Genomic DNA, 72,089 nt, shown 5'->3' with positions numbered 1-72,089 from the left:
TGCCAGAAACCTTAAAGCTCTTGTAGCTCTCTAGATCATCTGAGCTAAGTAAAATCAACAAAATTTTAAATGTCTAGTATGCTCTGTCAGTTTTTGTAGGCTTGACAAATTTAGCTTAGGAATTCTAGATAAATAGAATAAATGATGAATTATAAGAAATGCATAAGAAACAAAATGACTATTCATAGAACTAAATAAAAGCCTTTTATTAGAAATTGAAAAAATGGTCTTATATATGTATATATAAGTAAAAACCAAAGGAGAACAAAGAGAAAATAAACAAAAATTAGAAGCAAAAACAAACAGAAAACGAGTAAAATTTTTCTCCTACTCAGTTTACCTTGGAGGCTAAAGTGTTACCTAGAGTCTAGAGGAAAACACATGATAGATATTTCATTCCTGGTACATAAATTAATGACTCAAAGTTCACCAATACCATTGTTCATTTTGTGGAATTAAGAAATTCACTTTAGGCAAATGACCAGTAAGTATTTTAGTGCTTAGTACTGTCTATGAAGAAGAGCACATACAGTGTGAAACAAAGCAACACAAACAGTTATACGGAATTTGGCTTCATGTTAAATCTGGCTTCATGCCTAACAAGATTAAAAAAGAACTGTCAAACTGTAAATGTATTTCTTTACAATATTAATTTTACCTTCATCAAAACTAAGAGGTTTAACTATGAGCAATGTTTATTAACCAAATTTCCCCAATTTTATGTCAGGTTTTAATGGATAATGTCTAAACTTTTTCAAGTTTCTATTGTCTCTGTATGTGTACAAAGACTATACAGAGAAACGGGGGGGGGGGGGGGGAAATCCATGACTTACACAGACCATCTATGACATGTTTGGACTTTCTGTTTGGTTCTAAATTTTCTTCTTTATATCCCCCCAATTAGTCTTTTCATTCTAGGACAAAAATTCGCCTTACAAGATTCTTTCTCATACAAATTTATTCTCTTTTAAGCCTCCTTGCCAAAAATACATCTTCAAATACATAACTTTCTTCACATCTGTCTTCCATACTTACTGGTTCCTTTCTACCTTGTTTTCTAAATAAACTTTTCATGTCCATAATTTGAATTAACTTTTAGATAACTTCTGAATTAGACAAAATTATTATTTTTCTCACTAATAACACATATATACATAATTATATATTAACTTTAATTTTTATTCTTACTAACCTTAAATTTTAGTAAAACCCTAGGAAGCAAGAAATCCTGAACTATTGGATATTAGTACTTTATAGATGAGAACAATTTTTCAAGTTTTAGAAACACATTTTTCCATATCATGTCACTTTCTAATTGGAAACAATACAAATCATTTAAAGATATAAATGACACCAAACTTTACCTAAAACATGCATCTCATTCACAGGTACTTAATTATTTCATTTTTAACAGTTGGTCTAGATTACTTTTGAAAATTAAAATATTAGACACCATCACTTAAAGTTAATTGCTTCTTTGTTTACCATTTTTTAAATACTCACTGAACATCAGGTGCTCATTTAAGTAAGAGCCTCAAAGTTAATTCCATAGGTAATTCTGCCAGTAACTCAGAAGATTCTGCTAACAATATTAAATTGGTCTCAATTGTCAAAGAAGGCACACAAACCAAGGTCATTTTGTTTTGGATGAGTTTATAGTTTTACAACCTCCTGTGCAAACCCTGATATATCAAAATATCTAGCAAAGGCAAATATAAAACCCAGACAAAAACATATGCTGACAATTATGAAGACACCTCTATTTTTATTTTACCAATAATTTTAAAGCCAGCTTGTTTAGTAAAGACTTATTTAGGCCATGTGAACTTGAAAAATACTTTGGACATCTTTATCTATGAGGTGCTCTTTAATTTTAAGCCAATTTGGTAAACACAACATATAACTTAATAAATATACATACACATAAACACATTTAGACATGTATACACACACATAAACAAAGATCCAATAACTTTTACACTGGAACTCTAGCCATGAGATAGCAATACAGACTCACCCCCCTACAAACAGGTTCACATGGCCGAACTTCATTAGCACCAATAGATAATCCAGTGAAGGCTGTTAACAAATACTTTGGGTAAAGAAGTTGTCATGGCAGTTTGATTTTTAAAGGCCAAGCATCCCCAAACTCCAAAGAACACTGGGGCTGAACAGCACCACAGAAGAACACCACCTGGAACCTACTAACCATGTCCAACCCTGCTTAGAATAGCAGTATAAAAGCCTGAATACATAGCCCACTTTTCCATTCAACAGCAAACTTCAGATTCCAAAGAACACTGGGGCCAAACAGTATTGTAAAAGAGTATCACTTTACTGAGCTCTGATTTCCCATGACTATGTCACACACACATGCTTATACCAAAGCACAATCCAACTGCTGCTGCAACAAACAAGCCCCCAAGAGGGTCCAAATTGAAATAGTCAAGGTGCTTTCCTCTTTCCATCAGTTGGGCTTGTTTAACCTACAAATAAAAATTCTTTGAAAAATTTCCCAAATTGAGAGGAGCAGATTCTGCTGTCTTGGCCCACAAGGACACTCACCTATCTGATGCAGATATCAAATATCAAAGGCAATTGTTTTGAGGCAATTAGGAACACGGCTGTGGCAGACCAGAGAGAGAAGAAACCCACCTTCAGCCAAAATTGGGTAGGCAGCTGCTTAGGAGGGCTTGTGAGACTCCAGGGCTGTGGCAGCTGAGCCACAAAAGCAACACATTTGCTTGTCAGGGAACCAAAATGTGTTACCAACACCAGGGGTGGAGGGGTGTAGTGGCTCACACCCGTAATCTCAGCACTTTGGGAGGCCAAGACAGGCAGATCACAAGGTCAGGAGTTCAAGACTAGCCTGGCCAATATGGTGAAACGCTGTCTCTACTAAAAATACAAAAAAAATAGCTGGGTGTGGTGGCATGCGTCTGTAATCCCAGTCACTTGGGAGGTTGAGGCACAAGAATTGCTTGAACCTGGGAGGTGGAGGTTGCAGTGAGCCTAGATTACGCCACTACACTCCAGCCTGGGTGATAGCATGAGACTCCATCTCAAAACAAAACAAAACAAACAAGCAAAAAAACACCAAGGCTTCAGTCTAGGTCCTGCTGCTCAAGGCACAGAAAGCCAATGACTGAGATAAGGATTCTTGCCATGGAAGAAGGCTTTAATTGGATGCTGCAGCCAAGGACATGGGAGCTCAGTCTCAAATTTGTCTCTAAAACCAGGGCTTTATATAGCAGGGAAGAAATGTAACAATGTGTAAGAAAACAGGAACTAGAGAGGGGCAGGGAAGCAATGATGATGAATGAGGAGCCCTGACATCTCATTGTCTGGATGTGGTGACCTGGTGAGTTTCAGTTCTTTGATATTTTTTTGAGAGACCTAAAGGTCTTTTCCTGAGGAAGGAACTCAGATAAAACAAATGTAAGTTTAAAGCTTTAAGACAAGAAGGGTCAATTTCTATGATTATTTAAAAAAAAAAAAAAAACTATCAATGGAACTATTGAGTGAGTTTCAATGTGACAGACATAGATATTTTTCCAGTACAGAAAAACATAAAAACTCAGATAGTTATTTAGAAACTTTGATTTTACCATCTGTACCTAGCAGCATAAATCTCTCCAATAGAATATGGAATTTGAATTGCTTTTAATATTGCTAAATTACAAAATGAGCCTCTTATATGATGTCACTCTAAGTGCTAAAAAGTTATGCATTTATTTAAATATTTATACATTAATTAATTATTTAGTTATAATTGTTAAAATGATATCAAAAGAAAAAATATGCATCTAAGGAAAAGAGAGTGAATAAATAAATAGATGAGTCACATGCAGTGACTGAAGGCAAGTGCACCAAAGCACTATAATTCCTACCAAAACTGGCTACTTAATTATGGAAACTGTGAGGAAATTCAAGTGTGAACTCTTTTTGAAAAAAGAGAAAGAAAAGACAAAATCAGGAAAACAAAATATCAACCTTATACTTTTGTTTCACTACAGCTTCATTGGCAGATTACTTAAATTTCATTATGTTACTTTTTTTGTATAAAAAGACGTGAAACCTTAAATGACTTTTCTTATGGGAAAATATTATTAATGAAAAAATGTACTTCAACAAATTTTTAAGTAAAGGGATTTTTAACATAAACTCTAAAATATTAATATAAATTAGATAATTTATGTAACACACATACATAAAATGAGTTATTCATGTTGAAAATTATATGCTCATTACTGATATAAAAGTTTTTACTTGGATTTCCATGACAAAAACCACATTGTACTAGGCATGGTGGCTCACGCCTGTAATCCTAGCACTTTACGAGGCTGAAGTGGGAGGACTGCTTGAGCACAGGAATTTGAGACCAGTCTGGGCAACATAGGGAGACCTCTTCTCTACAAAGAAATTTAAAAATTAGGCAGGTTTGGTGGTGCATGCCTCTAGTCCCAGCTATTTGGGAGGCTGAGGCAGGAAGATTGTTTGAGCCTGGGAGGTTGAGGCTATAATGAGCTATGATTGCACCACTGCACTCCTGCCTGGCCAGCAGGTTGAGACCTTGTTTCACAAAAACAAACAAATAAACAAATACCCACATTGTATTACACTTTTATCTTCTACTTTGTTAGTAAGTTTATATGTATTCACCTGAAGACAATTCTTTGCAAATTACTTGTTATATGGAAACATGTATGGTCTTATGAAAGCAAGATTTCATTATAAGCCTATTTGAATTCCAGGCTTTGAAACTAAAAATCTTTTAAATGTTATTTGATTATATTAATCTGAAATATTTTCATAAAATACAATTTACAATTCATGTCAAATGGACCATAACACTTAAATCCCTACAACTAAAATCAAGCAAAGACAAGGAAAAATTATTTATACCTTTGATATGGTTTGGCTGTGTCCCCACCCAAATCTCATCTGGAATTGTAGTTCCCATAATCCCCATGTGTCATGAGAGGGACTAGATGGAGATAATTGAACCATGAGGGTGGTTTTCCCATCCTGTTCTTTTGATAATGAGCTCGTTCTCACAAGATCTGGTGGTTTTATAAGTGGCTTCCCCCTTTGCTGGGCACTCATTCTTTTACTCCCTGGGACATGTGAAGAAGGACATGTTTGATTTCCTTCCACCATGATTATAAATTTCCTGAGGCCTCCCCCGCCATGCTGAACTGTGAGTCAATTAAACCTCTTTCCTTTATAAACTACCCAGTCTCAGGCATGTCTTTATTAGCAGCATGAGAACAAACTAACACACCGTTTAATCTTTGCCCAAGCATAAGCAATCAAAATGTATTTTAAATGAAGATTAAAACAAAATAGAATTTTCTCTTTTTGCAATTTGGTGTAGGGTTTCATTTCACTTCATCTAACATGTAACATCGACCCCCACCATCAAAAACTGACTTTCAGCAACTGATCCATACCACCCTTTTGCATTTGTCTTTTACTTTGCAATTCTTCTTCTTCTCTTTGGCAATTTTCTCTTAATTAGAATTCACTGGAAAATGGTTATCATAGCCTTTGAACCTCTTAGCTATCTAATTTATTTTGCTTTGCTTTCAACATTTTTGCTCCCTTGCTCAAGTGTTTTATCTGACTATATTTAAAACCAGGCCTCCAGTTTCCAAGTCTGTCCAGTCCCTGTTTTGCATCACCTAATGGGAAATTGCACAACTTACAGATCATTGAGCTTCCTCAGGGACTGACAATACTGGGTCACCAGGTGCCCGTGGTGCCAACTGGCATCACTGAGACTTCTGGAGAAATTTGCAATTACCCTAGTTCTTGGTATGGAATGTACTACTGTGTTCAATAGTAGTAAAATCCTGTTCAAATCTTTCCTTCAAAGCAAGATAGAGTTAGAAAATGTAGAGATGACGCTTATGGGCTCTGATTTGGCTTCCATGGTTCATAAAGATGAGTTTTAGTCAACAGACTTCTTTCTTAACTTTGAAAAGTTAGTTTGCCGTGTATCCCATTTGCTTCTGTTGCAAGCCACATTTGCATGGCTGCAATTCACCCCTCAGGTCAGTGTGTCTCGCTCCCACCAGCACACTCATATGGGGCTATACTCATGAAAACTAAGGCAACATTTGATCAATGTTCAGTAATGGTTAATGTTCTGAATTCATCCATGAAAATAAATTCCTTTCTCATATTTTTAATTGTACTAAGTGGTTTCAACAGAGTTGAAATTCTCCCTTGTCTTCAATTAGTGGCTTATTACTGAGGAAAGCTTTGGGTTGATTGCTGCTGTTTGCAACTTACTATTCTATCCTCATTTCCATACATTATCTCCTGCCTCTGTGTTTTATTACCGTCATTGCACTTGGCTCCATAGAAATGCTTTCTTTTTTGGAATATCGTAGTTACGTTTTTTGTTTTTTTTTTTTTTTTTTTTTTTTTTTGAGATGATGTCTCACTCTTGTCCCCCAGGCTGGAGTGCAATGGCATGATCCCGGTTCACTGCAACTTCCACCTCCCGGGTTCAAGCGATTCTCCTGCCTCAGCCTCCCGAGTAGCTGGGATTACAGGCACCTGCCACCACGCCTGGGTACTTTTTGTACTTTTAGTACAGACGGTGTTTTCACCATGTCGGCCAGGCTGGTCTAGAACTCCTCACCTCAGGTGATCCACCTGTCTTGGCCTCCCAAAGTGCTGGGATTACAGGCTTGAGCCACCATGCCCAGCCTACTTTTTACAAATCTTATTTTTAAATTTTATTTTACTATACCTTTTGTCTAAGGCAGGTGTCCAATCTTTTGGCTTCCCTGGGCCACATTGGAAGAGGAAGAATTGTTTGGGGCCACACACAAAATACACTAAGACTAACGATAGCTGATAAGCTAAAAAAAAATTGCAAAATATCTCATAATGTTTTAAGAAAGTTTACAAACTTGTGTTGGGCCACATTCAAAGCTGTCCTATGCTGTGGGTTGGATAGGCTGTTTTCATAATTAAAGGAGGTAAGACATAATATGTTAACCTTTCCCTATCCTTGTACAGGTAATTCCAGTTAACTTATCACAGGAAAACTTCTGTTAATTACTATGCGGAGAAAAAAACCAATGATGGGGTACCCCTAGTTTCTAAAGAGGAGTAAATTTAATTTAAAGAGTGTGTTAGGTCTATCAATAGCATGAACTGTTGCTCATAAAAATCCACCTCAAAGGTTGTAAAACATAATAATATAAACCTTATTTATTTCTAAAAGGATTATGATACCAGTTTACTAAAACTTTTCCTGCAATAGATGATCTGAAGGAGGTAGTCAATTGACTAAGTTGACAATTACGTCACAAGTCAACAACTGGTACCTCTAAAATTTAAATATTCTTGTTATACTGCAACTTTACACCTTAATCACAATTATTTAGCACAGCTCAATACCATTTTCTAAACTCTTCAGAGATAACCTGCTTCTCAGTTTCCTGAATATGTTGTATGTGTGTGTTTAATTTTGTTGCAGTGTGCTAGTGTGTAGTCATTCGTATTGTGGTTTCACAGCAGCAGACTTTGCACTTATTATCTACACTATTAAAATTATGTATGATTCCATAAAGCTCAAACTACTGGACCAGAAAAAATAGTAAACCATTAGTCCTGGCCTTATGAACCGTATTCATTTTTTCATGCTAAAATTTTACTAGTTTTCAACATTTTATTCTGTTTAAAAAAAGACTTTTTTATAATGTTACTTTTTCCCATTTTAAACCATATAGTAGCTAAAATTTAAGATTATACTTCATGAACAAAAACATTCTATTGGGCATCCAGAGGTGCTACTAATATTTGCTCTGCTTGGGTCTTGTGCATTTATAATTCTATCACTTCAAACACTTCATCTCCTACTTGAAGCTGATTAAATCAAGGCTCTGCTAAAAGTGAACGTGTTGATTGTAGCCAAGGATCACATTTTCAGTGACTTTCTCTCAGCCTACTTTCCAATATTAAATCTTTTTGACTCTTAGCAATATATTACTTTTTCAGAAACTTAAGATTTCTCTCTGCTTATTACAATAGGTGTCTCCGAAAAGGAATTCAAAATGTCGCATTTTTATATATTCCTAAACTAGGTTTTATCTGTAAGAATTAATACCATAGTTTTATGTAATAAAACCATGATAAATGTTTACTATATTCTATTTCTCATCTTATACTGCTATTAACATTTCTAATATACATGTTTTTCATTCTTATGGTTTCCTCATATGCTGGTTCACTGGTTTTTATTACATGCTCTCCAAAAAATATTACCAAAAAACTGCTTGTGTTTCTAATACTTTTGTCTTTATGGAAAATGAATTAATTCTTTTTGTTTTTAGAATGATCTCCAAGAGCTCCTACTGCTTTCTAACCTGTTTAAATGGGTTCTTTCCCTGAACAGCTGGAAATTCTCCTGTAAGAGGAGCTGAAGTACGCAGGCTGTTAAAAATAAAGGTGGCTTTCTCTTCTCATATTTTAAGCTCTTGTATCACCCCACGTATTTACATTTGACTAACCTCTGAAAATGGAAATAGTTTTCTCAAGCCTAAGAGTGAATTTGTACAGATTCACCTGTAATTGTCTATAGTCAATAGAAGGTTTACTATAATACATAGCTGTTCATTTGATATGTTTGATAAATGTTTATTGCTCACCAACTAGATGTCTGGCATTGTTTAAAGAGGTTACACCATTCTAATCCAGATTGTTACATCCTTATTTCTGGAATTGTGTCACGTAACACTGAAACGAATATAAAATTGTTTCGGGATACTTTCCTGTATTTCTCTCTCTCCCTCTCCCTTCCTTTTCCTTCTCTCCTTTCCATTTTCTCTTTGCCATTTTCTTTTTCTATCCTCCTCTTATGTGTTTCTTCATCACAACCTTTTGGTGGTATTATTTTTGGTGTAGGTCTTCTGTTTAAAATTTAGTGAAGAATTAGATTGATGAAACTAATTATTCAACTTAGGCAAAAAACAAAGATATACTTATATATTATTATAATAATCTAATTTTTAAAACAAATAATCTAATTTTAAAAGTGTTTTCTCTATAGTCCTAAAAGTAGATAGAAGAAACAATTTTGCACAAATTTATTTGTAGAGTAAGAAGTTATCAGTGTATTTTTGGTCCAATAGTGATACCTAGGTAAGCACTGTAATTGTTATTTGAGATGTCTTGCAAAGTGTAATGCATTTCCCAGGCGAATGGTCAAGTTGTCTGTAAAAAATTAGTGAGTTGAGCTGAATTTTCATAGCACTTTTAATGGCGCACTAAAATTGCAAAAAATTAGAAGCTGAATCATACTTACATAGAAAAATAGATAATAAAACCTCAGTAAGCGGGTTAAAGAAAACATGCTTTTTTTTTTTTTTTTTTTTTTTTTTTTTTTGAGACGGAGTCTCGCTCTGTCGCCCAGGCTGGAGTGCAGTGGCGCGATCTCGGCTCACTGCAAGCTCCGCCTCCTGGGTTCACGCCATTCTCCTGCCTCAGCCTCTCCGAGTAGCTGGGACTACAGGCACCCGCTACCACGCCTGGCTAATTTTTTTTTTTTGTATTTTTAGTAGAGACGGGGTTTCACCGTGGTCTCGATCTCCTGACCTCCTGATCCGCCCGCCTCGGCCTCCCAAAGTGCTGGGATTACAAGCGTGAGCCACCGCGCCCGGCCAGAAAACATGCTTTTTAAGAAGACACAAAGGACAAAATACTGTCATCCATTTGTCTGCTACTGTATTTTTGAAGTGCTTGCCCTGGAGTTCAGGACAGTGAGTTATGAGTCACTGCACTCCTTAAATGACTAACCCATAGCAGGGAACCATGAAGATGGTGACAAACAGCAAGGTTGGCACTCTGGGGTAGTGATGGCCACTGTGCCCTTACATCGGTTGTAGAAAACACCAGCAAAAATCTTATGCCTCTAATTTATCCAGAGCACATCTGCCTTACATTTTCAATGGAACTCTGACTAATTGTTATTCCATTTAAGATGAAATAGCAGATGAGATAAAACCAACTCATGAACTATATTTAATCTTTTTCATTTGTAAGACTGCCTAAAAAATCAAACAAAACCATACCAAAAACCCTTCCATAGATCAAGAAGAACTAAATGCTCAATATAAGAAGAAAATAAAACCAATTAAAAGAATAACAACTACAACAAACAAAACACCGTAATTTTATCAATCCAATTCATTCAAGACCTTAGTTTGACTAAAAGTTAAGGAGATTTGATGGTCATATTTAAAAAGAGGATACCTCTTTTTGTTTTTCTTTTTTGAGACAGAGTTTCACTCTTGTTGCCCAGGCTGGAGTGCAATGGTGCGATCTCGGCTCACCTCAATCTCTGCCTCCCAGGTTCAAGTGATTCTCCTGCCTCAACCTCCTGAGTAGCTGGGATTACAGGCATGTGCCATCACACCCAGCTAATTTTGTGTTTTTAGTAGAGTCAGGGTTTCTCCATGTTGGTCAGGCTGGTCTCAAATGCCCAACCTCAGGTGATCTGCCCACCTCGGCCTCTCAAAGTGCTTGGATTACAGGCGTGAGCCACCACACCTGGCCTAAAAAGAGGGTGTCTTGCTAGTTCTGAGTTGCATGTAAACAATGCCTCTGTTGATTCTATAAATGAAAAGATATTTGCTATACATGTGTTATGTTTTCATCATTGTGCTGAGTCACAAGGTTGAGGAAAGGAAAAAAATAGAACAGTAGAATGATAGTATTATCCTTCATATGGTCTCTCTCTCTCTCTTTCTTTCTCTCTCTCTCTCACACACACACACACGTACACACAGAGTATCCTTTATTAATTGATCCCTCTTCCAAGTAGAGCTGTCAAAGATTTTCACTAGTTTCTTCTAAGATATACAAGGAGAGGAATGGGTAGTTTTAAGTTATTTTCTCAACCACTCTCTCTTACTGTGTAAGATAGTGTGGAGGTAATAACCAAAATGAAATAATTCCTATGGCTAGGGTGAACTGACACATACAAAATAATACATTTCAGGTTAGAGTTTAGGCCAAAACATAATCACTCTCTGATCCCTAAAATAAATTTCTTCTATTTTCCCAAGTGGAAAGAGCCATAACAATGTTCTATAGTAATATTTCCACATGAAACTCTGCTACATGCTTTACGTTGGCTCTTAAAATTTGGATAACCACACACAGTAGCTTCTTGCAAGGCTGTATAAAATGGGTAGAGAGAAAGCATATGGCTTGTAGAAACATGCAAACACTCAACAGGGCCCAAACCAAAGATTTTATAGAATCCCCTATCCTAAAATAGAGCCAAGAGAACTTTTGATGATTTACAACATAGAGTTGGTAGAAGCATGATAAAAAGTTGCATGGTCTTGCAACAATACAGTATTTCATTGGAACAACTAGTTCCAATAGTCTGAATAAATGGGTTGGTATATGTAATAATAGCACATTTATTTTTTTTTTCTTTTTTGAGACGGAGTCTCACTCTGTCAACCAGGCTGGAGTGCAGTGGCGAGATCTCAGTTCAATGCAAGCTCCACCTCCCGGGTTCATGCCATTCTCCTGCCTCAGCCTCCGATGTAGTTGGGACTACAGGCACCAGCCACCACACCTGGCTACATTTTTTTTTTGTATTTTTAGTAGAGACGGGGTTTCACCTTGTTAGCCAGGATGTTCGTTCTTATTATCCCTGGTAGTTCAAATGTTGAGCATCTCAGGATTTAGTTATTAAATATTTACTGATGTTCCACCTACAGAAAACACTACTGATGCCTAGAGCTTGTTTTGTATTTCAATTATAGATGATCCACAGTGATTTACATGTTAGTCAAAATTGATACATAAATATTATCATTGTCTTCCCCAAACATGGCCTATATTACATTTGTATTATAGAATCAAGTTGTTAAAATCCAGTCCAATATAATAAAATAATTCTGAATTGCACTCATAAATTCAAAGCACTTTGTGAACATCATGGTCAATACATGTTTATTTAAAATATGGTGTCTATCCTCAAAGGCCTGCTAAGCTAATAACAGAGATAGATTGTGTGCATAATAGACTATAGAATGCACTTATAAATTAGTTCAATATAGAAGAAATGTTGTTGCAAGAAAACATTCTTCCAAAGGTTGAAAACATATTCAAATTGATTGCAATTAATTTGGAAATCGTATTTCTCAAACATCAGGAAAAAGAAACACATCTCAGAGATGGTTTAAAAAATATTTTCCAGCCGGGCGCGGTGGCTCACGCCTGTAATCCCAGCACTTTGGGAAGCCGAGGTGGGCGGATCACGAGGTCAGGAAATCGAGACCATCCTGGCTAACATGGTGAAACCCCATCTCTACTAAGAAATACAAAAAAAAAAAATAGCCGGACGTGGTGGCGGGCGCCTGTATTCCCAGCTACTCGGGAGGCTGAGGCAGGAGAATGGCGTGAACCCGGGAGGCGGAGCTTGCAGTGAGCCGAGATCCCACCACCGCACTCCAGCCTGGACGAGAGAGCGAGACTCCATCTCAAACAAACAAACAAAAAAAAATTTCCTCTCTCGTCTACTAACATGACAAATCCAACTCTCACAATATTCTTTTTTCCTTTCTGTATCCTATTTTACCAACTCTTTATTTTAATGTGGAACTGATTAATTTCATTATGTTTCTTCTTTCTTTTCTTTTCTTTTTTTTTTTTTGAGATTGAGTTTCACTCTTGTTGCCCAGGCTGGGGTGCAATGGTGCGATCTCAGCTCACTGCAACCTTTGCCTCCCGGGTTCGAATGATTCTCCTCCCTCACCCTCTCGAGTAGCTGGGATTACAAGAGTGTGGCACCATGCCAGGCTAAATTTTGTATTTTTAGTACAGACCGAGTTTCACCACGTTGGCCAGGCTGGTCTCAAAACTCCTAACCTAGGTGATCTGCCCGCCTCGGCCTCCCAAAGTGCTGGGATTACAGCTGTGAGCAACTGCGCCCGGCCATTAAGTTTCTTTCTCCTGTTCTCCTGCACATCTTTTCTGTCCTGCTGTGTGTAATTTTCCATAATCAATGATACCCAGTATTTATCTTTGTCGTCTTGGAGGGCCTTTCATGACAATGCAATGTAACATCAGCTTAGGCTTCCCCACCCTCGGCATCTGCTTATTGTATTGGAACGGTGAGAGTAAACCACCTTTGACTTAGGAGCTGCTGCTGTGCGAGTCCATTCTGCCCTTTGCAAGAATTGTACCTATGTTAAAGCGCAGATCTCTTCAAAGATCCAATGCAGTAATATTAGCATATATATTTCTACCTTGAATACTGCCTGATGGCTAGTGGAAAGAGGATATCTTTGTCACTCTTGAGGCAAACTTGGACAATTAATCATCCCCTAGATGAGGGGATTATCCTACCACATTGAAGTATTTCTGACTCCAGAGGATGTTGATACTTCCAAATGACACATGGGTCCTGCTTAAGGTGCACTTTCTAAACCCCTTTTTAAGTTGCTATAAAGAAATACCTGAAACTGGGTAATTTATAGAGAAAAATGTTTTATGTTTGCTCACAGTTGTGCAACCTGTACAAAAAGCATGGCATCAACATCTTCTTCTTCTGAGGGCTTCAAGAAGCTTCCAATCATGGCAGAAGGTGAAGAGGGAGCAAGTGTGTCATATGGCAAGAAAGGATATGCCAGGCTCTTTTTAAATGAACAATTCTCATGTGAACGAATGGAGAACTGACTCATCACCATGGGGAGGGGACCAAGCCATGCATGAGGTATCTGTCCCCATGACTCAAACAGCTCTCACTAAGCCCTACCCCAGACATTGGGATCACATTTCAAGGTGAGATTTGGACAGGATAAACATCAAAACTTATGATGTACTGCACTACATTGGCAGGGAACAAGCAAAGCGAGGCCCAAGATAGACCTCAAGCTGGTAGACAGTCCACAACGTGAGATTCTTCAACCTTCCTGTCCTGTTTCAGGTGAGGTTACCCCTCCCTTGATTCTCACCCCTAAATCCACAGAGACATCCTAGATCTGAGCTCCCTGGCCCTGCTCTGCTCTGGCACATGAATTACTTTTTCTTTTCATCCAGATTCACATCACCAGCTTTAAAAATGTAGATTATTCTACTAAGCAGTATTTCCCAATTACTTATGTTCATGGCATTAGCCTCCTTTATGCATCAAAACTGCCATCTAATTCATTAGAAATCTGGCTATCCACAGAGGATAATAAAAGCAAAATCTCTGTTAGCAATTTTAGTAGAGTTTTTTGTAAATGTCTTTAACTCATTGGTGTCACTGCCAAGAGAGTTCTCCAGCTGTTATAATGTATTTTTCTCAAGACAGAATTCCTGCTTTATCACAGGTTCCAAAAAGTCTGGCTCACTTTGGACAACATTTCAGCATATCTCAGTCTTCCTTGGGGCTACTTCACAAAAAGACCAACCCTTGGGTTCAAATGCATTCTAGAACCAGATGTAGGGTAATTATTTTGTCATAAGATACATATGAGTGCATAGGTTATATCTAAAAGTCCTAGATGATAACTTCCAAAATTACAATTAAAAAATATCCTATGCATAAGGCTCAGCCCATTTTAAGGGTTGAGATTAAATTAAGATATAAGCCATCCAGTCAAAAATAATTTCAAAATTATTTAAGACTCTAATATTATTTCTACATCATAAAAAACACTCTTCATTCTTATAATATCTCTTCAAATCAATGCCACTATTTTTTCCTACCTATATAATACTGTTGACTTCATGTTTGCACCTTAGTCTCTTCCTTTTAAATTCTATCCAAACCTGTTCAATCACTACTGTTTATTTTAGCCTGAGCCTTTAGACCTTGATACTCATGTTAATGCATTCCTTTTGGATCACTGGTATACCATACCTTGCCAGACAGCCCCTTAGTCACTGTCTTAGTCTGTTTTGTGCTGCTATAACAGATTACTTAAGACTGGGTAATTTATAAAGAACAGATTTATTTCTCACCATTCCAGAGACTGGGAGGTCCAAGGTTGAGGGCCCCACATCTGATGGAAGGCATCACATAGCAAGAGAACACACGAAGAGAGAGGAAGAAGGCCAAAGTCATCATTCTTATCAGGAGCTCACTGCAGCAATAATAAGGACATTAATCCATTCATAAGGGCGGAGCCCTCATAACCTTATCAGCTCTTTAAGGTCCCATCTCCCAATACAGTTGCCTTGGAGATTAAGTTTCCATCATATATATTAACACATTAAAACTTTAGTCATCACCCCTAGGTCTCCACAAAGTGTGTAAGTAGAGGAAGTAGGGGATCAGAAGATGAAACAAAGAAATGCACCAGATAATGGGACTGGTTGAAAGAAAAACCTGGAACAAGAGACTGAAATTGAGGCTGACTGGGCAGAGGAAGGAGCTGGTGAGAAAGAGGAGGAAGTGGCCGATTTTGTAGGGAGGAGGGTCATGAACCTGAGATCTAAGACAGTTGTGGCCAAACAGGCAGCTGAAAATGGGAAGGATGATGACTGTAGGCAAGAAGAAACAGGAAGGTAATTAAAAGAAGATTAAATAAGCACAAGTGGAGAAAACTAGATGAAAAGAACAAGACAGGCTTTGTGAGCAAACAGCATGTCACTGCCAGTCTTACAACTGAAAGTCTGTCTCCTTCCAGCAGGGGACTCCCTCAGTGAGCCCCATGCACAGCCCCCACTGCCTTGCAGCCCCCACTAACCCAAGGAGAAGACCCAGCAGAATGTTTGAATCCAAGAGCACCTGGTGAGGATCTCTCCTCTGCCTTCTAGCTAAGAATGCTGCTCTGGAAGTAATTGAAAGAGAGGCTCAATTTTATTTTTTATGAATGAGTTGATTGTTTTTGCCCAGATGAATATAATTTTTTCCCTATTCTGAAAGTCCAGTGTTTTATCAGGATATGTCTCATTGTTTTAAAGTTTCAAGTTCACTATAAGAAAGTCTTCTTGAATCATTCAACACTATTTATTTTAATCCATGTTTTTCAGGACAGAAATTCTCTATACTTTAAACTTGCTGCTTTTAGTCTCATATATCTTTCATTTCACTTGAATATTTTTAAGCCTTTGTTACCTTCCATATGACTCTTCTTAACTCTCTCTCTCTTTCTATTATTTTCTTTTTCTAAAAGAGATAGGTTATCCATATTGCACAAAGGAAAAGAGAGTAGGAGTGCCAAGTAAACCTATAGCTTCCAATCTTTGTCACCTGGAAATCACACACACACACACACACACTCCTCACATACACACAGTGGGTCATCACGTAATAACGTAAGCTTTAAAGCAAGGCTGCCTAGCTAGAGTCACAGCTGTATCACACACAAGGTATGTGGCAGTGTTCAAATATTGTACTTCTCTGTACCTCTGTCAACTCATCAGTCAATTGAGACTACTGGTGTTTTCCAACTCAGATAGTTGAATAAATTAATAAATAAAACTGCTTATGATGGTACTTGACAAATACTACATACACAATAAATGTTGCCTCAGGTGATATTGTCAGTCAGGGCTTCACAGTAGCCTATGGGGCCAAGGACATGTCCTGCACATTCAGAGCGGAGACCCACCCACAGGACAGAGCAGCAGTGAGGGAAATTTTTGGTATTAGATCAGACTTCATGCTACCTACCAGTAATGCTCCATTTCTCACTCCTCCCACCACCATCTTCCACAAGCACCATACCCAAAATGGAAGATTTTACCTTCTTCAGTGGAGAAAAAAGGCAGTCATTTCAGAAATCACATTTATTGGGGTATATATGATAAAAGTTACTCTGCTGGACATTTTCTGTGCCTTCTTTGATTCAAAGGCCATTGGAGCACAGTGAGATAAAGGTTATCATTCTCATTTTACAGATGAAAAATGACTGTGAAAGGCCCACTTTCCCCACCTTAGGAGAGTCACACCGCTAACTCGTGGAGGAAATTCAACTTCAGTCAAGGCCTCTGTATTTCCAAAGTCTCCTCTCCTTGCACTCTGCCATGACATCTCCACATAACATAAGTGTTCTCTTTTTATATCCCACAGTGGGTAATGTCTACTTTGATGATTGTTTATGCTTAATAAATGTTTGTTAAACAACACGATAACTTCCTGTGTAAGAGTTGTGAAATACAGATTTTTCTTGACTTCTGTAAATTTTATACATAGAAAAATTAGATCTACAACTTTTTTCTTTTGAGACAGTCTCGCACTGTTGCCTGGGCTGGAGTGCAATGGCGAGATCTCAGCTCACTGCAACCTCCATCTCCCAGATTCACACGATTCTCCTGCCTCAGCCTCCCGAGTAGCTGGGATTACAGGCACACACCACCAAACCTGGCTAATTTTTTGTATTTTTAGTAGAGACAAGGTTTCACTATGTTGACCAGACTGGTCTCAAATTCCTGACCTGATGATCTGCCCGCCTCGGCCTCCCCAAGTGCTGGGATTACAGGTGTGAGCCACCACACCTGGTCCAGATCTGCAACTTTCTACGTGATTTTAAGTACAGTCTGCCCTCTGTGTCCACGAAATCCATGAATTCAACCAACCATGAATTGAAAATATTCAGAAAAAGAAATAAAAAGTAAGAATACAACAATAAAAATACAAATAAAAATAACTATTTACATAGCATTTATATTGTATTAGATATTATAAAAAAATCTAGAGATAATTTAGTGTATAGAGGATGATGTGCATAGGTTATATGCAAAGATTATATTATTTTATAGAAAGCACTTGTGCATCGCCAGATTCAAGTATCCAAAATGGTGTCCTGGAACCAATCCCCTGTGGATTTCAAGGAAAGGCTGTAAATTATTTAAATTGATGTATCAAAATGAAGAAGTCTGTATAGTTATGGATATAAAGTTTTAATGTTCCAGAAGTTAGATATTCAAAAAGAATTAGAGTAAAATACTCAGGTTGTCACATATATGTGTGTATATATATGACAACCTTAGTGTTTTATATATGTATATGTACACATATATAAAATGTTTGTGTATATATATACACACAAACACATATACACATGTATACATGTATATACAATATATACACACATACACATATATACAGAGAGAGAGAAAATTCAATTGTTTGCAGTAGTTATTTGCAAAAACATTATTTTAAATGTCTTAAATATTCTAGGATTTTCTTAGATTTCCAGAAAACATTGCTATTTTTCAAACTCTTTGCATATATAGAAATTTATGAGCTTCTTATAAGTATCTCAAATCCTCTGCTATATAAAAATTAGATAATTTAGTATTTAGAAAAGTAAAACTCCTGGTTTCAGAAAGGATGTGATTAAAATAAACAGTGAGCATATGATAGGTAATGTTTGAATCGTGATAATGAGAGACAGAAGATAAGCCCCTTATATGTTATATATAATTCCCAATGCTCCTCCTGTTTACTATGAGAAAAATCAACATATTGGAATCCACAAAAGCATCACAATATCCTTCCTAAAGGGAGATGTGAGGTGTCAAGTGCATTTGTATCACTGATAACTTGGATTTGAGAAAATAATATAATTTTCTGAAGTATTGTATTGAAGTTGTCCAGGGAGACAGAACCAATAGGAACACACACTCACATACGCACCCACACACACAGAGAGAAAAAGACAGACAGAGAGAGAGAGGGAGAGAGAAAAAGAGAGATTAATTATAGGAACTGGCTTAGGTGACTACGGAGGCTGAAAAGTCCCACAATCTGCCATTTGCAAGCTGGAGAACCAGAAAAGCCAGAAAGCCAGTGATACAAGGCACTCCAAGTTCAAACAAAGTCCTGAGAGCGGGCAGGCACTAGGGTGATGGTGTAAGTCCTGGAGTCCCAAAGGCCCGAGAACGAGGAACACCAATGTCTGAAGTAGAAGACGATGTCCCAGCTCGGAAGAGAGAGGGAGAATCGTCCTGCCTCCATCTTTTGGTCCTATTTGAGTCCTCAAGGGATTAAATGCTATCTGCCCACAAACTGTCTTTACTCAGTCTACTGATCTAAATGCCAACCTCTTATAGAAAAATCCTTACCCTGAAATAATGACTTTCCAGCTCTCTGGTCAATCTTAGCCCAGCCAAATCAACACATGAAATTAACCCTCGCAAGTACTATACTCTCCATGCTTATGCACTTTGTAATTTAGCCTTATACTCTTAAGTGGAGCTACTGGTCAAAATAGGATGAATTGGAGGACCTTACTTGTCAATGAGGAAAGAAATGCTACCCAAGATTCTGTGGAATAATATAATTTTCCCAGGGATGATTAGATAGTATGTTAGTGATACAGGTGGGGGAAAGGAAAAGGTGTAGTCTCTTTAAATGATACAGAAGTGGGGAAGGAAGTGCTGGGTAGAAGAGGGCATGGCCTCTGGCTAGGGCTCCACCCCTGGGCCGATGTCCACAGACCTAGGGAAACAGGCATTTTTGTTTTCCTGCCCAAAATTTGCATTTCCCAAGACCACCCTGGCCTGCCACGCCCCCATCCTGTGCCTATAAAAACCCCGAGAGCAGCAGGGCGAGGTGGCTCATGCCTGTATTCCCGGCACTTTGGGAGGCCCAGGTGGGCGGATCACCTGAGGTCGGGAGTTCCAGACAAGCCTGACCAACATGGAGGAACACGGTCTCTACTAAATATACAAAATTAACCCGGCGTGGTGGCACATGCCCGTAATGCCAGCTACTCGGGAGACTGAGGCAGGGGAATCGCTCGAATCCAGGAGGCGGAGGTTGCTGTGAACTGAGATAGTGCCACCGCATTCCAGCCCAGGCAACAAGAGCGAAACTCTGTCTCAAAACAAAACAAACAAACAGAACAAAACAACCCCTGAGACCCTAGCAGGCAGACACACAGGCGGCTGGACGTTGAGGGGAGCACACCAAGGGAGAAGACACAAGTGGCTGGACATGGAGAAGATGTCGAGGGGAGGATGCTGGCAGAAGAGCACAGGACAGACACCTGCATGCCGACAGGCCATTGACTGGCGGAACAAGGCAGAGTTTGGCCTGGGCAGTCAGAGGAAAACCAGGGCCGCTGAGCGGCCAGACTCCAGGGGGGATCCTTCCCACTCCATCCCCTCTGGCTTCTCCCATCTGCTGAGAGCTACCTCCACTCAATAAAACCTTGCGCTCATTCTCTAAGCCCAGGTGTGATCTGATTCCTCCGGTACACCAAGGCAAGAACCCGGGATACTGAAAGTCCTTTGTCCTTGTTACAAGGTAAAGAGTCTAATTGAGCTGGTTAACACAAACCGCCTGTAGACGGCAAAACTAAAAGAGCACACAGTAGCCCACACCCACTGGGAATTCAGGAGCTGTAAACATCCACTGTGAGTTGCTGTCGTGGTGTCAGAGCCCCACAGCTCCTGCCGGTCTGTATGCTCCCCTAAAGATTTGAGCAGCAGGGCACTGAAGAAGTCAGCCCCTCCTCCTGGTCGCACGCCCTGCGAGGGGCACAAGGGAAACTTTCAAGCCATTTCATTAGGGACTTGGGAAAAAACAAACCAACAAAAAACCCAGAATTATTTCTAGGGGATTAATTTCAATTCTTCAATTAGCAATGTTACCTAAAAACTTGATACAGTGAGACATCATACACAAGTGCACATTTTCTTCAACTGACTCTATGCATGTGCACATAAATAATAAATTTAGTTCCAGTGAAATTCTAATAATGAGAATGAACAAGTCAATTATAATTTATTTTGTTGGGGTGACAGGGAAACACGTCGGTAGAAACACATTACTTATTAGCAAAATGTTAAAGAAGCTCATTTGTGGTTCCATAGAGCTTGACTAGGAGCCCCAGAGATACCCAGGCTCTCAGTCCTTCAATCCCACTGTTCTGGCAGGTTGGCTTTCTTTTAGCCTTCAGTTTGTTGCTTCATTATCTCACGATGGCTGTCACAGATCCAGGCATCACTTCTTTATAACGCTGATGTGAAAAGTAGGAGACGTAGAAGTTACAAAGAATGCTCTTGATGTTTTTACTTTCATTGACTCAAACTGGGTTGCTAGTTGTCGCTAACTGCAAAAAATGATTTAGAAACTCAAAGTTTATCATGTTTGTTTGTTATGATGGAAGGCAGATTAAAACAAAAAGCAAGGCTATGTAACAGAAGTTGGGTAGCCTTTCTAAGATTTTAGTCCAATGAAGAAATGGGATTAGCAGGACAAAATGAGGGAAGGGGGGGAAAAGAGTAATAGAAAATGAGGAGAAGAAAGGTATGATTATATGAAAAGAAGAGACATGTTACAATTTTTAAAGTTACAATTATATCTCATGCCATTTCTAGAGCAACCCTTGTTTTTTACTTATTTTATAATTTAATATAGAACTGTAATTAAGATGCTCGAAAATTTTATATTCACAGGTATAAACTATTGAAAATTATTTAAACTAAGGAATTTTAAGGAATGAGAAAGGCACATAGTTGTTGACTATTACATGATTTTTGTTTTATCCCTGCCTTGAGGGTTCTTATTTGAAACAACTGCCCCAATATTGAAACATCGAATAGGTAAAGGCTGAGTCCAAGCATAGATATGGGTCCAGTTCCTGAGGGTTTTCATTTCTTAGCAATATGCCTTGCTGTCTTGCATCTGGGTACACATTCATGAGCTCTCTTTGCAGTTTAATGTTATCCATTTGGCTTCATAAATTGCTAGGACAATCAGCCCTTTGCCTCTACCCTCTAAAATTGTAGGTGAGATATACACATAGCTGCAATCCCAGCACCCACTTGACATCAGTTTTACCAGCCACTTGACACCACCTAAAAACTATGGCCAATGCATAGCCAGGATGAGGACCTCCAGGACATTTCCACTTACTCAAGTCCCCATTTGAGCATCAAACATGTAATAACCACTACCACTATCAATTCTGTTAGACAACTCTATTTCAGATACAAATGAGAGAAATGCACCTTCAGAGTAGCTCACACACAAAAAAGAATTTTATTGACTCATTAAATAAGGAAGTTCAAGCTGTGAATTTTCAGGAACTTACAGTTTCAAATAATATAACCAGGAATCTGAATCTCTTTACTCATTCTGCATTCCGTATTGGATTATTCTCAAATTAACTATCTTTTGTGACAAAAAAGGACAATAGTGTCTATTGGCTTCTATTGTCTTTCCAATCACATTTTTCTTATTATCCCAGAGAAGCCATAGACCTTTCTCCCAATTTTCCTCTCTAGGTTGTATGATGACCATCAAACCAATGACCTAGTCCAGCATTATGGACTCATCCTTGTGGCCAGCACTGGGTTATGTGCCTCTTCCATATGTAGCATGGAAATAGGGCATTTTCTAATAAGCCACAAAGGAAAGTGTTTTCAATAGGAAATATGTATTCTCTTATCACAATACATGGGAAAGGAAAAGAGAGATGAATTGATAAAAACAAGAGCAGCTATATTCACCAAACTTCAAAAAGTGTTAAGATAAAGTGAAATATATACAGATTCTTGGGGTAAAAATATATATAAATGTTGTAAAGTTATTGATACTGTGTTGTGTCTTCCTTTATCTGTGATTTTATTGAGACTCAATGGCAAAAACACAAAACAATAAAGAATGCTCTTGAAAAACAGTTTTTAACTGTCAGTCTGTGGCAGCTGTTTAAATTAACAGACGTACAAGATGTTTTATAAAGATAAGCCAGTCCATGCCACATAGAGTTATAGTCTTCATTTAGCACTATTGAACTCTATAGCCAATAAAAATGAAAGATCATCCTGGAAACTATATATAAACGACAGATTTTTCTGAAGGGTCTGTGTGTGCATGTGTCTGCATGTCTATATGAAGTGTTCAAGTGTCAGAGACTATAGAAATGTATCCCTAAAGAATAACTTTTCATTAAATATTTGGTTCCACATATAAATGGCGAGTGTTGTAAGGGAACCAATACATTCATTTAAAGTCACCTATTAAATTATAACAACTAAAGTTGTACCTATTATCCAGTGGGAGATCAATTTCCAGAAATACAATCAAGAACAAGTTAACACATTCCTAGTTCTGAAATAACACTCTTATCTAGTCTGTCTAATAGCTTTCAATGCTGTATTTAAGAAAATCAAGAGGTTTTTAAAGAAAGATTTTTTTTCTGTATCAAATATACTACCTTCCATTCAAAATGGTTTATGAGATACACATTTTTAGCACCGTCCTCTCTCAAAGTTCTATTGAAATAAATGACTACATAAAAAAATTTAATTTATTTCACCATTTTAAAACTAGGAGGAGTGCCACTAGAAGACCTGAGCAGTGAGGAATTAATGGACCCAATAAAGCAGGCAAGAGAGAAAGGACATAAAAATGTGTTCACATTCAGGTAGAGCCTGGAAATAGAACTGAGGCAGGAAGCAACAGAGAGGAGGACAGCTCGGGGAGAAGTCAGCTACGCATGGCTGGCCAGCAGCTAATAAGAAGCGGCAAATTGAAAGTATGTCACGTTTTGTGGCAGGCATAAAGATGGGATCATTATCCTGCGTTATTCATATGGGCCCAATATGATTATGTGCTCTTACAATGAAAGGATGAAGGCCAGGGAGTCAGAGAGATCAAATTATAAAAGCCTAAGTTGGAATGATGTGGCCGTGAATTCAGGCAGCCTCCAGAAACTGGAAAGGGCAGGGAACAGAATTGCCTCCCGAGCTCACAGAAGCAACACCGCTCTGCAAACACCTTGACTTTAGCTCCACAAAACCCGTTTCAGACATCTGACCTCCAGAACTGTAAGACTGGAAAAGATAATAAATCTGTGTTGTTTTAAGCTACCAAATTTGTAATGATTTCTTAGATCAGCAATAGTAAAATAATAAAATCTCGACAACAAAAAAAGAGTTATCAGTATTTGTACTTGAGCAACAAAAAACAGGTTTAAGTTGGAGTTCTAATTCTGGAAAGTTCCATATGGTTGTGTTTTTATTGTTTAGGTCGGAGAAGCAGGATAGTGTTCTACTTATTTTACGGCCATATGGGGGCATGCCCCTACCAAACACATCATCCTACTGTGGATATACTGATTTGGCTGAAGTCCAGGCCTCCCACATCATCACTAGAGTGCAACAAGGACACCAGGGCTCTGCATATATCACAAGAAAACAAAAATGTCTCATCTGGGTCTAGAAAATATGCCCATATAAAAAAAGTTTATTTTCTTAAAAGTATAGATTGAACAGAGTCTATATTCTAGACTTTTGCATGTAAATATAAATAATCATATCAAACAATATCTGCAGAACACAAACAAAACATAAGGGAGGCACTAAATCCAATGAACATCACATATTTAAAAAAACAGAATTGGTACAGGAGAAAATGAAAAAAGTAAAGATTTCTTAATACCCAACTAAATTGCACTTGATAATGTTTATAGTTCTACTTCCTTTCTCCTAGAGTTCTCTTTTACCTAATCTGGACATGGAAAGCTGTCTCATTTAATGTGGGTTTGAAATGTTACTTCTCAGAGACAATTTCCTGAACACATTAAAAACAAAAACAAAAACTCTCTTGTTTATTTTTTTCTCTTCCTTTGCTTTATATTTTTTTCTTAAAATTTATTATTCCCCTCATTAAACTAGGAGTAAAGAAGAAATTTCTTAAAAAGAACATTTACAAAAACCCTGCAGTTGACCTCATACTTAATCGTGAAAAACAAGATACTTTCTCCCTAAGGTTGGGAACAACGCAAGCACATTCCCTCTCATCACTTCTATTCACACTGTACTAGAACATCTAGATAATGCAGTAAAACAAGCAAAGAAAAGAAAGGTGGGCCGGGCGCGGTGGCTCACGCTTGTAATCCCAGCACTTTGGGAGGCCGAGGCGGGAGGATCACGAGGTCAGGAGATCGAGACCACGGTGAAACCCCGTCTCTACTACAAATACAAAAAATTAGCCGGGCGTGGTGGCGGGCGCCTGTAGTCCCAGCTACTCGGAGAGGCTGAGGCAGGAGAATGGCGTGAACCCGGGAGGCGGAGCTTGCAGTGAGCCGAGATCGCGCCACTGCACTCCAGCCTGGGCGACAGAGCGAGACTCCGTCTCAAAAAAAAAAAAAAAAAAAGAAAGGTGACTCGTTTTGAGACAGAAGATATCAAACTATTTCTGTTCACAAGCAAAATACAGACTTTGATAAAAGAAATCAAAATGTTCTAAATAAACAAAGAGAAATTCCATGTTCATACATAAGAAAACCACATTTTCAGGATGTCAGTTCTTCCCACTTTGATCTATAGATCCAATGCAATCCCAATCAAAATTCCAACAAGTTATTCTGTTGGTATTGATAAACTAATTCTAAAGTTTATAAGGGGAGGCAAAAGACTCAAACTAACCAGCACAGTAGTTTGTATAGAATTGTACCTCTCACTTAGCAGGTGTCCAATATTTGTTAACTATTTCATCATACCTTTAGTAAAAATAAACGACTACAGTCATATGAATTTTTTTTGTAATTTATGTGTGATGGGGTTAAGTAGGAAAAAAAAATTTATAATCTAGGTTATGAGTAGTATTATCTGTTCCATGCCCTGACCCCCTTCCAAAGTGTGGTCTTAATGAGAATTATTTGGGTGAGATTTCCTACATCTAACAGACTAATGCTAAAACAGAAAGATAGCAAAACATGATACGAGAGGTAAAGATAAAGGACAACTTCAACTGACTAATAAGCTCTAAAATACTGACAATTTTTTTTCTCTACGGAAAACATCAAACATTCTATTTTTCTACGGAAAACAACAAACATTTCTGACTTTGTGTTTAATTGTAATTTAAACTTACTACTTTTCTGTGTGCTGCCTAAGGCCCAGTTATAATTTGTCTTAATAATTTAATGCATTATAAAACCTACATCATTTTATAATTTGATAAACTGCTTGAAAATACATATTTCTCTCAAAGTCCAGTATAAGTACTTCACATGAACATATTCATAAATCAGACATAATTACAGTAATAAAATTGCTAATCTCTACCTTGTATTCATACTTTCGTTCACTAATTCTGCTTCTTCCATGCATATGCTATTTTCTTCATTGTAACACCAGGGCAGTGTGCATTAATACAACATGTTGGATAGCATTAACATGCTGTACTGGATAAAGGAGAACACTACCTATGGGGTCATGAGAAGGTGATTTACAACAGCAACATATTCTAATTTGTGTTTTAAGATATTGACCAAGTCTGGAATAGACTTAAAAGTTGACAAGACAATTTTAGTTTATAGGTGTAAAGTTTTAGTTTATTGTTTCCTAATTATAATGGCATTGTCAAGCCAACTGGAAGTTAGAATCTGAGACAGAAAAAGGACATATTTCAAGAAGTAACCAATGAAAATACTGTTTACTAATATTTACTGAAATGCTTATCTCAACCAGGCATTATTCTGTATGATTTCCATACATTGAGCATTTAATTTTCACAGCAACTTTACGGGCTATATTTTTTAATTCCTATTTTGCACATAAGAAAATCAAAGTTGAGAGAGTTTCAGATGCTTCATCAGGAAGTGGAGGAAGTGGAAAAGCTAATGTTGAAACTAGTTCATCTGAATTTTGGTTAATACTCTCAACATCCATACTGTTCTTAAATGTTTCTCAAGATAAAGGATGGCTGTGATCATTTGAAGTGAAAAAGAAGCAATATTAAAAACAAATGTACGGAAATAAACATTATTTACCATTATATAGGAAAGTGTAGTCCAAACTGAGGATTTGTAACTTCGAGTTTATGCTGATGTCTTGTTCAGAGCCCAGACAACAAAAGAATACCAACACGTTAACAGGATCTGAGTCTCGATAGTGGGATTCTGTGCTCTAAAGATGGAACCCAAATGTTTTAAAAGTTGAAGTATTATTCACTCTAAGACACTTTGACTAATGTGCTAATGTGACTAATGTGTCACCTAGAATATTTTACCCTGCCTTCTAGGGCAAGGTTATTTTAAATGGAAATTTAAAAAATAGAGCTATTACATAGACTGTGGAAATAGAGTAATGTAAACATTTTCCTGAGATCAGAAATAAATGGGAATAGGCCTTGCATGACCTGACAGGCAAGAAAATAAAAATAAAAAATAAAAATAAATAAGTAAGGTGAGAGATGAGGATCCAATTTCATTTTCCTACATGTGGCTTGCCAATTATCCCAGCACCATCTCTTGAATAGGGTGTACTTTCTCCACTTTATGTTTTTGTTTGCTTTGTCGAAGATAAGTTGGCTGTAAGTATTTGGGTTTATTTCTGGGTTCTCTATTCTGTTCCATTGGTCTGTGTGCCTAATTTTATACCAATACCATGCTGTTTTGGTGACTATGGCCTTGTAGTATAGTTTGGAATCAGGTAGTGTGATGCCTCCAGATTTGGTTTTTTTTTTGATACAAAAATCAACTCAAGATAGATTAAGGACTTAAATCTAATACCTGAAATGGTAAAAATTCTGGAAGATAACATTAGAAAAATCCTTCTAGACATTGGCTTAGGCAAGGATTTCATGACTAAAATCCAAAAGCAAATGCAATAAAAACAAAGATAAGCAGTTGAGACTTAATTAAACTAAAGAGCTTTTGCATGGCAAAAGGTACAGTCAGTAGAGTAAACAGGCAACCCATAGAGTGGGAGAAAATCATCACAATCCACACATCTGACAAAGGACTAATAATCAGAATCTACAATGAAGTCAAACAAATCAGCACGAAAAAAACAATCCCATCAAAAAGTGGGCTAAGGACATGAATAGACAATTCTCAAAAGAGGATATACAAATGGCCAAAAAAAAATATGAAAAAATGGTCAACATCACTAATTATCAGGGAAATGCAAATTAAAACCATAATGTGATACCATCTTACTCCTGCAAGAATGGCCACAATCAAAAAATCAAAAAACAGTAGATGTTGGCATGAATGTAGTGAACAGGGAACACTTTCACACTGCTGGTAGGAATGTAAACTAGTACATCCACTATGGAAAACAGTGAACTTAACTTAAAGAACTAAAAGTAGGACTACCATTTGATCCAGCAATTCCACTACTGAGTGTGGAAAGGAGTCATTATATGAAAAAGATATTTGCACATGCATGGTTATAGCAGCACAACTCGCAATTGCAAAATCGTGGAACCAACCCAAATTCCCATAATTAACGAGTGGATAAAGAAACCATGGTATATTTACATGGTATATTTATATTCCATGTAAATATATTCCATATATTTCATGGTATGTCTATATTCCATAAAAAGGAATGAATTAATGTCATTCATAGCAACCTGGATGAGATTGTAGACTATTATTCTAAGTGAAGTAACATAGTAATGGAAAGTCAAATATCATATGTTCACACTGATATGTGGCAACTAAGCTAAAAATGCAAAGGCATAAGAATGATAAAATGGACACTGGGGACTTGGGGGGAAAAGTGGGAGATGGGTGAGGGATAAAAGACTAGAAATATGATGCAGTGTATACCGCTCGGGTGATGGGCGAGGGATAAAAGACTAGAAATATGATGCGGTGTATACCGCTCGGGTGATGGGTGCACCAAAATCTCACAAATCAGCACTAAAGAACTTACTCATGTAACCAAATACCACCTGTACCCCAATAACATAGGGAAAAATTAAAAAGAAATAAATAGGAAGACATGAAGTGAAGTGAAAAGTGAACCACATCAGCCAGGCTCACTAGGGAAAGGCTAATAGGAGAGCTATCTAGATGTACACATATAGGAGAAATTTATGCAAAGGAATTGTCTCACATGATTGTGGGGGATGACTAGTTTGAAAGTGGTAGAGGCTGGAAACTCAGGCAGGATTAATGATGCCATCTTAATGCAAAATTTCTTCCCTGGGAAATCTCAGTGTTTGACTTTTAAGGCCTTTCAATGGATTAAATGAGGCCCATCCACACTATAGAGGATATTGGACTCCTGCTGTCTGAGCCACTTGTTTACTTGTTGTTTTCATGAGATACAGCCCCAGCTCTAGCAGAATGCAGAAAGAATGAGGAGGGTATCCAGAAGCCAAATGAACTGGGAACATCGTGAGTTTTAAAATTCTATTCCTATGTGGCAACATCCTTTCTTAATCTTTAAGCAGAGTAGAAGGAGACTCAATTTGGTGGCACTGCTATATACCTTGGAGCAGGAGCAGGAGATGTAAAGCCATAACTAAAGATCACAGTGCCTCTGGTCCAAGGCCAGATCTAGTTGCAGATGTTAACCACATCTAGAAAGTACCCCCACAGCCACACTTAGATTGGTGTTTGGTTAAATAACTGGGTAGTGTGCCTAGCCAAGCTGACACATACAACTAAACTAATATAATAAGTTCTAAGGATTGTACTAATTACTAGTGGATTAATACATATGAAATAATGAATGTCTGCGTCCAAACATCTCTTAAAAAGGTGACAGAGTAACAGAAAATAAATAATTTACCAAATAATAAAATGAGAACTAATCCTGAGCCTTGAGCAATGAAAGCAGAGAAGAATAAAAGAGAATTAGGTCCTCACAGCATAATACAAATAGAAATCAAAACTAAAAAAAATTTCTCAAATACATGCAATTACATGGAAATTAAACAAACTTCCCTTGAATGACTTTTGGGTAAATAATGAAATTAAGGCAGAAATCAAGAAGTTCTTTGAAACAAATGAGAACAAAGATACAACATACCAGAATCTCTGGAACACAGCTAAGGCAATATTAAGAGAAAAATTAATAGTACTAAATGCCCAAATCACAAAGCTACAAAAGTCTTAAATTAACAATATCACAACTAAAAGAATTAGAGAAGCAAGAGCAAATGAACCCCCAAAGTATCAGAAGACAAGAAATAACCAAAATAAAAACTGAACTGAAGGAGATCGAGACATGGAAAACCATCCAAAAGATCAACGAATTGAGTTTTTTTTTTTGAAAAAATTAATAAGATAGATAGGCCACTAGCTAGATAAATAAAGAAGGAGAGGATATTCAAATAGACACAATAAGAAATGAAAACGAGGATATTACCACTGAACCCACAGAAACACAAATAACAATCAGAGACTACTAGAAACACCTCTATGCATACAAACTAGAAAATCTAGAAGAAATGAACAAATTACTGTACACATACACCCTCTCAAGACTGAACCAGGAAGAAATTGATTCCCTTTACAAACCAAAAATAATGAGCTTCAAAATGGAATAATTAATTAATAGCCTACCAACAACAACAAAAAAGGCCAGGACCAGACAGATGCACAGTAGAATTTTACAAATGTAAAAATTCTAAATTTTTACATTTACCACATGTAAAAAGAAGAGATGGTACCATTCTTACTGAAATTATTCCAAACAATTGAGAAGGAGGGACTCCTCTCTAACTCATTATATGAGACCAGCATCGTCCTGATACCAAAATCTGGCAAAGCCACGACAAAAACCACAACAAGAAAACTTCAGGCCAATATTCTTGATGAATATTAACGCAAAAATCCTCAACAAAATACTTGCAAACTGATTCCAGCAGCACATCAAAAAAAGTAACCCACCATGATCAAGTAGGCTCTATTCCTGGGATGTAGGGTTGATTCAACATACACAAATCAATAAATGTGATTCATTACATAAACAGAAATAAAGACAAAAACCACATGATTATCTCAATAGAGGCAGAAAAGGCTTTTGATAAAATTCAACATCCTTTCATGTTAAAAACTCTTAATAAAGTAGGTATTGAAGGAGTATGCCTCAAACTAGTAAGAGCCATGTATGACAAACCTACAGCTAATATAACGCTGAATGGGCAAAAGCTGGGAGCATTCCCGTTGAAAACCAGCACAAGACAAGGATGCCCTCTCTCACCACTCCTATTCAAAATAGTGTTGGAAGTACTGGCCAAAGCAATCAGGAAAGAGAAAGAAATAAAGGGCATCCAAATAGGAAGAGAGAAAGCCAAACTATTTCTGTTTGCAGACATGATTCTATATCTAGAATATCCCATAGGTTCATCCCAAAAGCTTCTTCAGGTGATAAAACAACTTCAGCAAAGTTTCAGGATACAAAATTAATGTCCAAAAATCACTAGAATTCCTATACGCAAACAACAGCCAAGAGCCAAATCAGGAGTGCAGTCCCATTCACAACTGCCATGAAAAGAAGAAAACACCTAGGAATACAGCAAAGGAGAGAGGTGAAAAATCTCTACAATGAGAATTACAAAACAATACTCAAAGAAATCAGAGAAGACACAAACAAATGGAAAAACATTCCATGCCCATGGATAGGAAGAATCAATATAATTAAAATGACCATACTGTTCAAAGTAATGTACATATTCAATCCTATTCCTATTAAATTACCAAAAAAAACATTCTTCACAGAACTGGAAAAACTATTTTGAAATTCCTGTGGAAGCAAAAAAGAGCCCTAATAGACAAGGAATCCTAAGGAAAAAGCAAAGCTGTAGGCATCATGTTACCTGACTTCAAACTATAATACAGGGCCACAGTAACCAAAGCAGCATGGTACTGGTACAAAAACAGACACGTAGACCATATCAGTGAAACAGAATAGAGAACCCAGAAATAAGGCCACACAACTACAACCATCTGATCTTCAACAACGCTGACAAAAAACAACCAGTAGGGAAAAGGATTCCCTATCCAATAAATGGTGTTGGGATAGCTGGCTAGCCATATGCAGAAGATTGAAACTGTACCTCTTCCTTACACCACATACAAAAATAAACTCATGATAGATTAAAGACTTAAATGTAAATCCCAAAACTGTAAAATCTCTGGAAGACAACCTAGGCAATACCATCCCAGTCATAGAAATGGGCAAAGATTTTATGACAAAGATGCCAAAAACAGTTGCAACAAAAGCAAAACTTGACTAATAGGACCTAATTAAACTAAAGAGCTTCTGCACAGCAAAATATACTACCAACAGAGTAAACAGGCAACGTACAGGATGGGAGAAAATGTTTCCAAACTATGCATCTGACAAAAATCTAATATCCAGCGTCTATAAGAAACTTAAACAGATTTACAAGAAAAAATTCTAACAACCCCATTCGAAAGTGGACAAAGGACATGAACAGACACTTCTCAGTAGAAGATACACATGTGGTGAACAAGCACGTGAAAAAAAGCTCAGTATCACTGGTAATTAGAGAAATGCAAATCAAAACCACGATGAGATACCATTTCACATCACTCAGAATGGCTATTACTAAAAAGTCAAAAAATAACTATTGCTGGTGAGGTAGCAGAGAAAAGGGAACACTTATACACTGTTGGCAGGAGTGTAAATTAATTCAGTCATTGTGAAAAAAAATGTAGAGATTCTTCAAAGAGCTAAAATGGAACTATCATTCAGCCCAGCAATCCCATTACTAAGTATGTATGCATAGGAATGCAAATCATTCTGCCATAAAGACACATGCACATATATGTTCATTGCAGCACTATTCACTAAAACAAATAGAATTTACCTACATGCCCTTCACTGGCATATTGGATAAAAACAATATGGTACATATACACCATGGAATATTATGCAGCCATATAAAATGAGATTATGTCCTTTTCAGGAACATGAATGTACCTGGAAGTCATTATTGTTAGCACACTAATGGAGGAACAGAAAACCAAATACCATATATTCTCACTTATATGTGGTAGCTAAATGATGAGAACACCTGGGCTCAAGGAGGGGAACAATAGACCCTGAGGGAACAACAGACACTGAGGCACTTCACGCCCTATGTTGGGTGAGGGAGGCGATCAGAAAAAAATGACTATTGGGTACTAGGCTTAGTTCCTGGGCAGCAAAATAATCTGTACAACAAACCCCAGTGACATGAGTTTACCCATATAACAAACCCGCACTTGTGCCCCTGAAAGTAAAATATAGTTTTTTTTGTTAACAACTAGATCCTAAAAGAAGTGACTGGTAACTAATAGGGAATTCTATACATTCACTTTGAAGAGATTTTTACACTTAAGAATTTGATTAATGTGAGCTAGTCCTAGATGAGGACACAGCCTGACAAATATTTGCTCACTTTGTTTTTCTTTTTCTTACATCAGAAGAATTTTCACGGTATGTAATGCTTCATAATTTACTTTTACCTTAGAAAAATAACTATAATAACTTCACACTCACATAGAAAAACTATGACTTTCACAGTTATCTATGGGATCATAAAACTATAGATACTTTTGGGGTAGAAAACAGAGGAAAAAAGGCCAGGCATGGTGGCTTGCGCCTGTAACTTCAGCAATTTGGGCAGTCGAAGTGGGAGGATCCCTTGAGCCCAGGAGTTTGAGACCAGTCTAGGTGACATAGTGAGACCCCCATCTTTACGAAAAATATAAAAATAAATTATCCAGGTGTGGTGGTGCCTGCCTGTACTCCCTGCTTCTCTGGAGGCTGAGGTGGGAGGATTGACTGAGCCCAAGAGCTCAAGGCAGCAGGGAGCCATGATCACGCCACTGCACTGCAGCCTGGGTGACAGAGTGAAACACGCTATTAAACTAGCATAGTGAAAGCATCCTTAAATGAGCAGCAATTAGAAAAAATGTGACCTCAGTTTATGAGAACTTTTTATAATTAAGTCAGTGGATCCATCCTTACCTGATGGGAAAACAGATAATATTTACTTTCTAACGAGGGACATAAAATGTGGATTTTTGAAACCAAGTGGCTTAAGATCCTAAAATATAAAACAACATTTTAAATTAAATAATCTCCAAAGGTTTCACAAGTCATTTAAACAGATTTGAACTCAAACTCTCACTCATAGTAAATTGAAGTTATACACTAGAAATAAATTTAAATTAGTGCATTTGGTTTAAATGCCTTATATATTATTTTTATACCATATAATTCACCAAAGAGTACAAATTGAGGTTATTTAGGATTAGCAAAGTCGTGCAGCCAATACTGCTATCTAATTTTACAATATTTTCATTATCCCCAAATGGGCTAATTTGCAGTTATTTTCTATCTTCTACCCAACCCTAGGTAAACAGTCATCTACTTTCAGTCTCTGTGTTCTGGAAACTGTACATAAATGGAGTTACTTATAGAGGATAACATCAGAGTCCTTCTTTTGCAATTTCTGCTGTCATCATTTATTTATTTATTTATTTTTTTGAGACGGAGTCTCCCTCTGTCACCCAGGCTGGAGCGCAGTGGCTCGATCTTGGCTCACTGCAACCTCTGCCTCCCGGGTTCAAGGGATTCTCCTGCCTCAGCCTCCTGAGTGGCTGGGACTACAGGTGCACACCACCACACTGGGGTAACTTTTGTATTTTTACCAGAGACAGAGTTTTACCATGTTAGCCAGACTGATCTCAAACTCCAACCTCAGGCGACCCTCCCGCCTCGGCCTCCCAAAGTGCTGGGATTACAGGCATGAGCCACCGTGCCGGGCCAGTCACTTTGTATTTTACTTGTAAACGCTCTAAATGCATGAAGAAATGTGTGGGTCAGCAGTCATTGCTAGTCATACACACCTATCTTGGCAATGTTGCATATATACCCCTCACAAATATTTCAGACTACATGTAGACACAGAATGCAAGAAGGCAGTATATCCACCTGGAGCCTGTATTGATGTTTGTGCAGGACGACAGTGGTGTATGCAGAGGACCACATCAGATGTGGCTTCTCTGTGGTGCCGCTGGTCCCGGAGTCCTGGGGCTGGGATGCTGCCACCAGAACTGGCTGGAAATAAGAATCTTTGCATAAATGTTTCAATCAGATTATGAGTTTACGATGAAAGAATAAAAAAACTAACAGTGCAACAAATGGCTGTTTTTGGAAATCAAAGCTCTCTTTTCAAGTGTGCACTGTGTGTAGCAAATAATCATTGCACAAGGGTCTTTTCAGTAAATACCCCACACAGAGAATAATTGCAGTCAATAGTGTTTTGCTCAAATAGGAAGGACAGCAATATAGTATTGGGATGAATTCTCAAAGCAGAAAGAAAATGACTATCATTATATCATCTGGCTTCAACCTGAGTTATTTCAGTCCATTTACTGATTTTTTTCAAATGTGGACACATTCCTTTTCTTCATAATATTTTAAATCAGTTTTCAGTGAATTGAGAACATCTGGCTTGGGGTTAAGGAAAAATTATCATGGCATTCATTTTTGAATTCCATCTAAATTCGCTTGCAACAGGAAAAATAAATTAGGCCCTTTTCAGGGAACAGATGATAAAGACTAGGCTTGTCTATTTCCACAATAATAAAGAAATTGGTCATTCATTAACACAAAAATTGTCCTGACCATGCATATAGTTTCTGACCTGCTTTTCAACACTCCCTCAAAATAAATACAATCTATCAAATTACTTCCCAACTCTATTCTAGATAAGAATAAAAACAGCTAACATTCATTGTGTGCCTGCCTGATTTTAGGCCCTGGGTAAATGCTTTCCGATATTATTTCCTTTAATAGTCACATAAATTCCACAAGGCGGATATTTTTAATTCAAATTTTCTATATGAGTAGGAGAGTCTGAGACCTATAAAGGATAAATTATCTGACACACAGACAATAAATAATAGAATAACATCTTGAATCCTGATGTTTCATTTTTATTCTGTGTTCCCCAAAATTATGCTTAATTGTGGAGCTTATCATTGTCCCTTTAAACATCTGTGAATGAAAATGTAGCAAGCTGATTATTCCCCAGAAGAAAATATTCATCAGTTTCTACAGTCACCACTTTTTGAGGTAAGAGATTGAACAATAAAAAGAGTGACAGAAATGTAAATTTTTAGGTCTCATTTGCAGTCAGGCTGACAGCTACTAATGTCAGTTTAGGAACTTTATTTAACTTCCTCTGGGCCGGGCGCGGGGGCTCACGCTTGTAATCCCAGCACTTTGGGAGGCTGAGGAGGGCGGATCACGAGGTCAGGAGATCGAGACCACGGTGAAACCCCGTCTCTACTAAAAATACAAAAAAATTGGCCGGGCGTGGTGGCGGGCGCCTGTGGTCCCAGCTACTCGGAGAGGCTGAGGCAGGAGAATGGCGTGAACCCGGGAGGCGGAGCTTGCAGTGAGCCGAGATTGCGCCACTGCACTCCAGCCTGGGCGACAGAGCGAGACTTCGTCTCAAAAAAAAAAAAAACCTCCTCACACCTTAGCTTCCTGTTCCAAAGTGGAATTTAGGAGCCTTCTAATTTCATTTAACGTAGAGGTTCAAGCATAAAACTTAGACATAGGATGTCTTCAAAAGTGGATAAAGTTTATTTCTCTTATTTAGGAAATAATTGCTAACCTTCTAACAACTCTGCCATTGTAGCATGTACTTGATTTTTTTTGACAATTATTTCTTCATTTTGATAAATAATACTTGTAAAAATGGTATTTGGGGATTGGAGGGCAGAAAATAAAGTGTTTTTTTTAGAAGAAGAAGTGATACTAGTTTAATGCATCGTTGATAAAGAAAAAACTTTGCATTTCCCTTCTTTGTGGAGAAATGACAGTTTTAAAAAGGGAAAGTAAAGCTAAAAGAGTACACTTCTGTATTTCAATGTATTCTTTACATGATAATTAGAATTACATAATCTTGAAAATCAGAGGAAGATTTTGGAAGATTTCTAGACCAAGATACCAGATTGTCCAATTTTCTTTCTAGAAATGTTTTAGCTTGTATAATTTTTAAAAATTAAAGTGAATTAAGACATAGTTTTGGAAAAATGCCCAAGTCCTGCCAGTATTTCTGTCTTTGATGAAGAAATAAAGTTATTTAGGGAGAAGGGCCATCGATGAGAAGTCACAGCATTGAGTTAGTTGGATGAGCTGAGCCAGGGCACAAAGGTTGGGCTACTGAATTCTGGTGAGAATGTTGACTTGGCACAGGACCAAAGTTGTTCTCGTTTCAGTACATGACTGATCCACTAAGAAAGACCTTACAAAAGATATACGATACAAATCATACAGGCCTATGACAAAGTTCCCTGGTATCTCCCATAGTTCTCATATATGTGCTTTCAAATTAAGCAGCCAAATTAGATTGTAATACAACATGTCAGAAGATAATAGGGTATTTTTAAGCAGTTTGCCTACTAAATACCCGACTAGGTGAAACACCATACTAGCATACAAAGTATACCTGCAAACATGTAAGGCATTTCTTTTGACTCACTGTTACATCATTTCACATTTTATTTTAAACTGTGTCATTTGTCTTCAGCAAGCCTGTAATGACCATCAGTGTTGTTTGAGAGCTGCCTTTAAAGGGTATGAAGAACATTGCTAAATAGATGAATAATACTGTTTCAATTAAAACCACAAAAATGTAACTCTGAGGAGGTTTTTCTTATTACTCCCATATTCTCAGAAATTAGAAAGATGCCTATCACATAGTTACCAATAAATATTTGCTGATTGACAATTGACAAACTGGATTTTTTTTTTTTTTGAGACAGGATCTCACTTCGTCACCCAGGCTGGAGTGCAGTGGCGCAATCTTGGCTCACTGCAGCCTCCCCTTCCCAGGTATAAGCGATTCTCCTGCCTCAGCCTCCCAAGTAGCTGGGATTATAGGTGCACACCACCACATCCAGCTATTTTTTGTATTTTTAGTAGAGATGGGGTTTCACCATGTTGGCCAGGCTTGTCTCAAACTCCTGACCTCAAGGGATCTGCCCGCCTTGGCCTCTCAAAGTGCTGGGACTATAGGCCTGAGCCACTGTGCCCAGCCGACAAACTGGATCTTTTCCGAAAAACAATTAAATAAAATCATTGACCTTAATAATTTCGAAAGATTGTGTTTTCCAAAAATGCTACAGCAATATTTCTAATACTGTTTCTCCTTCCCAAACCTTGCCATTCTTCATCAAGAATCAGTGTCTGTTTCTACTCCACTTCAAACTGGATGAGTTTACGACTGTGTTGGGCATAGAGGATGGTGGAAAAGATGCAACATGACAACCAAGGCTGAATCATAAAAATGGTAGAGCTTCCACCCAGCACTCCTCTCTCTCATTCTCTCTCTCCCATGGGTGTTCACCATTGGAACTCAGCCAACATGCTGTGAGGAAGAGGGAGCTACATGCAGGAGCTCAATATAAGTGTTTTGAGACAGCCTCAGCCAATGTCTCAGCTGCCAACCAGCATAACCACCCAGCACAGGAATAGATGAATCTTTATTTCCAGTCCCTAGGCTTTGACTCTTCTGGCTGAGGATTCAGATACAGTGAAGAGACATACTGTGCCCTGTCCAAATTCCTGACCCATAGACTCTGTAAGTATAAGTGGTTGTTTTATACTCACCAAGCATTTTTTGACAGTTTGTTCTGTAGCCATAGTAACTGGAAAAATGATTAATATAACTTACAAAGACTCACAAATAAACACTAGACACAGAAAAAATGGAAAATCTAAATTCTGTTTGTCATTAACTAAAGACATTAACTTTCACAGTGCTATTATAAATATTTTGACATAAAAGTTTTATAAAATTTTTACAGTTGACTGCTCAAGCTCTTTGTTTAAGCTTCAGTGTTTTAGCCATCCTAGTGTTGCATGCATGACTTTTATTATTCTCATCACCCTGACTACAGTATAAGCTCCCTGAAGGTAGTGATGATATCCATTATTTTGATCAACATTGTATTTTCACAGTACCTGAAAAATAGTACAAATTCAGTACATATTTGTTAAGTGGAATAAGAAATATCCTTTTGTATAATTTCTATATTTTCTTTTCTTTCTATAGTTTCTTTTTTCATCTAAGGTTGTAAACTTAATTTTTGAAGAGTTGTCTCCCCACCAAATTTTGCATTTCCTCATTTTTCAACTCATATCAGTGGTGAATCCTAGTCTTCCTAAGAATTATAGTTGAATTTTTGTAAAATTGTCTGTACTTTTTTTGGTTTTGCCAGGATAAATTATTTGACTTCTTTACTAGAGGAAAACTGTGCTACTCTCTTCCAGTAAGTATTCTCGGTTGGAGAAACCACTTCTGATTTACTCCTAGGCTAGTTAGAGACCAAATGCTTGGCCATGGGCTGCTGTGTTGCCGTGAAGCCTGAACTGCCTGCCTGTCATGAATGGCATTTGTCCAACACATCAAGCATTTCATCAAACAGGCGAAGTTATGTCTGAGATTGGGCACAAGTAAATAATTTTCACCACTAAATGACTCAGATTCCCGGAGTGTACACTCCTGGTGCATTGTTTTCCTTCTCACAACCTGCATCAAGTATTCTCTATGAACTGTTGACAGAAGATGAAAAAATTGCTCCTGGCTTTCAGATTGGTCTCCACAGTATTCTGTTACTATCCAGCGGCAGACATCTGAATGACTGGCAGTCCCACTCTGGTGTCATCCTGAAGAACAGTGATGGGGGGGAAATACTCTGCATCCTCTATCCTGTGGGCAGCACTTTTGAGCAGGGCACCGAGTGATTCTTTTTACCTAGAAAGAGAGATAGCCGTAGGGATCCTCACTGATTCAGAAACAACAGACCATTGTCTGGCTCAATACTCAGGAAGTTGGAGGGAATATATTTGGAAAGTTGGGGAAAATGTTTTAAGAAAAGGTATGGAATGACCTTTTCAAAGTGGCACAGAGAGTGAAAATATTTGTGTTTTATGTAAATACTCACTAAATAGCAGTCTTAGTAGCAAAGAGTTTTAATAGTCAGATGGACAAGATGAGCTGTTAAGTAGATGCTAGGGAGCTTCTTGCCTCAGATGCCCCTAAACTCAGCCAATGGCCTCATGAGCAAACTGTGCCTGACAACAGGAGTGGGCATTACACATGGACTCAGCTACATGGATTTCCTTTCTCAAAATCAATCTGGTTAACACTGTGGATTGCTTAGCTTACCAAGAGCAAGCCCATGGCCCATGAATGGCACCATTTTCTCAGTAGACAATCCAGCTGCTTAGCAGTAGTTACCCAATGATTACATTGGGTAACTTTCTACAGTGAAATAGATACTTATTCTAGATATGGCTACACCTTCCAGGTTGATTACATTGGGTAACTTTTTGCAGTGAAATAGGCACTTACTCTAGATTATGGCTATGCCTTCCTTCTTTGACCAAAGTACTTCTGCCAAAATCTCCTTCTGTGAGCTTCTTGAACACATTACTCAATGTCATCGTAATCCACACTACATTAATTCTCAACATGTGAGTGATTTTGTACCAAAGGAAGTGCAGCACAAGCACATGTTCACGGATTTACTGGTCCTACCATATTCTTTATCATTTTGACACAGCTAAACCAATAATAGAATGGTGGGAGGCCTCTTGTTTATTTTTTCTTTTAATATTCAATGAGGTTCAAAATGGGATTTGTTTTAGATAAGTTTTAGACTTATAGAAAAATTGAGAGATAGTACAGAGAGTTCCCACATCTCATTTCTCCCATTATCAACATCTTCCATATAATACATTTGTTACAATGAATGAACTAATATTAATAAATTACTGATAACTAAATTCATGCTTTATTCAGATTTCCTTATTTATTAGCTTCCTCAAGTGTTTTGTCTTTCTGAATGACACTAGTGGCTGGTAACACTTTGTGAGACTGAATCAGCACTGAGAATATGGTGCTTGTCCTCCCATCGCTGGGATCTACTTGTGTGGGTTCGAGATGTGGAACTTAGAGTGGCTCCTTTTCTCATTACCCTAAAGACCTACCAGCAATATTTTTGTATCCCATCTTTGCAATTTTGGACTCTGCTGATTTCAAATCTTTGCTCCCAAAGATTAAATGCTTTGATCAGAAAATACAATGGTTTCATTAAGAGCTCTGGAAGGATTCTAGTCAGTAGGCTCCTCAGGCCAGTGAAATCAACTGGCACATATAATTGCTGCATGGGTTAGAGTGATTGCTCCTTGGTATCAGAAGGAAGTTGAATCTCTGTTACACAGTAGGAGTAGGAAGAAGCCTGGAACTCAGGAAATCCTTCTTAATTCTCTCAGGTCCCTTGATAAATGTAAATGTTAAATTATATTAGCCCAATACAGGCAGAACTTTTAATGAACAGACTCATTGTTGATGAAAGCTTTGGTTACTTCACCAGGTAAGGAAACAGGACCAGCTGATGGACTTTCTAAAAGTGAAGGGAATATGCATAAAGAAATAATTTATAAATAATAACTACAACCAAGTGAATAGTCGTAGAAATGAGAACTATAGTATTTATGAATATTTGTTCATTGTTTTAATGTGAATATGTTTGTGTGTATACCAATTTTCTTTCATTTTCTCTCCTTCATGAACCTATTTTTAACCTAATATTTGTTAAAGTGGATCATCCTATATCTCAGTATGTATATTGTATAATATCAAATGACTCAGCTAGAAAAATGAAAATCACCCAAGGATCATGTCACAGAACTTTACATACCCTTTTTTTATTGCCATGTTTTTGACTGTATGAGGGATAATTATGTCATAAGTAATTGAGCATAATTTTACTATTGTCATTGTTTGAAAGTTAAAAATTGTGGAAACTGGTACCTGGATGCCATCTTAACAGAAGTTGGGCTATACTGGCTCGTTCTATTATTGTCTTAATTTAACTGGAAATTATATTTTCCAGAATTGCTTTTAATGTTTGATTCCAAGTCACAGTTGTACCAAAGAGGAAGCTACATCTGATGTGAAGGGGCAGAAGTTATGCAAGAGCAATTACTCTTAGAAGGTTGACCTGATTCCATGAGAAACTTGACTGAGGCCAAAGTTCCAGCTCGCCTTCTCCCTTTTCTGGAGTACTCCCAGATGATCAACAGTGGCCCAGACTTATTACCAGAAACCCTCCTCTGAATCACAGAGGCAGCAGCTTCCCAAAGACCACTCCACCGGTAATTTATTTGAAGTCCCACTTCAGCAGTTAGACAGCCTGGGCTTCTTAGTTTGCTTTACTGGGAACTCCTCTTACACCCTAAAGTCTCCACTGAGATTTCCTCTTTACCAGGTTTTCCAACAATTTCAGCAAGCAAGGTCTAAATCCTTTATGAAATCCATTATTGAATATCCTATATATGTTCTACTTTCTTGATTGAACCTTGTCTATTGTATGCATGAAAGGATGCAGATCAACTTGCAAGGACAAATGTGTGGGTAAGGATCAAATATGTTTGACTAAATAAAGCAACACTAATAACTATGTTTTATGGGTTTTGTTACATAAATAGTAACAGAATATCTGTGATAAGAATGGAAAGGAGGGATAACAATAAATGGAGGTAAGTTTCTTGATTTATATAGGAAATGGTAAAAGTATCAATTTAAAGAAAACTCCAAGGAATCAAATGTGTATATGAAATTCTCATGAAGCCATAATATAAATAGTAACCCAAATGAGGATGTAAAATAAAATAATTTAATAAAAACTTGCATTATCTGAAAGGAAATCAGAAAAGAGGGGAACCAAAAAGAGAGAGAAGATAATTTTTAAAAATCAATGAAAATATGATACAGTTAAAACCAATATATATCAATAATTATATTAAATGTATATAAATTAATTTGTCTAAAAAAAGACAAAGATTGTCAGGTTCAATTTCAAAAAAAAGACCACAATTGTTGGTTGTTTGTAAGAAATACAATATAGAGGACACAAATAACTGAAGTAAACACATGGAAAAGACACAGCACAGAAACAATATTAAAAAGATGTTTTTGTGACTTTATTAGGAATTGGGCACAGGAGACTTTAAAACAAACAGTATTAGTTGTAAAGACAGATAAGTTATAATGATGAATGAGATAATTCAAAAGAAAAATATTTTAATCCTAAAATCTTAAGATCTTAAAATCACATCTTCAAATTTTGTAGCTAAAATTGTCAAAACAAATATAAATAGACACACACACAGACATTGTTGTAAATTTTAACACATTTCTCCCAATAACTGATAAATGAAGCAGAAACAGTAGTAAACATACAGAAAATTGAAACATGATTTATCGGGGAAACTGCCCCAATATTCACTTAGGTTCTTTTCTATTTTTCCTAAGCGTCAGCCGGCTTGAGAAATAAAGGGACAGAGTACAAAAGAGAGAAATTTTAAAGCTGGGCGTCCGGGGGAGACATCACACATTCGTAGGATCTGTGATGCCCCACAAGCTGCAAAAACCAGCAAGTTTTTATTAGAGATTTTCAAAAGGGGAGGGAGTGTGCGAATAGGTGTGGGTGACAGACATCTCAAGTACTTAACAGGGTAATAGAATATCACAAGGCAAGTGGAGGCAGGGCAAGATCACAGGATCACAGGACGGAAGTGAAATTAAAATTGCTAATGAAGTTTTGGGCACCATTGTCATTGATAACATCTTATCAGGAGACAGCATTTTGAGATCAACGGGTCTGACCAAAATTTATTAGGCGGGAATTTCCTCTTCCTAATAAGGCTGGGAGCGCTATGGGAGACTGGAGTTTATTTCATCTCTGCAGCCTTGATAAGAGACAGGCTATGCCCAGAGAGGCCAGAGACCTACCCACAGGTGCACACTCTCTTTCTCAGGGATGTCCCATGCTGAGAAAAAGAATTCAGCGATATTTCTCCCATTTGCTTTTGAAAGAAGAGAAATACAGCTCTGTTCTGCCTGGCTCACAGGCAGTCAGAGTTTAAGGTTATCTCCCTTGTTTCCTAAACGTTGCTGTTATCTTGCTCTTTTTTCAAAGTGCCCAGATTTCATATTGTTTAAACACACATGCTGTACAATTTTTGCAGTTAATGCAATTATTACAGGGTCCTGAGGTGATATACGTCCTTCTTGGCTGACAGGATTAAGAGATTAAAGACAGGCATAGGAAATCATAAGGGTATTGATTGGGGAAGTGATAAGTGTCCATGAAATCTTTACAATTTATGTTTAGAGATTGCAGTAAAGATAGGCATAAGAAATTACAAAAGTATTAATTTGGGGAACTAACAAACGTCCATGAAATCTTCACGATCCACATTCTTCTGCCATGGCTTCAGCCAGTCCCTCCGTTTGGGGTCCCTGGCTTCCCGCAACAATGATTATTGTGTTAACCTATTTGACATTAAAATAAAATCTCCAGGATGCATTACTTTCAACTGCAAATGGAACATTTACTGAAAGAAACTACATACTGTGCCACAAAACAAATATCAAACAATTGAAAAGAATAGAAACATACAAAGCCTGTTTTCTGATTACAAGTGAAATAAACAAAAAATGAATCATAAAAACAAATCCTAAAAGCACTTCATATTTAGAAATTATGCAACACCTTCCAAATAATCAATGAAAAATGAGAAGACAAAGTAAGAAACATAGTGTACTAATTTTAAAAATAAATAAAACATAGGAAAACATATGTGATGTGGCCAAAACAGTGGCTAGTATAATAAATTTTCAGCAAGAAGTATAAAGAACAAAAGAGGATGAATACACATTACTAATATAAGAAATAGGAAATTGGACAAAAATATGTACATATTAATATTACATGCATATTAATAATCTGGGACAATTGTAAAGAAGATTTTGAGTGAAAAACACAATTTAAAAATGCTAATAAAAGTAAAAACAGAAGGATCTGGAAAAAATATGATAAAAAGTTTTAATTCCTAATTAAAACTCTTTCCACATCAAAATCTCCAATCCAAGATGGCCTGATTTCTATCAAACATTTAAGAAGCAAATTCCAAAGTCACACAAATTCTTCGAGAAATTCATGGAGGAAGGAACACTTCTCTACTTGTTTTGTGAAGCCAGCATAATTCAGATACTGATATATGAAAAGTAGTTATAAAAGGAAGGAAAGAAGCAGGGAAGGAAGGAAAAGAAAAGATGGAAGGAAGGGAGGGAGAGAAGAAAGAAGGAAGGAAAGAAAAAGGAAGGAAGGGAGAGAAAGGAAAACAATTACTGACCAGTGTCTCTCATGAGCATTAACTCAAAACACAAACTATTAGCAAAATGGATTCACAGAAATATCACGAAAGTAGTACACCAACTGGTGCTTTTCTTGGCAATGCAGCTGAGTTTAACACTGAAAAAAAACAATCAGGCCTGGCGTGGTGGCTCACGCCTGTAATCCCAGCACTTTGGGAGGCCAAGGAGGGCAGATTGCCTGAAGTCAGGAGTTTGATAACAGCCTGGTTAACATGGTGAAACCCTGTCCCTACTAAAAATACAAAAATTAGCCAAGCATGGTGGTGCATGCCTGTAATCACAGCTACTCGGGAGGCTGAGGCAGGAGAATTGCTTGAACCCGAGAGGCAGAGGCTATAGTGAACGGAGACCTTGCCACTGCACTCCAGCCTGCGTGACAGAGCAAGACTCTGTTTAAAAAAAAAAAAAAGAAAAGAAAAAGAAAAGAAAGAAAAAAACGAAAAAAAGTCTATCAGTGCAATGCACCACACTAACAGAGTATAGAGAAAAACACTCAACAGGTTCTGAAACACGTTTGCTAAATTCAACACACATTTTTAATAAACCCGCATAGGAAAATGGAGATGGAAAGAGACTTTCTTACTTGATAGAGGGTATCTACAAAAGCTACAGCTATCATAATTGTGAAATTGTGGTAAAAGGACAAAGATAACTACCGTGGCTTATATTAAACATTGTGCTGAAGGTCCTAACCAAGGCAATAGGACATGCGAAATAATTAAGCAGTATAAAGATAGGCAAGAAAGCACTAAATAAATCTTTATTTGTAGTTGATATGATTGTTCACATGGAAAATACAAATGAATCTTAAAAATTTGGTTATATTTAATAAGCATCTGTAAATTCACTAAATGAGTCAATTCAGCAAGAGAATTGGATTCACAGTCAATATAAAAAAGGTAATTCTAACTAGCAAAAATAATGGGAATTTTAAAAAACACGATTTATGATAGCATTAAAATTTTAAAGACCTACAATTCAAACTGGCAATGATATGCAAAATTTATATATTGAAAACTACAAAGCATCACTGGGAGAATTTAAAGAAGCTATCATCTTGATGGATTGCAATATTCAGTCTTTTTAGGATGTGAAGTCTCCCCAAAATGTACTTATATGTTCAATGAGATCCAAACTAAAGCTCCATCATAATTTGGAAATTTACAAACTGTTTCTAAAATTTGTATGAAAATGCAAATGGTCTGGAATAACCCAGAAAATATTGAAAAAAATGTAAACAATAACAAAGTTGAAGGACTCACGGTATACTTCACAACTTATGCATAACATAATACATAAATAATATAAATAATGGCCCATGCGCAGAGATAAAACAAATACTGAATAACTTAAGAGAAAATTCTGGGGAGCTATTAGGCTTCCAATATTTGCTGGAATGTTTTTTCATTTGTTTGTTTGTTGGGTGGTTTCTTTCCCCCCGCTGTTTTGTATCTGTTGTTTTTACTATAATGAAAGCTTACTATGAGCATGTTCTGTGGAATTTTGTGAGTTCCTTTTTTTTTTAAAATTATTTGACCCACGCAATCATTGCAAGACTTAAATAAGCATCTAAAAGAAATATAAAAATTCTCAATAGGCATTTGAATAAGTGTCCAGCATCATTAATGATCAGGAAAACGGAAGTTAAAACCTTGATGAAATGCCACTATAAATACATTATGAGTAAAACAAACATGCCCAGAGCAAATTCAGAATTTCTTTTGGTGGCAAGGATGAACTGGAACTCTTCTATATTGTTAGTGGGATGATTAACTAGTACAACATATTGGAAACCTGTTTGACAGTATCTATTAAAGAAAAATATATGTCTATTGTATGTTCAACCAATCACATTCTTATATATATATGAAAATGGGATAAGTACCTCCCAAAAGGTCTTTACAATAATGTTCCAAATACCTTGCTTCATAATATAACGAAACTGGAAAAGTTCCAAATGCCTAAAAACAAGTATAAAATAAATTGTGATATATTCGGTTACTATAATGCTACACATTCTATGGATAAATACATCAATAAGGTTGATTTTAATGATACTATGTTAAACCAAAGGAGTTAGACAATTAAGCACATTGATAATTCAATTTATTCTACTTTCAAGAACCAGCAAAAGAAGTTGAGTCATGGAAGTAAGAATAGAGGTAAACCCTGACCTTGGGGGTGTTCACTAAAATGGGGCAGGGGGAGAGTTCTGGGTTGCTGGAAATAGTTTATATTTTAACCTAAGTATGGTTAAATAGACTGACTTCCCTCACCAGAAATCAAGTAATATTATATAAAGTACTTAAAACAAATACCTTGATATTATAACAGGATGAAACAAATTAGTGAAACAAATAAAAGCAAACAAATTAACACTTTATGCCAGCATTATTATGAGACATTTCAATTACATGGGAAAAATTATTTAAAAAATGATTTGGGGAAAACCAGCTGCCATTTAATTATAAAATTATCATCACTCAAGGTAATATTTTCATTATATTTAAATACTAATAAAACACGGTGGTCAAAGCATCAGAAAATAGAGAATGAACACTTTTTTAATCAAATAACATACCTAAAAACAAGTTCTATAATATGAGTTTAATCTATTTTACCACACGAAAGCTAAGAATAAGTGAAATACACCATTAATAAAATATAGGCTATTGATATGCTGAGAGAAAATATTTGCAATGCTGTGTTACAGATTTTTGGAAATATTTAGCTGCTAGCCCCCAGCAGTTGGGAAAGTGAGCACCTGGTCTTGAAGACAGAATCCAGGCAGTACAAGAAAACATCCACCAGGCATGTGGGAAAAGGTGCCCAAAGCCACACAGGTAACTACAGGAACTAACACATTAATACCAGTCACCTTTGTCCAAAATTACTTCATTAATATAATTACAAAACTACAATGGCCCAACCATTTCTCTTGTATATGTGGTACAATTTTATATAGTGGGCTAATAGGTATATGCTCAGACTACTGCTCTCATAGGAGTCAATGTGAAACATAAAAGAATGATTTCGTTGAACATGGCCTTCTATAATGTGTATGTTTATAATTAATGAGAATGTCACTATATTCTTGCTAGTGTTTTATAAAACTTAACTCACAAGTCTTTACAATATCATCATGAGGAAGGTCAAGTCCATTAATTTTGTTCTTCTATTCTGAGAAACTGTTTCATAGGGAGAGAACAATGATATATTTTATGCCACTTATTAAGACATAGGTGAAACAAGAATAGAAAGGTTAACTGACTCTTATTCCCTAGGCAATAGAAACCTTTATGTATGTAATGCCATTACAGAGGTACTCATCGTCCATTCTCATTTATTTTCACAGACTCCCTCTATCCTTGTATTACCGTTTCTAATTTTAATATCTAAATTTTCAAAAAAGTTACTAAGAACTTCCTAACAGTCATACAGCTTATTAATGAAGGACCACAACACTGACCTCCCTTGTATTTCATTTCCTGATTCACTGTCCTCTCTTAACGTCCTGATTGTATTCTGCAGAGGCAGCAGAATTCATCATACTTTTATTGGTTACACGTCTCTGTAAAAGATAAACAACGTGAGTGTAAGCAGAATTGTTTCATTATTTTAAAATTACATTTTGACACACTGATGGATTATTGATTAATTTTCTGGTATTGCCATCAATGTTCTTTTCACTTATACAAATTAATAGCAAACTCTTTGAAGTCAAGAGTTATATCTATGATTTAGTGCTGGGTGCAGTGGCTCATGCCTGTAATTCCAGCACTTTGGGAGGCCAAGGCAGGCAGATCGCTTGAGGCCAGGAGTTCAAGATAAGCCTGGGCAATGTGGTGAAACCCTGTCTCTACTAAAAATATAAAAATTAGCCGGGCGTGATGGCACACACCTGTCATCCTAGCTACTCGGGAGGCTGAGGCATGAGAATTGCTTGACCCTGGGAGGTGGGGGCTGCAGTGAGCCGAGATTGCACCACTGCACTCCAAAAGTTGTATGTATGATTTCCTGTGGTTAGAAAAATTTAAGATCGCAAATTGGATTTGGCAAACTAAATGAAAGTTGTGTTTAGTTATCATATCACTGGAGCACTATATTGAGAATATTGTAAGCAGTTAAATGCGGCTTGGTAACAAAGAAATTCATAATACATTCAGACATCAGGAGAAAAAATATGATCTGGAGAGTTCAGGTGTTGACCTGAGGCATTCATAGTCACAGCTTTCACTAATCATCTAAAAAGGTGTGTAGAACATAGGAAATTATGTAGTCACATAGGTAGATGATATTGACATGGCTATTTTAGGGAGAAAAGCAACGTATACATGGTTATTTGCATTTCAGTTAATTGCCAAGTAACAGCTCTAAATTAAAGATTGAGGCATTTTTAAGCAATTCTTTGATTTTCTTTATAATGTGCTATCTGAACTGCATCTAACCTAACCTTCCAAGAACCCTGGACAATGTGTTCTACATCTGCCAGATGGCAGTGCACTTGGCTCAGGAAAATATTTGGAGAGGGAGACAGCACTGGATGTTGAATATCTCTTGATGCTGTATTATGACGAATGCTGGGGATGCTCCTAGGAGGAACGACAGCAAATCCGCGCTAGATCTCTTTTTTTCCAAACTAGCAGGAGAAAATTAATGTTGTCTGTGACACCATGAGAAGTACGGATGTTGTCTCAACCCAGCGTGCACAGATCATAGCCTCTCAGCTGGTCTGTTCCCTTCTGAGAATCAAAGAGACTAATTTTAGAGTCTGTGACTCTGGACTCTCTTTCAAATCCTGATTTATTGCATGAAATGACCAAAGATAACACATTTCTCTCTAACACTCTCATTATAGTATCATTTGTAAGTTTCTTTTTCCTTTCTTTTTGTTTTATCTGATCTTTTATTTTATTTTATTTTTTCTTGAGACAGTCTCACTCAGTCACCCAGGCTGGAATGCAGTGGTGCAATAAAAGCTCCCTGCAGCCTCCACCTCCTGGGCTCAAGCAATCCTCCCACTTCAGCCTCCTAAGTAGCTGGGACCAAAGGCATGCATCACCATGCCTGGCTAATTTTTTAAGTTTTTATATACATATTCTCTATTTTTGCAGAAACGGTCTCACTATGTTGCCCAGGCTAGTCTTGAACTTCTGGTCTCAAGTGATCATACTGCCTCAGGTACCCAAAGGGCTGGGATTACAGGTGTGAGCCACCTGCCCTGTCACATTTATAAGTTGCATTCCCATGTTATGAATGACAGAAATGATTTTACCTCACATGTAATTCTTTTGGAGTTTTGCATAAAGGGATACTTGTTATTTGTTTCATATGCTTTGGAAGATAGCACATATTTATATCATTTCATAGTTACTTCTCAAATGAAAAAATTTAAAAATTATATTAGTTGAATACAATTATTTACATTAATTAAAGTAACATTTTATTAAAAAATAGACACCATAAGAGGTTTATGTTTGATTATTAAAGAAATATTAGAACAGACCTGTAAATTAAATAAAATAAATTGAATTATTTCAACACTTCTGAAAATAATGATTTTAAAAATTTTGATGGATACCTTTATAATCTTTGTACATGCATAATAATATACCTTTATCTCATGATATTTATATTTTTGGCAAACTTTTAAGAAAAAAGTGCACATCCAGTCTCTATACAAAATATTAAGTGTGCTTGGAACTGTAACTAAAATAATATTTGTTCATGTGTTTATCTTAGAAACAATCTAAACACATCATGAAAGAACGCAGATTAAAGCTTTAAATTTTGTCTTAAGATAAAGAGAAGTAATATAAGATCATTTTAAAACCACTTAAACCCTTATGTTGAAACCAAAGCTATTGAAAATTAACATGAAATTACCAGTTTATTTGGTCAAAAGATAAAAAAATTATCAATAGCATATTTTGTAAACATTAGATTATTTCTTAGGTTAGAGTATTTATATAAGTGATAAGAAGTCAGTTTGAAATAACTGTTGTAAATCATATATCTAATTTAAAAACATTATCTCCAGAATATGCAAAAAAATTATTAAAATTCAATAATAACAAATACCTTAATTAATAAATAGGCAAAAAGATTTGAGAAGACATCTCACCAAAAAACTATAAAGATGATAGCAAATAGGCATATATGAGAAGACATTCAGCATTCACTCATCATTAGAGAAATGCAAATTAAAACAACAATGAGATATCACTACATATTTATTGGAATTGTTCAAATGCAAAAGTCTGATGATAACCAGTAGGGGCAACTCTGCAAAGCATTGGAAACCCTCATTTATTGCCAGTGAGACTGTAAATTGGTCCAACCATTGGAAGACATTTCGACAGTTTCTTATAAAACTGAGCATAGTCCAGTATTTGAATTTCTAGTTATTTACCCAATTGATTTTAAAAAAACCACGCCAATATAAACTTCTATGCATGAATGTTTGTAACAGTTTTACTGATAATTATTTATTCAATTTATTCATAATTTCCCCAAATTGTCAGCAACAAATACATCCACCAATAGATGAATGGATAAACTAACTGAGAAGAATAATGATCTCTTGAGTTTTCTGGAATCCACCCATTTCTTAATGAAAATTATCTTTTTATTTATAATCCCCAATCCTAAATACAGCATGTGGTCAGAATGAGTATTTAAAAAATATTTTTAATACCAAGCTATTTGAATGTTATGCCACTAATGACACATTAATGTCTTAACTCATTGATCTAGCTCACATTTGTTACTCCCTTTTTACATGTGAAAACTCGATTTAGTGACTTCATCCAGATCAACTGTAAGAAACTATGTCCAGAATGAGGCAAGGTTAGCACTAGATCCTTCTCAATAATTTCTAAATCATTCTATTTCTGCTGCCCAATGCCACTGTCCTCGTTTTTGTTTCCACATTGTATTTGGACTACTACTGCTACTAATTACTAGTCTTATTTGACCTTAGGTTACTTCTCAAACAATCTCTTTTCTACATGGTTCTAGATTTTTTTCTCCCTGACTTTCACTGCTGTGCTGCAAAACCTTCAATTAGTCTAATCTCCTTTTGGGGTACTCAAAGTTATTTGGAATCTGACCCACCTTCATGTAATGACTTTCACCAGTTTTATACCCTCCTCCTGTCTCTGAACCCAGTTGTCTACTGATATATCGTTGCTTTCCAATTTACCTATTTTAGAACACTTTTCTAAAAATCCTTTATGAATATTACTGCTATTGATTGCTTCTCATTCTTCAAAGTTGAGTTGAAAAACCATCTCCTGCTTTAAGTTATCCATGAGCACCTCATTGGAATTGTTTGCTCACCCTTCCTCCCAGAGTAAAATTTAAAAAAAAAATTATACCTTTAATGACCTTTATTACCTGCATTAATAATCAGAAGCGAGACTGCAGCAACACTGATGGTGCCTCTGCAGTCGCTCCTGGATTTTGTCTTGATAAAGGAAATGATGAGGGTGAGATGAGTGTTGGGAGTGTCTTTTTGACATCTGTCCTTTTAGACGTTTAACATATGCCTGAGGTGAAATTTGAATAAGCAATTTAGGATATGAATGGCAACCTCTTAGGAATGTCAGGCCTAGAAACGTAAATGCAGAAGTCATTAGCTGTGGATGACCATGGTATTGTGTGAGGACACTGAGTGCGTGAACATGGAGGGCAGACTGGAGCTGAGGACTGTGTGGGGGAGATTTCAACATTCAGAGATTAGAAATGTGAGACACTTGTAACTAAAGTGGAGAATAAAGTCCGTGAGTAAAGAGGACAACCGAGAACGTTTTGAGAAGGAGGAAGTGATCAACGGCCTCAAAGGGTTCTGACACATCTGATAAGATGAGGATGAAGGCAAGATGGAAGTTTGACCCAGCCATCCCATTACTGGGTATATACCCAAAGGACTATAAATCATGCTGCTATAAAGACACATGCACACATATGTTTATTGCGGCACTATTCACAATAGCAAAGAGTTGGAACCAACCCAAATGTCCAACAACGATAGACTGGATTAAGAAAATGTGGCACATATACACCATGGAATACTATGCAGCCATAAAAAACGATGAGTTCGTGTCCTTTGTAGGGACATGGATGAAACTGGAAAACATCATTCTCAGTAAACTCGCAAGGACAAAAAACCAAACAGCGCATGTTCTCACTCATAGGTGGGAATTGAACCATGAGAACTCATGGACACAGGAAGGGGAACATCACACTCCGGGGACTGTTGTGGGGTGGGGGTAGGGGGCAGGGACAGCATTAGGAGATACACCTAATGCTAAATGACGAGTTAATGGGTGCAGGAAATCAACATGGCACATGGATACATATGTAACAAACCTGCACATTGTGCACATGTACCCTAAAACCCTAAAGTATAATAAAAAAAAAAAAGGAAAAAAAAAAGAAGGAAAAAAAAAAAAAAACAAAAGATGGAAGTCACCGTGATTTCTAAAGCAAATTCAGAGGAGTGATGAGATAAACCTATCTGGCATCAAGTTGGTGGTGAAAAAAAAAAAACAGATAATGAGGCGGTGAAGTAAGAATTTATAGGCAATTCTTGTTGTTTCTATGCTGATAAAATACAGATGAATCTCTTGATAAGGTTTTATATACAGAGAAGAAGATTTTTTTCTGTTTGAATGGCAGTATTTTTAAAAACCTCAAAATATATGTTTTTGACAAGTCTCCATAAAACATTGTTGAAACACTTTCCATATATATTAAGTATCGCCTAACCCACAAATCCCCAAAACAAATGACAGCAACATAGGATAGGCTTATTAACTTTATCCAGCAGATTAGGGAAAAGAGGCACTGGGTGGCAGTTTTCCAAATGTCACAAATCTCATTGGTGGTTCTGAATGAGTGGAGGGTGATGGAAACAACTCAGGAGGTGCAGAACTGCTGTGGCAGAAAGACAGATTGACATTGCAGGACATGTTTACTGGTTGAAATTAGTAAACAACTAGTGGTCCTATCTCTCACCTACAAAAGAAAGGGGGGAAAATAATCATTCTCTTTTCTAATAATGGATCACAGAATTCACCTTTCTACAAAAAATACTTAGTGGCTTTATTGAAATATAATAGACAATAAATTGCACATATTTAAAGTGTATGATGTGCTAAGTGTTGGCATGTGTATACCCTTATGAAGCCACCATCAAAACCACATCACAAATTTCCTCATCCCCCTTCATAATCCTTCCTTTTCTTCCCCACACTCCCACTGCTGGGGAGTCACTGACCTACTTTCTGTCAATATAAATAGTGCAGCATAATTGTGTTAATATGTGTTTCACATATTAATAGTCATTCCTATTGTTGAGTAGTATTCCATTGTATGAATATACTATCAGTTGATGGGCACTTGAATTACATATGGTTTGGGGCCCAAAAATAAACTTGCTACATATTGATTATTTTTGTTTATTTATCCAACCAATTGTTTAGAGAGAAATGTTAAAAATATCTGACTGTATCTGTGAATTTGCCTATTTTTCCATAGTCTCTCAGTTTTAGTTTCATGTTTTGAAGCTCTCATATTAGCTATGTAACAATTTAGGATCATTATGTCTTATTTATAAATCTATCATTTTATTATTATACTATGACCCCCTTTGGAGCTGGTAACGTTTATTACTCTGAAATTTACTTTGCTGATATTAACATAGTCAGTCTAGGTTTCTTTGGATTAGGGTGATATGTGGGGTTTTTTCCTTTTACTTTTAACCTACTTATCATCTAAAATGGCTCTCCTGTAGAAAACACACAGCTACATCTTAGCTTTTGATTCAAATTACAACTTCTGCCTTATAATTGGTATTTAGAACATTTAAATGTAATGTGATTATTGACAAGATCTTGCTATTTGTTTTCTCTTTCTCCATTTTGTTCTTTGTTTATATCTTCCTCTCGATCTACCTTCTTTTGAGTTAATTGAATGTTTCTGATTCCTTTTTTTGATTTGATTTCATTGACTTATTAACTATATGTTAACTCTGTTAACTATATAACTACATAACTTATTGTTTTGTTTTGATTGTAAGTTTAGAGTTTATAATATATATCTTTAATTTATCACCATCTGCCTTTAAGTGATAGCATACTATTTCACATATTATATAAGAACCTTATAATAATATATACTTCCATTTCTTTCCTTTTGACCTTTATGGCATTATTTTTCATTTTCTGAAGTTCTGCATGATTTTACACTACCACTAGCAATACACAAGTAATCAATTTTCTTTGCATCCTGATATAGTTTGGCTCTGTCCCTACCCAAATCTCATCTTGAATTGAGGCTCCCATAATCCCCACATGTCATGGGAAGGACCCAGTGGGAGGTAATTGACTCATGGGGGTGGGTTTTTCCCCACGCTGTTCTCATGATAGTGAATAAGTCTCACGAGATCTGATGATTTTGTAAAGAGCAGTTCCCCTGCACATGCTTCCGTGCCTGCCGCCATGTAAGATGAGATATTATATTACTCCTCCTTTGCCTTCCACCATGATTGTGAGGCCTCTCCAGCCATGTGGAACTGTGAGTCCATTAAACTTCTTTTTCTTTATAAATTACCCAGTCTCGGGTATTTCTTTATTATGTATAAAAATGGAGTAATACACATCTTCACAAGTGTTTGTCTTGTCACCATTTAAATTTTAGTTATAATTTGAAGCAATATCTAATTTTTTTATTTAAGGAAACTCAATATGAGAAGAAAAGTTTATTGTATTTACCGTTATCTTTATTCTTTCCATTATTCTTTCCCCACTGAAATCCAAAAGGGGAAGGTGGTCTCAATACCTCTCTGCAGTGGTGAAAATCCTGACTCTACTTGGCCTCCTCTGACACCGCCCCTTGGGGAGGGGAGAGGCTTCTTATGGCAACTGGTGGAGGTGAAAGTTCACACTACTTGATATGGTTTGACTCTGTGTCCCCACCCAAATCTCACGTTGAACTGTGATCCCGAGTGTTGGAGATAGGGCCTGGTGAGAGGTTATTGGATCATGCAGGCTGTTTCCAGTGGTTTAGCACCATCCTCCTAGGGCTCTCTTGTGATGGAATTCTCATGAGATCTGCTTGTTTAAACACATTTATGTCTAATGTTCCATTATTGGAACACCTTGCATGTTGGAGTTATTTATATCCTACTGCTCAAGGCCATTACCAAGGTCTGATTTTTTTCAAACTCAAAAAATTGCAACCTCAGGCATAAATGGGTTAAAAGTGTGTAGCATCTCTCCTCTCTTTCCTGCTCCACCATGGTAAGATGTGGTTGCTTCCCCTTTGCTTTCTGCGATGATTGTAAGTTCTCTGAGGCCTCCCAGCCATGCTTCCTGTACAGCCTATGGAACTGTCAGTCAATTAAACCTATTTTCTTTATAAACTACCCAGTCTTGGGTAGTTATTTATAGCAGTGTGAGAACGGACTAATACACTAGCCACGTGATCTCCACCAACACCATGGGGTTGGGGCCTGTTGTACCCATCAGGGATGAAAGTTCCAGCTCCTTCCTAGGCCCTCCTTGAGACCACCTTAGCAGGGGAGTTGGGACACTTATACTTTTAAAAAAGTTAACTTAATTGCCACTATTTCTAGATTAGATTATATTGAAATGCATAGACAATAAATACTAAACATCTCTTTCCTTACAGCAATCAACCATAGCCTGTGTTTGTACAGTTCATACAATAAAAATGACCTTTACATGTTTAAAGGTATTTTTTAAGAATATGCAACAGAGGCCTTTGTTGCCTGCAAAGCCTACAATATTTACTGTTTGTTCTTATCATTAACAAGGAAATGTTTGTCCTGTTGCCTTGGAGAAGAAGAAAACAAATATGCAAAGAAACAAGAACAAAACATCAAAACATACCTAATGCAAATATCATGAAAATATCATGATTCTTCATTTCTAGTCTTAATTATAGCTCGATACTGTGTGAGAAAAGTAAATAAAGGCCACAATGCAAGACTCTAAGTTCTCTTGTTTGTTGACTCTAATAGTCAAAGGCAAGTGGGCACAAATAATGCATTAAAAGTTCAAGTCTATTGACCTGGAAGCAGAATAAATAGGAGTAAGTCCAATTTGTCTTTCTACCTGCTCCTTCCATGAACTCAGCCATTGACACTCACCCTACTTCCCAGCCCTCCTTCCGATTCTCCTGTGAGGTATTAGGATCTCTAGATCCTGTCTCCATGTCCACTTTAAGAGAACTCAAACTAAGACCCCCATATTCCTTTATTCAAACCTGGCAAGTAAAGAACAACTAAAGTCAGAGGTTTGCAGCCTCAGATAGTAGTTGGTATTAAATGTTATTAATTCAGTGTCTGGAAAATAGCAATTGTTGATGCAGCTGCTTTAAAAACCTAATCACTGAGATGTCCATTACATCTTGTTACATGAAGACAGGTTAGCACATATTTATATGTTATTACCAGAAAATTTGATTTGTCTACAGTTATAATGTCTCTTTGCACATTAAAATTTTCTATCTAGTTCTGTCTCATGGAAAGGGAACAGGACTATGCTTAATAAATAAGCATTTAAAAATAGTTCTAAAGGACTTAGCAAAAGTTACAAGTTATGCTCTTGAAACTCCTTGGTGAAAAATAACTCAATGATAATTATTTGGACCTAATTTGCTTGGTTCATAAAAAGGAACTAATGAATTTCTCTAAATCGTTATAAATCATATGACATTTCCAATTCCTTAAATATATTAAAATTAAGATGATATGATTCTAACAGGTTCATGTTAAAACAGAAAATTTTGAAAATCGAAGTTGCATTACTACACCCCTATAGGGAACCAACAGGAGGGTGTCAATAGATGGTTAGTAATGTACCGATTTATTTGCCTCTGGTGTGTCTCTCTGTGTTCAGTGGCTCGTTTACTCAGAGAAGAGACTAAGCATGCTTGGTGTGATCCATTCTCTCTCTCTCCCTTCCTCCTTTTCCTGCCTCGAGTGTTATCTCTGCTCTGTTAGCATCAATGCTATGAGCAGCATGTCCTTGCAGTGAAAGTCCACAATTTTGTATTCATGTCAGGGACTCGGGGAGGGTTGTGGGCCTGATTCAAACTCAGAGTTTGAGGAAGCCCACTGAGGACACAATTCTCAGCAAGGTTCCAAAATCATCCCTAACAATAAAATTGACTCTTTTCTCTCAATCTAGAAGGCTGCAGACTAGATGTTATGTTCTTTCCAAATTCATATGTTGAAATTTCACCCTTATAGTGATGATGTTAAGGCATGGAGCTGGTGGGAGGAAATTAGGTCATGAAGGCAGAGCCATCATGAATAGGATTAGTGCCCTTATAAAATAAACTCCAGAGAGACCCCTTGCCCCTCCTACCACGTGAGGACACAGCTAGAAGATGGCTGTCAGTGCCCCAGGAAGCTGCCCTCACCAGACACTGACTTGGCTGGCACTTCAACCTTGGACTTCCCAGCCTCTGGAACTGTGAGAAATATATTTTTGTTGTTTACAAGACATGCAGTCTAGGATATTTTTGTTATAGCAGCCCAAACAAAGACATGGTACCAGTACCTAATTTTCTACTGAATTCTGAATTTGCAATTGAAGAGGACAGGCGAATATTATTTATTGGCTTACTGAAATCACAAGAGGATATAAATAGATTGTAAGAATTCACGCAGACATAAGAAACTATGCATAGTGATCACCAATTTTACAGGGGAAAACAAATAATTATATTTCAAAATTTTTCTTATATTTTTTCTTCTCTGTAATTCCTTCCTTTGTCCTTCTCAATGCTATTTGTTATTCTTCCTCAAATGTACTTGCTGATAAACTCCCCTAGGTCTACTATAGGGCAACACATGTTCTTATGATTTGTATTATTTAGGGAGAGGAGATTTGTAGAGGCAGGGATGCAGTCAGAAACCAGGATTTATTGAAGGCAAATGATGCACTCTACATTTTGGAAGACAAGATGATGCAAAGAATCTTGAGTGGATGTGAGAACTGAAAAGACCCAGGCCTAAAATCGACCTCCAAAATATGCTAGTGGTATTACCTCAGATTGCTCAAGTTTTCCCATCCCTTTCCAGTGATTCAGAGCTAGCATCTCAATATACCAAACTGATTAAATGCTTAGCCTTTAAAGTCAAACAGACTTGGGTTTGAAATTAGCAATGCTAATTATAAGATGAGTAATTTAGGCAAAAATTATAAGTAATTAACCTCTCTGTGTCTTAGTTTCTTTTCTGTTATATAATAGATCTTTTACAGGGCCTGGCGCATATAAAGCATTCAATATAATTTAAGTGATAGAATGATGATTTTTAATTCACATCATTAGGTTTCTCTTAAGTCTGACTCCAATATTTAAAAAATTCAAATAATTTTATAGACTAAAATTTAGAGAAGTCATGAGAAAGCAAGAAAAGGCTATATATATATATATGTATATATATATATAATTATAATTGGGAAAAGGACATTTGCAAAGTTAATTTCCATCAAAACTAATTTTACTGCAGTTTAGAAAACCAAAAGTAAACTTAAATTATGTATATGCAAAAAATTGGTTTGAACTCTATATGAAATATAATAAAAAGTAACTGCTATAATTAGAATAATGTTTTATCTTTGTTTTCCATTGATTTGGTATTTCATCTTTCTCAGATAACTTATAATTTTGCTAAAGTGTTAAGAAGTTATAAAGTGTGACAAGAAATTTTCATGTTGACATAAGTGCCCATGAAGAAGTAATTTATCATAACTTACAAAGAAATAAGAGTGCTGCTTTGCAAATACATCGACACATTTTTTTTTTGCATTCAAATATCCTCTTTTTCAGTGATTATTTTCTATTGCTTAGGTAAGTTTGTTTTTCACTCTGATAATATGTAAGGGTTATTTCTTTCTTTTCTTTTTTTTTTTTTTTGTTTTTTTGATATGGGGTCTTGCTCTCTTGCCTAGGCTGGAGTGCAGTGGCATCATCACAGCTCACTAGAAACCTGGACCTCCCTGGCTCAGGTAATCCCCCAACTCCAGACTCCCAAGTAGCTGGGACTATAGTCATATGACACCATGCCCAGCTAATTTTTGTGCTTTTTTGTCGAGATGGTGTATTAGTCTGTTTTTAGACTGCTATAAAGAACTATGTGAGACTGGGTAATTTATAAAGAACAGAGGTAAAATGGCCATACTGCACAAGGTAATTTATAGATTCAATGCCATCCCCATCAAGCTACCAATGACTTTCTTCACAGAATTGGAAAAAACTACTTTAAAGTTCATATGGAACGAAGAAAGGGCCCGCATTGCCAAGTCAATCCTAAGCCAAAAGAACAAAGCTGGAGGCATCACGCTACCTGACTTCAAACTATACTACAAGGCTATAGTAACAATAACAGCATGGTACTGGTACCAAAACAGAGATATCGACCAATGGAACAGAACAGAGCCCTCAGAAATAATATCACACATCTACAACCATCTGATCTTTGACAAACTTGAAAAAAACAAGAAATAGAGAAAGGATTCCCTATTTAATAAATGGTGCTGGGAAAACTGACTAGCCATATATAGAAAGCTGAAACTGGATCCCTTCCTTACACCTTAAACAAAAATTAATTCAAGATGGATCAAAGACTTAAATGTTAGACCTAAAACCATAAAAACTCTAGAAGAAAACCTACGCAATACCATTTAGGACATAAGCATGGGCGAGGACTTCATGTCTAAAACACCAAAAGCAATGGCAACAAAAGCCAAAATTGACAAATTGGATCTAATTAAACTAAAGAGCTTCTGCACAGCAAAAGAAACTACCATCAGAGTGAACAGGCAACCTACAGGATGGGAGAAAATTTTTGCAACCTACTCATCTGACAAAGGGCTAATATCCAGAATCTACAAATAACTCAAACAAATTTACAAGAAAAAAGAAAACAACCCCACACAAAGTGGGCAAAGGATATGAACAGACACATCTCAAAAGAAGACATTTATGCAGCCAACAGACACATGAAAAAATGCTCATCATCACTAGTCATCAGAGAAATGCAAATCAAAACCACAATGAGATACCATCTCACACCAGTTAGAATGGTGATCATTGAAAAGTCAGGAAACAACAGGTGCTGGAGAGGATGTGGAGAAATAGGAACACTTTTACACTGTTGGTGGGACTGTAAACTAGTTCAACCATTGTGGAAGATAGTGTGTGATTTCTCAAGGATCTAGAACTAGAAATACCATTTGACTCAGCCATCCCATTACTGGGTATATACCCAAAGGATTATAAATCATGCTGCTATAAAGACACATGCACACATATGTTTACTGTGGCACTATTCACAATAGCAAAGACTTGGAACCAACCCAAATGTCCATCAATGATAGACTGGATAAAGAAAATGTGGCACATATACACCATGGAATACTATGCAGCCATAAAAAAGGATGAGTTCATGTCCCTTGTGGGGACATGGATGAAGCTGGAAACCATCATTCTCAGCAAACTCTCGCAAGGACAAAAGACCAAACACCGCATGTTCTTGCTTATAGGTGGGAATTGAAAAATGAGAACACATGGACACAGGAAGGGGAACATCACACACCAGGGCATGTCATGGGGTGGGGGAAGGGGGGAGGGATAGCATTAGGAGATATACCTAATATAAATGACGAGTTAATGGGTGCAGCACACCAACATGGCACATGTATACATATGTAACAAACCTGCACATTGTGCACATGTACCCTAGAACTTAAAGCATAATTTAAAAAAAGAAGAAGAAAAGAAAAGAGGTTTAAATTGATTCACAGTTCTACAGTCTCATGCTGGGGGAGGCCTCAGAAAATTTATAATCATGGCAGAAGGCAAAGGAGAAGCAAGGTGCATCTTACATGGCAGCAGGAGGGGAGGAGGAGAAGTGCTACACTTTTAAACCATCAGATCTCATGAGAACTCACTATCACGAGAACAGCATGGGGAAAACTATCCCTGTAATCCAATCACCTCCTACCAGGTCCCTCCCTCAACACATGAGGATTACAATTGGAGATGATATTTGGATGGGGACACTGAGCCAAACTATATCAGACTGGTTTTGTCATTCTGCACAGGCTGGTCATGAACTCCTGTGTTCAAGCTATCCTCCAGCCTCAGCCTCCCAAAGTGCTGGGATTATAGGCATGAGCCACTGTGCCCAGCCAAGGGTATTTCCTATGAGGATAATTTTGTTTGAAAGGGATATTTAGTAGAAAACTTAAAGGAAGAAGACCGGGCACAGTGCCTCATGCCTGTAATCCAAGCATTTTGGGAGGCTGAGGTGGGCATATCATTTGAGGACAAGAGTTCGAGATCAGCCTGGCCAACATGGTGAAACCCTGTCTCTACTAAAAATACAAAAATTAACCGAGTGTGGTGGTGGTTGCCTGTAATCCAAGCTACTGCGGAGGGTGGGGCAGGAGAATCTCTTGAACCTGGGAGGCAGAGGTTGCAGTGAGCCGAGATCGGGGGCAATAGAGGGAGCCTTCATGTGAAAAAAGAAAACTTAAAGGAAGTAAGCACAAATCAAACCTACAAATCAATTGAAATCATGCAAAGAAAATACTATTACGCACAGTAATTGAACTAATAGGACTTCTGCTACATCTCTTGGTAGTACATATGAACCGTAATGAAAATTAGTTTCTAAAATCCATTTAACCTTACATCAAGGAAGTTTATATGAAATTATGTATACTTCAACGAAATCATTATTTTATAAACTGCAACGTGAATATGTATATGGATATTTCAAAACTGTGACTTGGTATATGAATCAAGTGTTAAGTATGTTATTTTAACTTATTAGTTTTATGTGATATATTATTATGATGGAAGGAATATGCTGAAAGTCTAGCTAATATTGAAAACACAAGCAAATAAATTATATTAATATGAACTACCTAAAGAACAGTTATTTAAGAGCAAAGATTTACTGATTTATTAACAAATTTAAGATTTTTTACTATAAGTAGATTTTTATTTATAAGAAACTATAGAAAAGAATAAATATTTTAATATGTTATTTTAAACCTAGAATTATGTCTTACCATACACTAGAAATCAGCTTTGTCATTATTCTAAGGATTGTCCTTTAAAAGCTAGTAAAATGTATGAATTTTATTAACTTATTTCATTCTGAAAGTTAAATGTATATTTGTGAATTATGACAAATAGATTGTATATTTTTAGTTGTAGTAAAATATATATAACTACATTTACCATTTAATCATTTTTAAGTCTACAGTTTGTGGTGTTAAGTACATTAATATTGCTACACACCCACTCTCCTAAACTTTTCATCTTGAAACTGAAACTCTACTCATGAAATGACAACTCCCCATTCCTTCCTCCCTCTCTGCAGCCCCTGGCAACCACCATTCTACTTTCTGTCTCCATAAATTTGACTGCTCTAGGCACCTCATAGAAGTGGAATCATAAAGTATTTGTCTTTTTGTGATTGACTTATTTCATTTAACATAATGTCTTCAAGGTTCATTCACGTTGTAGCATCTATCAGATTTTCCATCTTTTTCAGACTCAAAAAATGCCCCACTTTATGGATTCTGACATTTTGCTTTTTCATTCATTTCATTTCATCCATAGATGGAGGCTTGTGATCATGGGTGTACTAACATTACTTTGAGCCCTACTTTCAATTATTTTGAGTATATATCCACAAATGAAAAAGCTGGGTCACATCATAATTCTGTTTTCCATTTTGTGAGAAACAACCATATTGTTTTCCCTAGTGTACGCACCATTTTACATACCCATCAACAGTGCACACATATTCTAATTTCTCCGCATCTTTGTCAAAATGGGTTACTTTCTATTTTTTTAATAGTAGCCATCTTATAGATGGTATCTCATTGAGGTTTTCATTTGCATTTGTCTAATTAGGGGTGTTGAGCATCTTTTCACATGCTTGTTGATCATTCGTATGTCTTCTTTGATGAAATATTTATTCAGCTTATTTGCCAATTTTTGAATTGGGTTGTTTGGGGTTTTTTTTGTGTCATTGAGTTGTAGGAGTTCTTTTATGTTTTAGATGTTTACCTTTTATCCACCGTGTGATGTACAAATATTTACTCTCATTCTGTTGGCTGCCTTATCATTCTGTTGATTGCATTCTTTGATTCACAGACATTTTTAAATTTTATGTAAACCAATTTACCTATTTTTCTCTGTTGCTTGTGCTTTTGGTGTTGCATCCAATAAACCATTACCAAATTTAATGTATGAAACTTTTCACTTTTGTTGTCTTCTAATAGGTTTAGCCATTTATGACCAACACACAGCTATCACCATACTCAATGATAGGACACTGAAACCTTTTCCCATAAGATCAGAAAGAACAAGACAAGGATGCCCACTTTTGCCACTTCTATCTAACTTCTCTGGAACCCAGAGAAGTTAGTCAAGAAAAGGAAACAAAAGGCATTCAAAGCAAAAAAGAGGGTGAAAATCTTTTTTTCTGTTTGCAGATGACATGATCATATACGTGGAAAATCCTAAATAATCTAATAAAACATTGTTTTAACTGAAAGGAATTAAGCAAAGTTTCAGGGTACAAAATCAACAAGCAGAAGTCAGTTTTTTCAATACTACTCTAATTCATCAACAGATTCAATACCATCCATATCAAAATCCCAAAATGATCCATGTCAAAATTCAGGAGGTATTTTTTTTGCAGATATAGAAAAACATCCTAAAATTCACATGAAATCTCAAGAGATTCTGAATAGCCAGAACAATCATGAAAATTCAAAGCAAATTTGGAGGCCTTATACTCTCTGATTTTAATATTTATTTCAAAGCTACCAGAATCAAAATATTTCTATAGTTTTATATTCTCTATTTCACTTGCTTCTCTCCTAATAATTATTATCCCCCTTCTTTTGCTAACTGTAGATTTAGTTTGTCTTCTTTTTCTTGTTCCCTGAGTAAGGTTTTTAATTTGAGATTTTAAAATTTATTTTTAGTGTTAGCTTTTGCAGCTGTATATTTTCCCTGGCGCTGCTTTCACAGCATTCCATATGTTTTAGAATGTTGTATTTCGCTCTCATCTGCCTCAAGGTATTTTCTAGTTTCCCATGTGATATCTTTTCTGCCCATTGGTTGATTAATAGTGTCTTGTTGGATTTCCATAATTTAGTAAATTTTCCAGTTCCATCAGATACTTACTTCTAGTTTCATCCCATTGCAAGCAGCAAAGAAACCTCGCATGATTTCATTTTTTAAAATTTATTAAGACTTGCTTTTTGGCCCAATATTTGATCTATCATAGAGAATGTTCTATATGTACTTGAGAAAAATGAGTATTCTGATACTGTTGTTTGAAATGTTTTGTGTATGTTTGTTAGGTCTAATTTATTTATACTGTTTTCAAATCTTCTGTTTCTTTATTGATCTGTCCTTTTCATTACTACATGTGAGATATTAAAATTTCCTACTATTTTATAGAGCTGTATTTTTTTTCTTTCTTTCTGTCAATGTTTCTTTCATATATTTAGGAGCTCTGATGTTGGGTGTATATATAATTGTTATATTTTCTTAGTGGGTTAATTATTTTATCACTAAATAATGTTCTTTGTCTCCTCTAACAGTTTCTGGCTCAAAGTTTATTTTGCATGACATTAGTATAGCCACCCCTGCTCTCTTTTGATGGCTATTTGCATAGAATATCTTTTTTCATCCTTTTACTTTTAACATATGAGTGTTTTCAGATCTAAAGTGAGTCAGTTGTAGACAGCATGTAGTTAGATCTTGTGTATATATCTATTCTGCAAATGTGCATCTTTTGACGGGGAATTTAATTCTTCTGTATTTTATGTAATTCCTTAAGGGAAAGAATTTACTCTTGTAATTCTGTTTATTGTCTTCAGTATTTCTTTGAGCTTTTTGTCCTTCATTTATTTCCTTATTGACTTTCTTTGTATTAACTTTTTTTAGTTAACTTTATGTAGTGATACATTATGATTTGATTTCCTTCTCATTTCCTTTCTTGTATAGTCTATAGTCATTGCTTTTTGTTACCATGGGGATTACAAAAAACATTCTAAAGTTACATCATGCTGTTTTAATCTGATAACAACTTAACTTCAATTGCATATAAAACTTTACTTCTTAACAACTTAGTTTCCTGTTTTTGTTGTTCATGTCAAAAATTACCTTTTTATATGTTTTGTACCCATTAGCATCAATTTATGCTTTTGTCCTCTAAACCTTATGAAAGAATTAAAAGTGGAATTACAAATCAAAACTAAAATAATAAAATATTTTTGTCGTGATAATTACCTTTACCTGAGAACTTCATTTTTTTTGTATTGCTTTAAGTTACCCTCTGGCATTCTTTCATTTAAATTTGGAGGACTCCCTTTAGCATTTCTTGTACAGTACATCTGGTAGTAATCAATTCCCTCAGCTTTTGTTTACCTGGAAATGTCTTAGTTTTCTCTCATTTTTGAAGATTAGTGTTGCCAGACATAGTGTTCTCAGAATTTTTTCCCTTTAACTTTAAATATATTTTACATTAGTTCCCATTGCCTTTTGGCCTATAAGGTTTCTCCTAAAAAATATCATGATAATCTTATAGGGCTACCACGCACAAGGTAAGCCATTTTTCTTTTGCTACTTTGAAGTTTCTCTGTCTTAACTTTTGGCATTTGGACTATAATGTATCTCAGTGAGGGTCTTTTGGGGTTTATTTTACTTGGACTTCCATAATGTACATGTTGGTTGGCTTGATGGTGTCCCATAAGTGCCCGTGGCATTTCTCAGTTCATTCTGTTCATTTCTGCTCCTTTGACTCTGTAATTTCAAATGACCTGTCTTTAAATTTACTGATTATTTCGTCTGTTTAATTCTGCTATTGAATGCCTCTAATTAATTTTGTAATTCTCTTATTATATTTTCTCAGTTCCAGAATTTCTGTTTGATTCATTCTTATAATTTCAATATCTTTGTTGATATTATTTTGTTCATATATTGTCTTTCTGCTTTCCTGTAATTCTCGTTCCCTTCTCTTTAGCTCATTGTGCATACTTAAGAAGTATTTTAAAGTCATTGTCAAGACCTATGTTTCCTTAGGGTTAATTTCTAGACACCAATGTGTTCCTTTGAATGGCCATATTCGCTGTTTCTTTACATGACTTTTAATCCTTTTTTGAAAACTGGGCATGTAAAACACCAAGAGAAAAACAGAACAAAGCAACAACAGCAAAGACAACCACTTCTCCCGTCCTTTGCAAACTGGCTCCATGCAAGGGAAAATACTACTAATCAGCCCCACGTACACACGCATTGTTCTTTCAAGCCTTTTCTAGAAATGACTAGTCACTGGGTGACGAGTCACTTTTGTTCCAGTTCATCCATTTGCACAATTCCTTTTAAATGTTTTAATTTCCTTAAGAGTCTCACCCTATTTCTTCTTGAAGCCATAAGCATTTTATCGTGTTCCTCTTCCTTGATCTCTTGCCTTTAGGTGCCTGCAGGTCTCCAGTTGCCTTTCAGCTCTCTTCACCGTGGCAATCACCACTGCTTTCAGTGGCCTCCAACCTGATGTCCTAACAATGCCACCATTCCAATCAACTCTTCAAGTCAGGTGACACAGAGACCAGACCCCTGGCAGCCCCTAGACAAGCCCAAATGCTGCAAGTTCCACTTATTTCCTTACAGATTGAGTAGGAATTGGACAACTTTCTCTTGACTGTGTCACGCTGCTCCGAGGAGTGAATGGAGCAAAGAGAAGCAAAAATACTACAAAATATTCTACTATTGTTATTGTGGCTATTTCTTTTGGCATTCACTTTGTTGATGCAACTTCTAAAGTGGTTTTTGAAGCTCTAAAGTCATTTTGGTCCATATGTCACTTTTCATTCTGTCTTACCATGGGTGAGTGAAGGTCTAGAGCTTCTTAATCTGCCATCTTTCTAATGTCACTCCAGAACAATTGACTTTTTGGCCCTAGTCTACTTTTTGGTAGTACTAAAACTTCCAATTCCCTATCTTTTGTTGAATATACTTAAGGATAATTTACTAGGCACAACTGACAATAACATGACTCACTTTCAAGAAGCACAGGTACATAGACACATCCCTCTTGAGAGAAAATCATACTGACACGAATGTATGTTTAAGAAGATAATATCTTAAATTTTATAAACTGAAAAAATGTACTAATATCTCCTCACATAATATTGTAGAGACATATACTTAATATATTACTTTACTCATTATTACATTCCTTTGGTTAAATAAAATACTGTAAAATATGAAGGAATCAACAAATATTATTTCCTTCCTCTTTCCTACTCTGCCTATTTTTCAACATGATTCCTTCCCTTTTGCACACTGTTCCCTGCTGCAGTGTTAACAAACATATTACAATCTCAGTAGTAGGCAAATTCTTTGAATTCTGAGGTTTCTTCCCATTTATTATATATAACATGTGTTGAAAAAGCACACATCTATTAAAAATTCATGTACTCCAGTTATTTTGGTATGATCACTTTGATGACTAAATTATAATAGATTGATGTAATGCTTTTAGTAATATGAACATAAAAATGTTCTGACCTTGAGATTATAATGAACAATGATCGGCACCGTTTACTATTGTATATAACCTGTTATAATGCAAAATGTACTCTGATTATAATTATCATATGTTGAAAAAAATAGAAAATTGTTTTATTCTGGCTCTGAAAAGAATTAATAAAATTTACCTCTGCTACTTCTGGTGATTTATACTCATGTTGGAGTCACCAAAGGGGCAACATCAAGACAGGATCAGAGTCCTTTCTGATTTTACCTGTGGGAGTTGGGATTTTATTTTACTCTTTGTTTTTAAGAGACAGAGTCTTGCTCTGTCACCCAGGCTAGAGTGCAGTGGCACAATCATGGCTCACTGCAGCCTTGATCTCCTGGGTTCAAGTGATCCTCCTACCTCGGCCTCCTAAGTAGCTGGGACCACAGGTGTGCACCACCATGTCTGTCTAATTTTTTTAAGATGTTGCCCAGCCTGGTCTCAAACTCCTGGCCTCAAGCAATCTTCCTGCCTCAGCCTCCCAAAGTGCTCCCAAAGATAACAGATGTGAGCCACCGTGCCTGGCCTGTTTTACTCTTCATTATACAGAGTCTATCTGACTTAATCTCCATGGCCTGTTTAAATAATTTTCTTAGGTTTTTGTTCTTCCTTCAAGTACTAACACAGTGCAGTAACCGGAGGTGGTTAAAATAAGTTAAAATGGTTTAAATTGGGTTAAAATATATTAATTACCTGCTAATTAATCAGCTTCGACACTAAATAATTATACTGCTTTTCAAATAAGCACAATAATGCTAATTTGTGGAAATTCTTTACTCTTATTTTGATTATTTTTACTGAGTTTACAACATGTGTAGCCAAACTGTAGTTAAGATCAGGTAAATAGAGTCTTCCATTAAAACATTATGGAGTAACTATGTATAGCATTTGATACAGTTTACAAGGCCCTAAAAACACATCTAACAATTTTTGTTACATTAATTAATACGCATATGTATAGAGATCACTGTGATTGTCGGTAAAATTGACTTGTGGAATAAGAGCAAGAGTTATTATTTCTCATTCTCTACTAATGCTTTAGGCACCACTAATATTAAAATCGTATTTAAATTTGGTAGATATTTTAATTAGGATTTTATTATTTACGTTTACAAATGGCCTAATTATATATATATGTCTCTAGATAATATTCATTACTTGATAAGGAATTAAAATTAATAATTTCCAAATTAATATTAGAGAAATAAAGTAGGAGTAATATATAAATTTGACCCTTCAAGTTCCGTCAATACAAAAGAAGTGCAGAGATAATGCAAATATTCCTTTGTGAACTAGACGAAATATTTTGGGAATTAAAGACTTTTATTACAAAGGCGAAACTTCTTTGTAGCATTTGCATATTAATGTATCTTATTGCCTTTATATTGCTGATCGTTTTGTTAGTTGCAGTCTGGCAGATACAAAGTGTAGAATATTTAGGGCTCCTTCAGGAACAATATGAGGTCCTTAAAAATGAGGACAATAAAGTTAAGCAGGACATCTGGGAACATGAAGAATGTGACAAGGTGATCAGAATGCTCTATCAAAATGCGAACAATGAAGAAAGATGGCTAATGACTCCCTAAACAGACTTATTGAATGACATGAAGTTAAAATACCAAACAGAATGAAAATTGTTTCTTTCCCTGGCTCATCCATAGCATTCGTCTTCTGGCATTGTTGTCTCACATTTCTGTATTCCTCACAAGATTTTGAGCTATTTGAGGACAAGGTCTGCAGTTGTTTTTCATTTTTCTTTCTTTTTCTTATGGCTCATTATACAATGTCCAACACATAATGAATACTGAATCAGTATTTTGAATAAATAAGTTAAAGTTCTGCTAGACACATTTTCTACTGAAATAATAAGCATTGGCCAATTGGAAATAAGTGATTTATAAATACACAATCAGGGAGAATTGGCAGAGTTCAAAGTATTCTTTTGAGTACTCTAAGTTACTGATTTGGGCAGATGTTACAAAATTGTGTGACAAAAATTACTTAGATGCACCCTAAGATTTAGGGACCACCCCATGTAACTGATGAATTTGCATCTTGGATATTAGACTAAAAGTGAGAATGTCAGAATTGAACATGTCCCAGAAAGAATTAGGAAGAAATATAAGTATTAATATATCCAGATTAAATCTGAATTATATATGTAAAGACTGACTGAGCTATAGCCAGGTTTTCCTATTTGTTGTTTCCTGTATTGTTTGATTTGGCCAATTATGATGACAACAATGTTGGTAATGACAATGAAAATGATGATGATGATGATGAGTGTGTGGTGATTCACAGAAATACGATTTACTTTGATAACATACAAACTGCTGTGGTAATTTAACATGTAATGCAGCAATAATTTCCTCTAATCTTGTTAGAAAATAGTGTTTATTAATCTTCTATGTCTACACATGTAGCAGTTTAGCAATCTAAAGCTTAAAAATAGGATGTAAGGCTGAGTGCGGTGGCTTACACCTGTAATCCCAGCACCTTGGGAGGCCAAAGTGGGTACAGCACTTGAGGTCAGGAGTTCGACACCAGCCTGGCCAACATGGTGAATCCCTGTCTTTACTAAAAATTCAAAAAAAATTAGCCGGGGGTGGTGGTGGAAGTCTGTAAGCCCAGTTACGTGGAAGGCTAAGGCGGAAGAATTGTTTGAACCCAGGAGGCGGAGGTTGCAGTGAGCCGAGATCACACCACTGTACTCCAGCCTGGGCAAGGAGGCAACATTCTGTCTCAAAAGAAAAAAGAAAGGATGTAAACTAGGAGAATAATTCAGTCTAGAAAAATCAAAGCACAAAAAGAATTAAATTCTGATTTGGGGGACAGGGATATTTCCCAGATGATTTGTTTCCCCCTAGCCTTTTAAAATTGAGTATAATTCTTTTTTGTGAATATGCCATTGCCCATGGTCTTGCCTTTATGTAGTCTTAAGGCTCCCAAACTGGATTTTACTAAAAAAAAAAAAAAAAAAAAATGGAGCTAGAATGCTTTCCTAATTTGTGAATCTGGTAAGTAAATCAATGTGTCTATTTATTGATTTGACATAAGGTGTATTACTGAAGCATGGAATAAAATTCTCCTGATGATATAAACAGTCCATTATTTCTCTATAGAGGAGAGTGAGTTAGCTCAAGTTCCTCAGAAATAGACCCTGGAATAAAGATTTGTATGCATGTGGTTGATTAAGAAGCTGTTCTCAAAGAAATGAGTAAGGGAAGGATGATATGGGACAGGAAAGTAGGGGACTACTGGCTCTCCAGGGGCCTCCCATGATGTTTGGAGCATAAGTTAAACCTCAAAATTGTCTCATACCAAGCAATGTAGGCAGAGCTTCCATGCTTCTGCACCTGTCAATCACTAGCTCAGACTCATTCCTCTAGGGACAAAAAATATCAGGCAATTTTGTTCTGCATGCATGCAGTTAAATAGGGGTCAGGGGGCCTTGGGTAGTCTTTCAAACATAAGAAGTTA

At 36.5% G+C, this 72,089-nt stretch overlaps 1 long non-coding RNA gene across 1 annotated transcript; it reads right to left on the bottom strand.

Moving 5' to 3' along the window:
* Positions 1-46,866: 46,866 nt before the first annotated feature.
* Positions 46,867-67,527, bottom strand: LOC134737164 (uncharacterized). The gene is made up of 3 exons (XR_010121810.1): positions 67,442-67,527; positions 48,417-48,518; positions 46,867-46,908 (listed from the first exon to the last, which is right to left on the bottom strand). It is a non-coding gene; the product is annotated as an uncharacterized lncRNA (long non-coding RNA).
* Between the last annotated feature and the right edge of the window lie 4,562 nt (positions 67,528-72,089).

This window comes from Symphalangus syndactylus, chromosome 7 (genome assembly GCF_028878055.3).
Source record: "Symphalangus syndactylus isolate Jambi chromosome 7, NHGRI_mSymSyn1-v2.1_pri, whole genome shotgun sequence".
Classification (NCBI taxonomy): domain Eukaryota; kingdom Metazoa; phylum Chordata; class Mammalia; order Primates; family Hylobatidae; genus Symphalangus; species Symphalangus syndactylus.
Note: the sequence above shows the minus strand (reverse complement) of the source record. Positions and strands in the feature narration are given on the sequence as shown.